Source organism: Salmo trutta, chromosome 6, assembly GCF_901001165.1.
Source record: "Salmo trutta chromosome 6, fSalTru1.1, whole genome shotgun sequence".
NCBI lineage: Eukaryota > Metazoa > Chordata > Actinopteri > Salmoniformes > Salmonidae > Salmo > Salmo trutta.
In genome coordinates this window covers 46,430,673-46,502,761 of record NC_042962.1, presented here as the reverse complement: position 1 = coordinate 46,502,761, position 72,089 = coordinate 46,430,673, and the positions used below count along the sequence as shown (strand labels likewise).

The 72,089-nt window shown below is 42.4% G+C and overlaps 3 protein-coding genes across 5 annotated transcripts in view; 1 reads left to right on the top strand and 2 right to left on the bottom strand.

The window, feature by feature from the left end:
• LOC115196060 (zinc finger protein 723) overlaps positions 1 to 24,848 on the bottom strand; it is a 27,944-nt gene extending 3,096 nt beyond the window's left edge. Inside the window, exons 1-3 of one of the 2 annotated variants that reach the window (XM_029756560.1) lie at positions 24,597 to 24,848; positions 19,865 to 21,418; positions 18,916 to 19,298 (exon numbers count right to left, since the gene is read on the bottom strand). In XM_029756560.1, the coding sequence (XP_029612420.1) occupies positions 20,421 to 21,418; positions 24,597 to 24,789 (1,191 nt within the window). In that variant the 5' untranslated portion in view covers positions 24,790 to 24,848 and the 3' untranslated portion in view covers positions 18,916 to 19,298; positions 19,865 to 20,420. Of the gene's footprint in view, positions 1 to 18,915; positions 19,299 to 19,864; positions 21,419 to 24,596 lie in introns of those variants that run through there. The other variant, XM_029756561.1, reaches the window with a different exon arrangement.
• A 5,810-nt stretch (positions 24,849 to 30,658) lies between these two features.
• LOC115196058 (gastrula zinc finger protein XlCGF7.1-like) lies at positions 30,659 to 37,500 on the bottom strand. Of its 2 annotated transcripts, none has more exons than XM_029756555.1 (2): positions 37,030 to 37,500; positions 30,659 to 31,938 (listed from the first exon to the last, which is right to left on the bottom strand). In XM_029756555.1, exons 1-2 carry the CDS (start codon positions 37,331 to 37,333, stop codon positions 31,058 to 31,060), a joined length of 1,185 nt encoding a protein of 394 aa, XP_029612415.1. In that variant the 5' UTR covers positions 37,334 to 37,500; the 3' UTR covers positions 30,659 to 31,057. The 2 variants fall into 2 exon arrangements, with proteins under 2 accessions (XP_029612415.1, XP_029612417.1); XM_029756557.1 differs by having other exon boundaries at positions 37,252 to 37,500.
• Positions 37,501 to 43,080: 5,580 nt separating this feature from the next.
• LOC115196057 (gastrula zinc finger protein XlCGF46.1-like) lies at positions 43,081 to 48,478 on the top strand. Its single transcript, XM_029756554.1, has 2 exons — positions 43,081 to 43,350; positions 46,581 to 48,478. Exons 1-2 carry the CDS (start codon positions 43,212 to 43,214, stop codon positions 47,852 to 47,854), a joined length of 1,413 nt encoding a protein of 470 aa, XP_029612414.1. The 5' UTR covers positions 43,081 to 43,211; the 3' UTR covers positions 47,855 to 48,478.
• Positions 48,479 to 72,089: the final 23,611 nt, after the last annotated feature.

The window sequence follows — 72,089 nt, the reverse complement described above, 5'->3', positions numbered from 1 at the left end:
GTGATGCTCCTGCTTGATGAAAGCCCATAAAGAAGAACTGACCTGGGACTTCACTCAGCTTCTCTCTGGTGCAGGAGCCTCAAACCTTTTGTATTTTAAGGACTAGTCTGTTGACTGGACCCTGGTTTTACAGTAAGTATCATAAGTATTCACCCCGCTTTGATTTCTTTTCACATTTTGTTGTGTTACAAAGTGGGATTTAAATGGATTTAATTGTGATTTTTTTGGTGTCATTGATCCACACAACATAGTCCATAATGTCAAAGTGAAAAGAAAATTCTACAAATGTTTACAAATTAAATAACTAAAATAATGTAATTGCATAAGTATTCACCTCCTTTGTTTAGGCAAGCCTAAATTAGCTCAGGGATAAAATTTAGTTCAACAAATCACATATTAATTTACATGGACTCATTCTGTGTGAAATAATAGGGATTGACATGATTTTTGAATGACTACCCCTTCCTCTGTCCCCCCATACATATAACATCTGTAAGGTACCTCAGTCAAGTGTTGAATTTCGAGAACAGATTCAACTACAAAGACCAGGGAGCTCATAAAGAAGGGCAGTGATTGGTAGATGGGTAACATTAACAAATTAAACATTGAATATCTCTTTAACCATGGCCAAGCTAATAATTATGCTGTGGATGATGTATTAAACCACCCAGACGCAACAAAGATACGGTCGTACTTCTGAACTGAGCTGCAGGACAGGAAGGAAACAACTCAGGGATGTCACCGATGTCACGAGGCTACTGGTGGTTTTAAAACAGCTACAGAGTTCAATGGCTGTGATGGGAGACAAATGAGGATGGATCAACAACATTATAGTTATTCCACAATAATGACCTAAATGACAGTGAAAAGAAGAATACAAATATATATTTAAAAATGTGCATCCTGTATGAAACAAGGCACTAAAGTTATACTGCAAGAAAACACGGCAAAGGAATCAACTTTTTGGACTAAATGCAAAGCCTTACGTTTGTGGAAAATCCAACAAAACCCATCACTGAGTAACTGCCTCCTTATTTTCAAGCATGATGGTGGAAGCATCATGGTATGGGTATGTTTCCCAATCCTGGAAGAGGGGCCTGAGTGAAAAGGTTTGGGAACTCCTGACTTACCACACAAGGCCAAATCTACACTGCCCACTGGGCAAAAACTGGTTGAATCAACTTTGTTTCAACGTCATTTCAACAACAACAAAAGAAATTTGATGACGTTGAATCAACATGGAAAACTGATTGGATTTGCAATAAGGCATCAATGTAAGAGATTTTTTTTACGTAACCTTTAACCTAAATCCAATGACATGGTGACAATATTTGTTGATTTCACGTTAGTTGACAACTCAACCAAATGTAAATGAAACTAGACATTGAACTGACGTCTGTACCCAGTGGGTGCAGTTGCTTACCAAGATGACAGTGAATGTTCCTGAGTGGCAAAGTTAGTTTTCACTTAAATCGCTTAAATCTATGGCAACAATATGTGATTATACAGATATACTAATGTCAAGATATATGTCACACTATTTGTCTTCATAATTTAAATCTAACATTAATTTGCACGAGACAAAGTCCATTTCATCAATAGTTATTGCTCTAGTATCCTATGGTGCCATTGATGCCAATGACATCTATAGTGCCACCAACTGGTCTGGTGCCACCTAAGTTTGGTTCTCATAAAATATACATAAGGTTTATATACCAAATTTTTATACCAACTAATCATTCTCAAATTCATTACAGGTTGAATTCATTGAGTCTTTATAAAATAAAATCTGGAGTCAATCTGACTTCTGGTTCATGAGAGTATTTTTAGCATTAGCATATGTGCTAACGTGCATCTATAGGTACAGTGCGGGCATATTTGAATGCAGCAACAATTGTTTTTCAAAACCATTAAAGATGGATATAATGAGTCTAAATACAACATTTGGAGTGAATCTGAAGTGAGGTTCATGAGGAAATTATTTTGAGCATACATGCAAACAATGAGTTGTTACTAGTTTCCTTGTTTTTTTATATATCAGTAACAAATTCAGTGTGGTTCATGTTAAGTATGTCCATGATAGTGATGACAAGTTTCAAGTTCATAGATGACTGTGGAGTGGATTTACAGCGTTTTAAATGGGCACATAAAATCTGACTCAGACATCTTTTGACTAATCCCTTAGCTTTTCTCAAACTAAGTTAAGACATGTACCATGGCCTCCCGAGTGGCGCAGTGGTCTAAGGCATTGTATCGCAGTGCTAGCTGTGTGCCACTAGAGATTCTGGGTTCGAGTCCAGGCTCTGTCGCAGCCGGCCGCGACCAGGAGACCCATGGGGTGGCACACAATTGGCCCAGGGTTTGGGGAGGGTTTGGCCACCAGGGATGTCCTTGTCCCATTGCGCACTAGCGACTCCTGTGGCGGGCCGGGCGCAGTGCATGCTGACACGGTTGACAGGTGTACGGTGTTTCCTCCGACACATTGGTGCGGCTCGCTTCCAGGTTAAGTGGGCATTGTGTCAAGAAGCGGCTTGGTTGGGTTGTGTTTTGGAGGACGCACGGCTTTCGACCTTCGCCTCTCCCGAGTCCGTACGGGAGTTGCAGTGATGAGACAAGACTATAACTACCAATTGGATACCATGATATTGGGGTAAAAAAAAAGACATACCATGGGCCTAGATTCCAAATATTTGTTTTTATATATTTTGCGTATGTACTAATATGTATCTACTGGTATAGTGTGGCTATCTTTGAATACATCAAAAGATTCAGTCATAACCCACTGGCAAAAACTGGTTGAATCAACGATGTTTCCACGTCATTTCAACCAAAAAATGAAATGTGATGATGGGGATGCAATACGCATTTCTTTAGTAAAAAGACACAACTCTGGTTTCTCTTCATTACGCACAACCCTGCATGGTTGAGATTTTCTGGGGTTCTGTCCCTTTCCCTACTCTCTCTATTCTATCCTTTTCTTTGGACTGACCAGGAGGCAGCAACAGTAACAGTGGCTTGACCTCGGCTGGCGCTGCCTTTCTGGTCAAGCGGAAAAGGCAGAGAACACCTGAAGGACTGGGGAAGCAGAAGGGTAACAGTGGCTTGACCGTGGCCCGACCTGACTCTCCAGTCCACTGACCACCCGGAACCCCCCGGCATCCGGAACCAGCAACGGACCAGCTGCCTGAGGAGGAGACAACGGACTGCAGGCCTTGAGGCGAGTAGAGTGCTGCCAGGGTCAAGCCTTACTCCCTCTACCCTTGGTCTGCAGCCCTCCTCCCCTGTCCTTTTTTTTACCCATCTGCCCTCCTCAGGCCACCAATACAGACCAGACCAGGACCAGCTGACTGCCAACCACCCAGAGCAGACCAGACAGCATCTCTTCCAGATCCAGAAGAGCGGAGGAAGGACCAAAGACACCAACCTATGCCTGGAGTGAGCAGACCACAGGAGAGACCCCCCCATTGACCTAGGGGTCACGGGCTTCCAGGTGTGTCTGCCTGCTCTGAGGTTTGTCGTTCCTCCCTCTGCAGGATCACAGACCCCCCAAAACAACACCACCACCCACCTGAACAAGATGACCAGGATGACCCCAGGAGTGATGTGCCGCTACAACATGGTGAGGCTGATGCTAATCCCCAATGAGGAGACTGCCGAGTACGGAGCCACCAAACACCGGGGAGCAGCAACAACAACCGCTAGACCAGAAACCATGGATTTCAGCAGGGCAGTTCTCCAAAGAGGTATGGGCTTTGTGCAGTCTTACCTGAACTGCCTGATGAAACCCCCAGGGCCACAGGAATAATTCGAAGCCAGTTTCAAGACCCCGTAGTTACTAGAACAGTTTGTCTAAATTCATTACAAAGATTCAGCACTGTTTAACAAACTCAGAGCCTTTCCGACACAGAATCCAAGGTAGTTACTGTACAGTTTCACAATGAATGCATCCAGGACTATGACATACAAGTTTGGTTAAGCAGGTTCGCCACTGTCAATTCAGTAGCTAGGAGGGTCCTGTATGAAGACAACGTCTGGACAGGGGCACGAAAATGGCTAGTAATGTTAAGACCGGACCCAACCAGAGTGGGCGGAGTCCCCAGCACCATAACGCTGGGAAACAACAGATGCTCCATCCACTACTACGGCATACCCAAACTGTGTAGGATCTGCGGCCAACTGGGCCATTTGGCCGCAGCCTGCACCACCATCATCTGTAAGATCTGTAAAGACAACCATCCCACCTCATACTGTACCTCCACACGCCCCTGCAACCTGTACGAGAAAGCGGGACACTTATTCAGAACCCAGTTCCTATGCCAGCAGGAAAAGGGCCAATGCCATCAACCCCACGAATCCAAATCCCAACCCTCCACCAGACAACAACAATGAAAACCCAGACCTTTCCACAGGCACTGCACAACCAACCACCCAAGATGTCTCAGAAACCAGTTACATGAAAACCACCAACTTCCCCTGGACCCCCTTACCATACCTGCTACTGCCCCTGACTCCTCCCCCTGGCCCTTAGAGACTCAAATCCACCCCCCTTAGCCCTCCCTGCGCCTGATCCCGCACAACAGCAGCATGCCAGCCAGCCTCAGTCCAGACCCCCTGAGCCATTTTCACACCTCTCACCCCTCCTATCACCCTACATTCCTCCATCTGGACAGGTTAGGGGGCCACCGGGCAGTTATAGGGGAGGTACGTCAAGACCCATGAACAGCCAAGGGGAGGGGCCACCATCCAGCACCACCGATCCACTAAAAGCCCTCATCCAAATCTTCAATGGCCAACACCTGACCCGAACCATCTTCATAACCCATTATGCCCCTGACAATATCCACCCTTAACACAAGAAGCATCCAGTTCCCAGACAGACGACAGACTGTCCTGGGACACCTCCAATAACCCGGCAGACATCTACCTCCTCCAGGAGTGGGCATCCTGTTGGGGGGAGATTTCAACTGTGCCCTCCGAGATGAAGACCGCAGCAGGCCCAGGAAAGACCGTAGCATACAGGAACTACAATCAATAATCGATGACTTCTCCCTAACAGACGCTGGTGGCACCTCCCCTCCAACACCAATGTGGGTGAGTTCCTTCGGTGCATCCTACTCCAGGATTGACATGTTCTTGCTCTCGCCAGGTCTGAAAATGTGCTCCCTGACAAGCCAGGCGGTGCACTTCTCAGATCACAGGAACCTGACAGTGTCCATAGATTGGGAAGACCTAGTGAGAGTAGGTAGGAGGTCTTGGATGATGAATACATCTATCCTTCAGGACCCAGCAGTCAAGCTATCCTTCTCCAGACTCCCCGATAGAGTGGTGGGAAATGGTCAGGGCCAGGACCAAGGGCTATTTCAGGGGAATAGGGCGGGAGGAAAGCTAGGGAAAAGAGGGCCAGTTTTGAAAACCACAACAAGTCCCTCCAACGTCTTAGCCTCCTCCAGCTAGAGGGGTGGCATATGGCCAGAGAGCTGGAGCAGAGGTCCCCTCTGGGCATTCTCAGCCTTGACCAGGAGAAAGCTTTTGACAGGGTTAGCCATGGCTTCCTGCTGGGGGTGATAACCAAGTTTAACTTCCCCCAACACCTCATCCACTGGACGGAACTATGCTACCAGATCATCACAAGCGAGTGCTGGTAAAAAAAAAACTCACATACCCATTCCCCATCAGATCCGGCCTACACCAAGGCTGCCCCTTAGCCCCACTGCTGTATGTCATCTACATAGAGACTTTCCTCCAGAAGATAAGGTCAACAATAGGAATCCCTGTCTACCAGATGCCAGGGGCCCATGGGGAGAGGCTTAAAGCTGGGGCATACATGGATGACATCACCATCGTCGGTAGATAGTCGCTCCATCTCCACAGCAACAAAAGTGATGGACGACTACTGTGCAGCCACTTGCACCCTCATCAACAGGGGTAAGAGTGAACTGTGCTTGTCATAGGACTGGCATGAGACTCTCAACACCTCTTTCCCTGTCAAAACAGAGAACATCAAGCGCTTGGGGTCACCTTCCAGAGGGATGGAGGTGGCTCCATCAGCTGGGAGGAGACCATCCGCCATGTCCAACAGAAAATCTGCGAATAGAGCGCATGGTCCCACACAATGACGGGTAAGATCCTGCTCTTGAAGGCAATCATTCTCCTCATTCTCCTGTACCTAGGCAGGGTGTTTTCCCCCAGACAGAGCAACCAGAAAGATAGAACGCATGATGTTCACATTTGTCGGGATGTCAGATGGAGCGACTCAAGCGCAGCACCCTGTACAAAGCAGGTGGAACGGGGGGAAGGGGGTCCCAGACATCCTTAACATCCTAAGTATTCAGACCCTTTTCTATGAGACTCGAAAATCAACTCAGGTGCTTCCTGTTTCCATTGATCATCCTTGAGATGTTTCTACAACTTTATTGTAGTCAACCTGTGGAAAATTAAATTGATTGGACATGTTTTGGAAAGGCACACACCTGCCTGTCAGAGCAAAAACCAAGCCATGTGGTCAAAGGAATTGTTCGTAGAGCTCCGAGACAGGATTGTGTCGAGGCACAGATCTGAGGAAGGGTACCAAAAGATGTCTGCAGCATTGAAGGTCCCCAAGGTTCTTCTGACAGAGCTCTAGAGTTCCTCTGTAAGGATGGGAGAACCTTCCAGAAGGACAAGAATCTCTGCAGCACTCCACCAATCAGGCCTTTATGGTAGAGTGGCCAGACGGAAGCCACTCCTCAGTAAAAGGCACGACAGCTTGGAGTTTGCCAAAAGGCATCTAAAGACTCTCAGATCATGAGAAACAAGATTCTCTGGTCTGATGAAACCAAGATTGAACTCTTTGGCCTGAATGCCAAGAGTCACATCTGGAGGAAACCTGGCACCATCCCTACAGTGAAGCATGGTGGAGGCAGCATCATGCTGTGGGGATGTTTTTCAGTGGCATGGAGACTAGTCAGGATCGAGGCATAGATGAACAGAGCAAAGTACAGAGAGATCCTTGATGAAAACCTGCTCCAGAGCACTCAGGACCTCAGACTGGGGTGAAGGTTCACCTTCCAACAGGACAATGACCCTAAGCACACAGCCAAGACAAAGCAGGAGTGGCTTCGGGACAAGTCTCTGGATGTTCTTGAGTGGCCCAGCAAGAGCCCAGATTTGAACCCGATCTAACATCTCTGGAGACCTGAAAATAGCTGTGCACCAACATTCCCCATCCAATATTCCCCAGATACAGGTGTGCCAAGCTTGTAGTTTCATACCCAAGAAGATTTGATGCTGTAATCGCTGCCAAAAGTGCTTCAACAAAGTACTAAGTAAAGGGTCTGAATACTTATGTAAATGTGATATTTCAGTGTTTGATTTTTAATAAATGAGCAGAAATGTCTAAAAACCTGTTTTTGATTTGTCATTATGGGGTATTGTGTGTAGATTATTTAGTAGTTATTATTTAGTATACTATTTAATCAATTTTAGAATAAGGCTGTAACGTAATAAAATGTGGAAAAAGTCAAGGGGTCTGAATACTTTCCGAAGGCATTGTACAGGACGTGGAGAGATTTCGCTTTTAGGACAGGTATGCCCACGACTGGGCTGGCATCCTGGAAGTAGAAGGACATCATGGCCCACAGCCGCTCCAAGAACACCATCGCCCACCTGAGAGCCAGTTCAGCCGTAAACGTCAATCACCACGGCATCACAAACAAACAGAAAATACATCTCATGGATGGTAGTTCATGGTTGCCTACCCATTAGGGTATTAATGTATGTATGTAAGGTACATACCACGTACAGAGAACTGCCCCCACGGATGCACGGATGCACTGACACTGAAAACATCTACCACCTGTTTGTTGAGGGCACTGTGGCCAGGCGGGTATGGGCCCTGTTTGTTCTCTCTGTCTCCCCCAACAGTTTGCTAACCCTACCTCGCTTGACAGCGGAGAACATCCTGAACGGTCCTCCAGGTGGATGTAGCAACGCCTAGCTCCGCCAGCAGTGGAGGATCATTGGCACCATGTCTCTCCTGTGGGAGACAAGGAACACCAGAGTCTACCAACAACAAACCGTGGAATGAACAACCTTGAGGAGGAGTAATACCATCCTTCTCAGGGATCACGCCATCACAGATTTCCATAGAGACCCGAACCAGGCGAAAGCAGTATTGGGAGTGGTAAGATGGAACGACATAAACATTAAACCTCCCCCCGAGCCGCCCAGACAAACCCCAGACCCGTCCTCTGGTCTTCAGTGTCCAGCCTCGCCGCCACATCGCTCCTCTTCCACACCCACGCCACTGACCACGCCTCCAGCACCAACCAAAGCCGATGGACAAATGATCTACCCCCCCTCTCTCCCCACCTCCCACTTTCACAGAACCGGCACCAGCTCAGAACTAGGAACCATCCAACACCACAAGAGGGCAGAGGGGGGACCAAACACCAGACCTTCGCCAGGAGCAAGCTGACAAAAGGGGAGTGCCATCATTGACCCCTGGGTCTAAGGCTCCCTTGTTTGCCTGCTTGCTCCTCAAGGTGTCCTTCGTCCCCTCTTCAGATCCATCACCATTCCCAGCACCAATCCAGATCCCGTTGGCCAGTCCCAGCACCAGACGAGGTGCGGAGGAGGGACCAAACACCAGGCCTTCAACCCGGAATGAGGGGACCACAGGGGAGTGCCACAACTGGCCACCTGGTCTAGGGCTCCCTTGCGTGGCTGCTTGGTCCTCAGGTTGTCCTTCCTCCCCTTTGCAGACCCAGCACCAGTCCCAGCACCAATCCAGAGACCGGTTTCCAGCACCAGTCTCAGCACCAGACCACCAGACGAGACGTGGAGGAGGGACCAAAGATCACACCTTCACCCGGAGCAAGCAGGCCACAAGGAAGCACCACCATTGACCTCTGGGTCTAGGACGCACTTGTGTGTTTGCATTTACATTTACGTCATTTAGCAGACGCTCTTATCCAGAGCGCCTTACAAATTGGTGCATTCACCTTATGCTCATCAGGTTGTCTTTCCTCCCCTCTACAGATCCTGACCCAGCACCAGTTCCCAGTTCCTGTTCTTTCCCAGGCCCACAGTCCCAGCACCAACCCATGGTTTTCCAGCCCTGGTACCAGCACGATCTCCAACCCGGCCCCAACACCAACACCAACCAAAGTTTCCCAGTACCAGCCCCAACACTAACACAAACCCTGGACACTGCACCGTCCTACAACTACCACCTTCATCTAGCAACTGCCAGCTCAGACCCCACCCCTCCCCCCACACAAAGACAAACACACCACCAACCATGACTGACTTGACAGACTGATAATTGTTACATATTATTTGAACGAATGCATCTGGTAATTGTTTGTTCTTTTGATTTGATTAACTTAAGTTGGATTGATTATTTTTTAAGTTTAACTAAATTTGATTTTAAATTTTAACATGTAATGAATTTTGAAAAAACGAATAAAATTGACCTTTAGTAAAAAGACAGGTGCTGCTGATAATTCTGCCATCGTCGTCAGTGTGTGTAGCCAATGTATCTGATGCTGTCTGGCCAAAAAGTATGGCATGTCATATAAGATAGAGGGGCGCTGTTTTTCTCGCTTGGATGTTTTCTCCGGTGATATAGTTTCAGCCACATGCGAATTGAAGGAAAGTTGGCGGATGCTGGATTTATTTTACATGAACATGCAAAGGTAACCTACTTTTTGAACTGATTTGCTTAACAATCAGATGAAAACATCGTGACAGGTTGTGTTCATGGCACATTAAAAGGTAATACATTTTTATAGTTAAATTACGTCTTTACTATAAAACCCAATATAGTATATAGGAGGGGCGGGGGCAGTGGGGGGGGGGGGATTAAACTGGACTCTGCCTGGGGCCTCCAAATCACTAAGTCCGCCCCTGGGTGCCCCAGTGTACTACCAATATTACAAGCTATTTCTCATGTAGGCTTCTACATCAGTTTTTTTGTCTTGTATGAACAATTATCTATTTCTGGGAGATCCATTTGAGCTCACAAAGATGGTTAATTAAATTAAACCTTCAGGATCGGTGTCCCGTCCGCTAACGTAGGCTAATGTGATTAGCATGAGGTTGTAAGAAACAAAAAACAATCCCAGGACATAGACATATCTGATATGGGCAGAAAGCTTAAATTCTTGTTAATCTAACTTCACTGTCCAATTTACAGTAGCTATTAGAGTGAAAGAATAGCATGCTATTGTTTGAGGAGAGTGCACAATTATGAACTTTAAAATGTATGATTAAACCAATTAGGCACATTTGGGCAGTCTTAATGCAACATTTTGAATATACATATGCAATACTTCACTGGATCACTCTAAAACTGCACATACAGTGCTGCCATCTAAATTGCGCCTGGGCTAGAATAATTAATAATGTCCATTCTCTTGCATTTCAAAAATGCTACAAAAAAAATAAAAAAATAAACGGTTGGTTTTTTCTTTGCATTATCTTTTACCAGATCTAATGTGTTATAATCTCATACATGCCTTTCACATTTCACACAGAGGGGCAGGAAATTGTTGAAGGAGCGAGTGGAACTGAGGAATTATGGCAGTGGATGCCCATCAGCGAGTTGAGATTCAGAATCTCGTTCATCAGTTGAAGGATACAGATTCATTGATTTCTTGCGCAAGTGATTAATTGTACTGCCCAAACGAGCAAGAAGTCAGACATTGTATCTGCAGCTGCAAGGTTTGTGGATATTCAGGAATTACAGCTGAAACATTGTAGGGAATACTGACTGAAGATGATTCACCCTCCCAGGCCCCTGAGCCTGTGTAGGGTGTGATTTGGATTGGACTATGACTGAAGGAGTGGGATGTTTTATTTATCTATTTGTATTTTGTATGTTTTCTTATTTTTCCTTTGAGCAATGGATAAAACATTTTCTCCTACTCACTACAGTTAGTGGCGGCATGCACATTAAGTTAGCGTGAACACCATTACATCCGAAAAGAAGAAGTTTTACTCAGTAGGTTGACCTTTTTTTATGTTCACAGTTCCTGTCTGCTTAAGCCTTATGGGGTGTCTCTCCCATAGGCACCAATGCGATGGCAGCTGTGTCTGGTCTGCTTAGTTCACTGACAGTATATGGACCAAAAAAAGGAGCGAGTGGGATCGCTCGCTTCAATCCCTGAAATAACCTTTGGAGCGGGTTTGTTTTGTTTGTCACCACCATTGTTTCCTTGACTCACTGATTACTCAACTCTCAGTCGACTGAAAATGTCTCAGCTACAGTTGCTGCGTGTTTTTAAATGAGCGTTTAATGGCTACTGCTGTCGAGATTTTCGAGGCAGTTGAGAAAACTGTAGCGGAGAAAAAGGTCAAAGGTAACCGAAGAGAGGCGTCGAGGAGAGGGAAAATGGGCTTGAATGATTCTGCAGAAGTCAGGGCATTCATACTTCTTGCGCTTTGTTGAATAGTGCAGAGCTGTTGTGGAGGAAGTGAGTTTGTGTTCATACAGGACCTCCCGCCATAGAATCATGGCAATGCGGAGCTACACGAAGCCCTCCACATCGTTACAACATTTGAGAGGTCCACGGAGATGTGGTAGAGAGCTCAATTTGGCCTCTGTGCCTTCGTAGGCTCCGCGTTTGTCTCACACCATCTATGCGGCGCTTTCGACCACATTTTCAGATCAAGCATACATTGGCTCATAGGTTCCTTTTAGTCCATTATTGTGGTAATGTCTCCGGTATCCCGCAATAGCCAGCATGGACAGAATGCAATAATTAACTAACATCTGCCAAATAATTTGCATGTTCTAACGTATCACCACGGTACATACATGCTGTGTGAAACTTGCATCCAGCTAACCCGAAAAGCAAGGCAGAACAATTCAAGCATTCTATTAAGTCAGGATAAGCCTGGTCCTGCAAAGAAACATTTTTATAGTTGAAAAAATATTTAGCAAGCAGTAGGTATTTAGAATGAAATGTGAACTGGAGCTTTATAGTTACGTGATGACATCACGTGCCCTGCATACCTTCTGCAAATATAATTTTTGAAAAACGCAGTTTCCATCATAATTTGTCGCAATTAAAAATGTTTGACAAAAGAAAAATCCACCCGACAATTGCCTGCTAAGGAGCGTTTCCATTGATATGTGTTGTGTCGATAAAAACAGCTGGAGTAATGAAGTCGCTCACAAAAAAAGTTCTCAAAAAGCTAGAATGTCAAAAGAAAAATGTGGTTAAAGTGTTTCCATTACCCATTTAGGCAAATTTGCGACAGCCTGTATGCTCTCCCACTTACACTATATATACAAAAGTATGTGGACACCCCTTCAAATTAGTGGGTAAATAGCCACACCCATTGCTGACAGGTGTATAAAATCGAGCACACAGCCATGCAATCTCCACAGAGAGCTCAGTGACTTTCAATGGGGCACCTTAATAGGATGCCACCTTTCCAACAAGTCAGTTTGTCAAATTTCTGCCCTGCTGGAGAAACAACGGCTCAGCCACGAAGTGGTAGGCCATACGAGCTCACAGTATGGAACTGCAGAGTACTGAAGCGCATAGCCCATAAAAATTCTGTCCTCGGGTGCAACACTCACTACCAAGTATCAAACTGCCTTTGGAAGCAACATCAACACAAGAAATGTTCATCTGGAGCTTCATGAAATAGATTTCCATGGCCGAGCACTCAAGCCTAAGATCACCATGCGCAATGCCAAGCGTCGGCTGGAGTGGTGTAAAGCTCGCTGCCATTGGACTGTGGAGCAGTGGAAACGTGTTCTCTGTAGTGATGAATCACGCTTCACCAACTGGCAGTCCAACAGACAAATCTGGGTTTGGCAGATGCCAGGAGAACCCTAACAGCTCCAATGCATAGTGCCAACTGTAAAGTTTGGTGGAGGAGGAATAATGGTCTGGGGCTGTTTTTCATGGTTTGAGTTAGGCCCTAGTTCTAGTGAAGGGAAATCTTAATGGTACAGCATACAATGACATTCTACACGATTCTGTGTTTCCAACTTTATGGAAACAGTTTGGGGAAGGCCCTTTCCTGTTTCAGCAAGACAATGTCTCCATGCACAAAGCGAGGTCCATACAGAAATGGTTTGTCGAGATCGATGTGGAATAACTTGACTGGCCTGCACAGAGCCCTGACTTCAACCCCATCAAACACCTTTGGAATGAAGTGGAACGCCGACTGCGAGCCAGGCCCAATCGCTCAGACATCAGTGCCCAACCTCACTAATGCTCTTGTGGCTGAATAGAAGCAAGTCCCCGCAGCAATGTTCCAACATCTAGTGGAAAGCCTTCCCAGAGGAGTGGAGGCTGTTATAGCATAAAAAGGGGGGACCAACTTCCTTTAATGCCCATGATTTTGGAATAAGATGTTCGAGGAGCATGTGTCCAAATACTTTTGGACATGTAGTGTATCTGCTTCATGTCTCGCAAGAGCGAGGATGGATAGAACGCAAGAATGTACTAATTTATAGTTAGATAAGTGATGACATCACTTAACCTTATTATTAGGCAATCATTTATTTGAAAAATCCCATTTCTATAATCATTTGTCGCAATAAAGTTAGACAAAAGAAAAATCCACCCGTCTACAGATACAATTTTTGTTGATCTTTAAAAAAAATGATATAGCTGTGTATTTTTTGTGACATTGAGTTTGTCGTATAAACCTGGGCCAATAAAAACCTGCCTAATGTTTTGTGATTATGGTGTCGTAAAAATCTTAGCTAATGGTTAGCAATTAACATGTTTGACATTTCTTTGGAAATACTACTATAATCGGCTAGCCTATTTCCATCGGCATAAGGTCCCAAGTTAGTGGCCACCTTATTATTTTCTTAAATAACGAGGTATATCCGTTTTAATTTAGTTAAAAAGAGACTTGAACCTCTTCTCTGAAGTGTTTCCTAGATCGCTGACTAGTTGGTTAGCTTTCCGGTAAAAACAATTACTGACCTGTCAAGTTTTCATTACATACCCTGCTGCGCCTTCCTGTGGACTTGTAAAATGGGTTGTATGGATCCTGAATGCTGATTGGACGAGCAGCATTCCAAGCCGTGCTATATTCGCAGACACAGGCACACATTTGCCTGCTAACAGTTCCATCTGAATCCCTGCGCTTCCACTTCATGAGATCATGTTGCTGTCTGAATCATCTCTTAAATGTATCTCGACTCGCGCATTATTTATCCTTGCTTCTAAGCTACCATTTGGTTTGTAACAGCGGGGGTTACTATAATGTTGCGTTCACGTGCTAGTCGGAACTAGGACACTCAAATGTCTGACTTACTAACTCATTGTAGAAAGATGAGTTTCCCAATTGGTAAGTAATAGATTCAAACAATAGGAAGCTATACGCTAAAAAGTGTCAGTTTTAACTCTGAGGGTCCAGGTTTCTGATAGCACGTGAACGCGGCATTTGCCTTTGCTGTCTGACCTCGGAAAGGATGTTTCACTCTAGAATTGTGATTTCCCCTGTGCCAAAAAAAGTGAAGTGTCCAGACGAGACATACATTTTTCTCAGCCAGGCGAAATCACGCATCAACATTATTATGGATATATCCAAGTAAATGCCAATAGAAAAAAAAAGCTAAAACAAACGAAAATGCGACTGACACGCACAAGTCTGTTGCATTGACAACCTGACCAATATGTTGGTAATTGTTTTATAAAAGCAATAACGCATGCGAGTCAGTGCTATATAATGTCTACATAATATATATCATTCTATATAATAACTGCTTCACGTCAGGCCGAACAACGCCATTTACCCATGACTGTATTCATTATATAGTACTGCCGCTTGTGCCTTATTGCTTAATTAAAACATGTTTCCTCACCCACTTTTTTGTGTGTGCTGCAACCAAATGTCTCATTAGTTTTACAAATGAATCATATGTTTTGAAATAGATTTGAGAAGTTATCAAAAAAAGATTATAGTTTTTAAATGATTGAATTGGAATTTCAATTGACTTCTAGAATTTACTGTCTTAAAGGGGCAATCTGCAATTTGTAAATGTTTTCAAAAAACGTTTAAACTAATTATACACTGACTGTACAAAACATTAGGAACACCTAAATTATACACTCCTTTCCATGACATAGATTGACCAGATGAATCCAGGTGAAAGTTATGATCCCTTGTTGATTTTACTTGTTAAATCCACTTCATTCAGTGTAGATGAAGGGGAAGAGACAGGATAAAGGATTTTTAAGCCTTGAGACATTTGAGACATGGATTGTGTATGTGTGCCATTGAGGGTGAATGGGCAAGACAATTGTTTTAAGTGCCTTTGAACTGGGTAGCCGGTTTGTCTAAAAAACTGCAACACCTTATAGAGTTAATGCCCTTACGAATTGAGGCTGTTCTAAGGTCAAAAGGGGGTGCAACTCAATATTACGAAAGTATTCCTAATGTTTTGTACACTCAGTGTATATACTCATTGAATCTTGAAGAATATAACCAACCATAACCCTAATATAATGCATCATAAGCTTACTTCAACTGTCGTACCCCATCAGACCTCCAAATATAAGCTTGTTTTACCAGAGTTTCTAAACAATGTGATTGTTATCAAAAACAGTATAGCCTTAAAACATGGTTAAAACTATCATTTTTAATGAGCCCCATCCCTCAGCTCTAAACCAAAACAATGGCGGGGTGTGGGCTTTGTTATGGTTTGAACTGGAGATTGCAACCTTTTAATTTGAATTCACCCCAACCCTGATGTGTAAAGACTGTATAACCTCTACTCCTCATCTCCTTCCCTCCAGACATCCTGCAGCTCTCTCCTGCTGTCTCTGAAGAGGAGGTTCTCCCTGAGCACTGTGAGCAGAAGCGGAGCCTTAGTCTAGGGCAGGAGAACACTGAGCCCACACAGATTAAAGAGGAGGAAGTCGGGACCAGTCAGGAGGAAGAACCGCTTCAAGAACTCTTTGATACCAAAGAATCCATATTCGCTCCTCCCTGTGTGACAAGTGAATGTGATCAGGAAGACCCACTTCAGCCCTTGATTCCTTCTCAAATCCAGACTGTGGAGAACAGAGTGTGTGACCCTAAACAAGTGAATCTCACACCTTTTGGCACTGTGACTCCGCTTAAGGCTCTCAACATTCCCTGTGACCCTCCAAATAATCAAAACAATGCATCCAGCCACAGCACAGCCGAAAGCAGCGACTCAATAGGACTTGACAGCAGCCCAACATTAGACCCCAGCCCACCATTGGATCACAACTCACCATTGGAGAAACACTGTTCCAAACCCAGCACCACAGCTATAAAAACTCTCTGAAACGTTTGCTCTAAAATCTGACCTGCAGATGCATGTGACTCTCGCCAAGAAGAGACCCAGTGAATGCCAATTCTGCTAGAAATGCTGCAACTCTACCTGGAAACTGAAGGCCCATGTCAGACTGTCTCAATGGGAAAACCTGCACCTGCCCCTTTTGTGGCAAGAACTTCAATGATAATGATTCAACATAATGATTCACACAGGAGAGAAATCATTTAGCTGTGGTGACTGTGGAAAGAGCTTTAATCGCAAAGGGAACCTAACCCAACATGTTCGGACTCACACAGGAGAGAAGCCATTTAGCTGTAGTGTCTGTGGGAAAAGCTTCTATCAGAAGGGGCACCTGAATGTGCACAAACTGACTCACACAAGAGAGAAACCATTTAGCTGTGGTGACTATGGGAAGAGCTTCAATCACAAGCAGCCCCTAACCATGCATAAACTGAATCACACGGGAGTAAAAACATTTAGCTGTTGTGACTGTGGGAAAAGCTTCTATCAGAAGGGGCACCTGAATGTGCACAAACTGACTCACCCAGGAGAGAAACCATTTTAGCTGTGGTGACTGTGGGAAAAGCTTCAGTGTCAAGGGGAACCTAACCATACAGCTGCTCTGTCTGTGGGAAAATATTCAGTTGTAAGGCTAAGCTGTTAAAACATATGAATAAAGTCCACAAAGAAAGAACAGGACTAAAACAGAAGAAAAATATTTAGACAAAGATCTGCCAGAAGAGCCGGTTGACGTTTATTGGGTTGAGTATTGTCCTTGAGGAAGAATTGAGCGATTCCCGCTAGATGGGCCAGCTGCAAAGTCAGAATTGGCTATATTGAAAAAAATGAATGAATTTTTGTTGTTGTTGCTTTTTGGTCTTAATTTAAGGTTAGGGTCAAATCTGATTGTATGAGTTTGTGGCTGTGCGAGCTAGTAACCACTCTGCAGAGCTGCCTCCAGAACAAGATTCATAACGAAAAACGCTGACCTGCGTCAGAAGATGGAAATTAAAAGGCAGGGTTTGGACAACTGAAAAAAAAGTGAAGTAAACTCTGGATAATACATGCTCTAGATGTGTGATAGATGTAATTTCGTAAAACATTATATTGGGGGTAATTCAGACCTGAGTTACGCATGTAAATGTAACTTAATTCCCTTTTTTGCACTGCTCTCTCTGTACGTATTGTGAATGCTTTAATTATATGCTACGACATTTCCTGTTTCCTACTATTTGTTTTCTGTCAAATGTTATTCGCCGCTATATAGGTAGTGACCGTCAGTATTAACCACTTATTTAACCCCTTCAGTTGGTACCCTACATTTCGTGTAATTCCTTTACCTTGTTTTGGTTTAGCCTACCTTACTTTGTTTCCTCTGTAAACGCTGTCACGTTCTTGTGGTTGTTACTGAGGGTCGCTAGTAATAGTGTATATTATTTAATGAAGGCCTCGTATAAATCGGGACATGTAGACTTAGAAAACAATAATGGAGTGCAGACCTAATCATTATAGTTTGAACTTGACATGCAGCGCAAGATTTAGTTCCATGATCAGTGCGGGCAATCAGGGTTAATTTATATCCTAATAATGTACACACCATAGTTTTATTTTATGCATAAAAGCTCTCCAACCCTATTTTTCCGTGAAGTAACCTAGGATTCATCAATACTTACTTTACGATAAATGTGTAATATCAGAGGGTTTTTAAATCTACCCATGGGTTCTGAAACAGACACAAATATTCCTATGTTTTTGTGGCTATCTTTCATTGATCTCCATATTCTGAACGCATTCTCCGTAGGCTAGATTAGTCTTGTGCTGATCAAATTCAAATTTAAAAAAGGTACACATTATTTAAAGGGATCGCTTTAGAGAAATGAACAGACATTTTGTTTCGAACAAATTACTTGATCAATTGATTCTGCCACTCTGTGGGTGTTTTCTGGGGTTGAACAAAATGTATTCAGTGCGCGCAAGGGAGCCATACCCACAAATCTCATTGCTCACCTACATAAGGTTAGTCTGAATAACAACTACTGAAGTGCGTAGCAAAGGCGTACATTTAAGTGAATCAAGTTTGATTTAAATTATGTAATTATTAAACAGTACAGAGTACTATAGGAAACTCACAGCTCTGGTTCAAAGTCTGTTTTCACGTTATTAAAAACAGGGATTCCGGTTTGTTTTGGAATGTCTCTCAGGGTGATGAATCAGAATTATTTTATTGATCAATTCAAAATACATACTTTCCAGATTATAGTGCCTTCCTTCTGTCCAAGACTATTTCCACATTCATTTTGGCCTAATGCTGTTCATTCTTGATATTGATTGAATCTTTTGGGAAGTAAAATCACCAAGTTGGCCTTCTTCCACCTCATAAACATTTCAAGACTGAGACCCTCTCTTACTGACCCCACTGCTGAAATCCCCATTCACACCTTGGTTTTATCCTGCCTGGACTACTGCAACCCCATATTCTACGGACTCCTTGCCAAAACACGGGACAGACTTCAAAACTCAGCCGCCCGAGTCTGCTCCCCTGGCATTGCCCCCCCCCCCATCCCTCATACCAGGCTCTGCTTCATGGGTGACCATGCTGTTAGAAGTGCAGCCCCCCCCCCCATACACACATTCAAGTTCACACAGGCTTTACTGTTGTAGCTTTTATTTCCTGTCTAGTTCACTTCAAATGGTTAGTCTGTCCTTATGTTGTTTTGTTTAACGTGATTTTATAGATTTTTTTAACTTGCTGATTCTCTCTTTATGCAACTAATCAGTTACATTACCAGCAAACATATTGTAATCAGATACTTCTGAAAAACTGGATGACTTTTAAATTAAGAACTGTGGCGTGTCTCCACACAACAGGTGGAAGTTACAAAATGTGCCTCAATCTTCTGTGATGGCCTTCCCCCACACAGGACACAGTCAGGTTTCTCTCCATATGTACTCTTAAGCCCATGATACAGTAGCAACACTACCTCAACAAATTCCAAGTGTATCATGGCCTTGAAAGCTCCAATGAAGATTTCTGTGTGAAAAGAGACAAAGTCAGTTGGCGGTCATCAAGTTCAGAAAAAGTATTTCATGTTGCAAACAGTAGGCCTACTGTGAGATCGCTCTGCAAAGTCAGCAACCTCTTCAAGATACAACTGCTAAAATGGCAAATGGCTCGAAGGCAAATTATTCTTCTGAGTGACAAGAGTATTAATTCTGAACGAGACATACATGCATCATTATAGACGATGGGTGATATTGAACAATGAAGCACACAAAATTGTTTCTGGAAGAGACGGGCTACACAATTAACCATACAAGTTCTGATCTCAGTGGAAAAATACAACTTCACACTTAATGAAAGTTACAGCCAATACAGAATGGAAAATGACAGGTTAAGCAGAATATGTCCTGATTATGGCCTTTTATAGTTATGCATAGATGGTGCCGACAGACATGGCAGCTTTGCTTCTAGCTAAGCAACTTGGCAGTATTTTTGTGTGTGTGTGTTATTTCTTACATTATTAGCCCAGAATTCTTTTGTGTGTTATTACATACAGCCGGAAAGTACTGTTGGATATCAGAGCGGCGGTAACTCACCAGCATTACGAACAGTAATACGACTTTCCCGAATTGGATCCTTTGTTTCTTACACACCCCCAAGGCATTTCTTGAACTGTTAGATACTACTGCACTGTTGGATCTAGGAACACAAGCATTTTGCTACAACAGCAAGAACATCCGATAAATATGTGTACGTGACCAATACAATTTGATTTCAATAGAGATCAGGCTTCAGGTCTACCAGAGTAAAGGTCAATCAAGTGTGTCCTCAGGTGACCCTTTAGGCTTTGAAGGTTGTTTTTCGCTGTGTGTTCTCAGATGACTATTCAATGCACTTCTGGCACTAAAGCATTTTCTACAGAAAACGTGTAATGTGTGAATGTCTCATACGCAGTGTCAAAAGGCAGTTGTGAAAGATTTGCCAGTCATGGTATTAATGTGGTTCCTCCCCTCTGTCTCCCCAGACGATTCAGATTGGAATGAGTGAACCATTTACAACAATCCTGACAGCAAAATAGTTTACTGCTCATCTGATTATCCTCATATGCACTTGTGACCGCCAGTGTTTAAAGATCTGCTACTATAGAAACAATTATCTGATTTTCCTCGTGTGAATCCTCATATGCGCTGTCAGATTACCTTTATGACGAATATATTTGCCACAATAATGACAGTTACAAGATGTCTCTGTGTGATTCCTCATGTGATAACTTAGAGAAGTCTGCTGATTATAACATTTTCCACAGAACTGGCAGCGATATGGTTTCTCCCCTGTGTGAATCCTCCTGTGAATATTCAGATCCATAAATGTATAAAAACATTTGCCACAATCATGGCAGCGATGCGATTTCTTCTCTGTGTGCGACCTCCTATGATAATTCAGGGACCCAGTGTTAGAAAAATATTTGCCACATTCACCACAGCAATAAAGTTTCTCTCCTGTGCGATCCTTCAAAGTGGTCAAGGAGGGTTTGAAGCGGTCAGACTGAGTGAATACTTTTCCACAATTCACCCTTGTGTGAATCCTCATATGAGAATCCAGATATCCCCACTGAGCAAAACATTTGCCACATTCATCACAGCGAAACTGATTACCTATGGAGTGTATCATGATCCTATGAGAATTCAGTTTTCCCATCTGAGTGAAACGTTCACCACAATCACTACAGCAAAATGATTTATCTTCTGTGTGACGCCTCCTTTGCACTGGTGATTTCAGATCCATTGATTTTGTACCCTTGGAGCTGATAAAGCTTTTTCCCTTTTCGGTCTGTGTCCTCCTCGATTTGGACTGGGGCCGAGAGCCACTGGTTGGCTTTGAAGAATCCACTTCCTTAGGTTTTGTTCTGTCTTTGTACTCTTCACTATGAGTTTGTGAGGACTGAGTTGAGTACTGATCATACTCACTTTTCACCCAGGCAGGAGTGAATACAGAGTCTTCCTCCTCCTGGATGATACTGAATTCCTCCTGTTCCTCTTTAATCTGTATGGGGTTCCAGTCATCTTGCCCCAGATCAGGGCTCCACTCTTGTTCAAAGTGCTGCTGCTCAGGGGGAAACTCCACTTCAGAGACAATGAACTGCTCAAAATCTGAAGGGAAGGAGAAAAGAGAAGTTAGAATGTATAAGCTGATGAGATGGGTCTTTGCATCTTATATCAGGCAACGCTTCATCCTCAACTGACAGTGTAGATAGATTCTGACATAAAACAATGGGGTTCCTGTTGAAGTATAAGTTTAGCCTTTCACAATGTAATGCTAGTTGGCTCTTCACCTTGAAAGTAGTCTATGGGCCAGGGGAGTCTAAACAGCCACTACAAATTAGAGGTCAACCGATTAATCCGAATGGCCGATTTCAAGTTTTCATAACAATCGGTAATCGGTATTTTTGGCCACCGATTTGCCGATTTTTTTTAATAATATTTTTTTAACTAGGCAAGTCAGTTAAGAACACATTCTTATTTTCAATGACGGCCTAGGAACGGTGGGTTAACTGCCTTGTTCAGGGGCAGAACGACAGATTTTTACCTTGTCAGCTTGTGGATTCAATCTTGCAACCTTACGGTTAACTAGTCCAACGCTCTAACCACCTGATTTACATTGCACTCCACGAGGAGCCTACCTGTTACGCAAATACAGTAAGAAGCCAAGGTAAGTTGCTAGCTAGCATTAAACTTATCTTATAAAAAACAATCAATCAATCATAATCACTAGTTAACTACACATGGTTGATGATATTACTAGTTTATCTAGCCTGTCCTGCGTTGTATATAATCGACGCGGTGCACATTCGCGAAAAAGGTTGCTCCAACGTGTACCTAACCATAAACATCAATGTCTTTCTTAAAATCAATACACGAGTATATATTTTTAAACCTGCATATTTAGTTAATATTGCCTGCTAACATGAATTTCTTTTAACTAGGGAAAATGTGTCACTTCTGCAACAGAGTCAGGGTATATGCAGCAGTTTGGGCCGCCTGGCTCGTTGCGAACTGTGTGAAGACTATTTCTTCCTAACAAAGACAGCCGACTTCGCCAAACGGGGGATGATTTAACAAAAGCGCATTTGCGAAAAAAGCACAATCGTTGCACGACTGTACCTAACCATAAACATCAATGCCTTTCTTAAAATCATTACACAGAAGTATATATTTTTAAACCTGCATATTTAGCTAAAAGAAATCCAGGTTAGCAGGCAATATTAACCAGGTGAAATTGTGTCACTTCTCTTCCGTTCATTGCACGCAGAGTCAGGGCCGCCTGGCTCATTGCAAACTAATTTGCCAGAATTTTACGTAATTATAACATAACATTGAAGGTTGTGCAATGTAACAGGAATATTTAGACTTAGGGATGCCACCCGTTAGATAAAATACGGAATGGTTCCGTATTTCACTGAAAGAATAAACGTGATAGTTTACGGATTCAACCATATTAATGACCTAAGGTTCGTGTTTCTGTGTGTTATGTTATAATTAAGTCTATGATTTGATAGAGCAGTCTGACTGAGCGATGGTAGGCACCAGCTGGCTAGTAAGCATTCATTCAAAACAGCACTTTACTGCGTTTTGCCAGCAGCTCTTCGCAATGCATTGCGCTGTTTATGATTTCAAGCCTGTCAACTCCCAAGATTAGGCTGGTGTAACCGATGTGAAATGGCTAGCTAGTTAGCGGGTGCGCGCTAATAGCGTTTCAAACATCACTCGCTCTGAGACTTGGAGTAGTTGTTTCCCTTGCTCTACTTGGGTAATGCTGCTTCGAGGGTGGCTGTTGTCGATGTGTTCCTTGTTCGAGCCCAGGTAGGAGCGAGGAGAGGGACGGAAGCTATAAGTGCCTATAAGAACATCCAATCGACAAAGGTATATGAAATACAAATCGTATAGAGAGAAATAGTCCTATAATTCCTATAATAACTACAACCTAAAACTTCTTACCTGGGAATATTGAAGACTCATGTTAAAAGGAACCATCAGCTTTCATATGTTCTCATGTTCTGAGCAAGGAACTTAAACGTTAGCTTTCTTACATGGCACATATTGCACTTTTACTTTCTTCTCCAACACTTTGTTTTTGCATTATTTAAACCAAATTTAACATGTTTCATTATTTATTTGAGGCTAAATTGATTTTATTGATGTATTATACTAAGTTAAAATAAGTGTTTATTCAGTATTGTTGTAATTGTCATTATTACAAATAAATAAAAATAGGACAATTAATCGGTATCGGCTTTTTTTGGTCCTCCACTAATCAGTATCGGTGTTGAAAAATCATAATCGGCCGACCTCTATTCAAAACCCCTCATCAAATATTCCAAAAAGTATTCAAATAACGAGATATATCTACCAATCCAAAGAGAGGAACAGGCTGGAGCTTGACAGCCCGCCGTTCTGCTCTGTGGATATCAAATCCAATTGTTAGGGAGAAGAAAAGCATCTCCTCATACAGTTTATCTGGTTCGTTTTCATTTCGGAAACCGTTAACCGTTTTTTAAAAACCAAACGGAAGAAAGAGCAAACGAGAGTTTCTATTTGACAAATTCTGGCAGGTCCCTCACCGTTTCATTTACTTCTGTTTAATAACTGTTTTGCAACAGCATCGGGGTAATGAAGATGCCCCCCGACATATTGTCGTCACTAGTTAGTTACCACAACCAAAGTAATAAACTTCTTATTTGGTGTGATTTATCGCCGGTTGGCATCCAACGTTATATGGTGCATTACCGCCATTTACTGTCCTGGAGAAACTAAAACCTATCTGCCATCCCCGTTGCTCTTAAAAAAGATCAAGTATGAGACTATATCTAATGACAACATACTCGTTAAACTAATTTCCTGTATCCCCTTTTCCCTCATTCGAGATCTCAGCCTCTCTCTTTCCCTCTGATACTGCCCACACTGTAGCAATACATGCTCCACGGTCTGTTTCCAAGTCATAAACCCCGCCTTTTCTACAATTTATCTTCTTAAAATCGGATTTTAAACCTAACCCTAAACACAATGCTAACCTTATACCTAACCTTTAATACCAAAAAACAAATGTTTGTTTTCATTCATTTTTACAATAGAGCCGACTGACTTTGGCTGTGGTGACTAGTGACAACCCCTGGTTATGTTTAACTGCAACTCAACATGGCTGCCGAGTTTGCTAGCTGTAGGCACATCAAAGGTTTTCTAGCCACGTTACTTAGGCTAGCTTCCTGCTGCATTGAATTAAATCCTCAACATTACAAACGTTTCTAAAATGAATACTGAGAAAGTAACAAACCTGCTCTATACAACTTTATCTCAGGTTTCAGGATGACGTCAAGCAGCCCCTGTAGACGGCCGTTGTCCTCTTTCGATAGATAAACGTTGTCCTGGTACTCTGATATCGTTTTTGCAACGGCTCTGAATATGGCATCTGCAGCGCCTGTACATCGTTGGTTAAAAATCACTCTCAACAACTCCAATTTAGACATTTTCTCATATAATGCCAATGGCTAGCTAGCGCGCGTTGTTCTGTCACCCGTGAAGCCAACCGTAATGAAGAACTTCCGGGGCAAGTGTTTGTTTATCCTTCAAGGTAAAAGTAATGTTACATGAAACTGTAAAATGAATAATAAAGGCAAAAATTATCTTATACTAGTTATAAAACCCATGGATCTCTCGAAGCAATTATGTGATATTTGTTTAGTTTTTTAAAACAGGGTTCCCACTCTTTTCAAGAAATCATTCCATAACTTTTCCATAAAATGTTTTATCATGACTTCAAAGGAAGAAAGTACTCAATACTGGGTGAAAAGTGACCATCCAAAGTACATATGCTTAAAATCAGATTTATTTTTATGTGCTCTAGAGAACAAGATATTACTTAGTTTTCAGTACTAATTTTAGGTCAATAAAGTTTTTCTATAATACAATGAAGGCAGACTGAAGTTCAGATAGAGCCTGGTCAACAGGGTGGGGGCAATAGCATAGACAACAGTATCATCGGCATACAAGTGCAGGTAAACAATTTTTGACAGACAAGTTGATATTGTTAATGTAAACAGTAAAAAGTACAGGACCCAGAATCAACCTGAAGGACACCTTTCCTAATATCCAGAAAACCTGATTTAACACCATCAGGAGATATACATTGAGTTATATCTGTCAAGTAATTTTTAAACCAGTTACATGCAGCCTGGTCTAGGCCAATTGAAAGCCTCTGAATTAGCAGTGAGTGATTAACAGTATTGAAAGCCTTTGACAGGTTAATGAAGAGGGCAGCACAATGTTGCCTTTTATCTATACAGCAACAGTTGTTATGTTTGTTCCTTGTATAATGACAAACCAGGGCGTAGGTTTAACTACTTTTAATGAACATATACTTCCGCTAGAAAACTCCTTGTTTAGCCCCCCCCACACACACACATAGCCTGCTGGGTAACGTAGCCTAAATGTTATTAACACAGAACAACACAATAGTAACCACATAATTTAGAACTAGGGATGCAGCAGAGATAGTGTTATAACCTGGTCTAAAACCCGACTGATGTACATTTAGAATACATTTCATAGATAAGAAAGTTCTTAGCTGAGGATTAGTTAAAGATTCTAATATTTTAGCTAAGCAAGAACGTTTAGAAATAAGCCGATAATTATTTAGGTCACAAGGGTCACCACCTTTGTGAAGGGGGAGTACATGGGCCACCTTCAAAACCTTGGGCAAAATACACAATAACTACACACCGAAGTAGGTATCATACATCTGTACGTAAATAATGTATCAATTCCCTAGGTGAAAATCCAGTTTGTTCAGGTAGAGAATGGCTACTGGTGTCTAGTGGGCTGAACTGGAATCTAAGGCTTTCTACTGGATTCAATAGGACCAGTTTAAGTGGCCGTTTGAGCTAGACTAGGTTACAGCTTGCATCAACGTGGGTTTTATCAGATCAAAGCAATCGTATCACTATTGTTGAATCAATTATGACAGATTGTGCAGTCATTGCCTGGCAAAGTTAGAAAAGGTGACAAATATAATCAAGTTAAAACTATGAACAATAGTAACTGTATTTCTTACAAAATGTTACAAAATGTGACTCAATCGTCTGTCTGATGCCCTTCCCTACACAGGGCACAGTCATGTTCCAGTACATTCTCTCCATGTGTCTGCTTAAGCCTTGCTTTGTTTTGAAGCAATCATGACTTAGCCTATATAGTTTATTCTCCGTTTGTAGTCTCTAAAGACTATTTCATGCACTTTTGGCACTTAAGCATTTGACAGATGCTTGTAAGATTCCTCCTGTGTGAATGTCTCAAACACAGTAGCCACGTTTCCATCCACCGTTTATATGAGAGTTAAATCACATTTTTTTTTGATCACATACATCTTTAGCAGATGTTATTGCAGGTGTAGTGAAATGCTTGTGTTTCCAGCTCCAACAGTGCAGTAATATCTAACAATTCACAATACACACAACCTAAAAGTAAAATAATGGAATTAAGGAATATATAAATATTAAGATAAGCTATGCCACTCTGACATTGCTTGACTGAAATACAGTAGAATAGAATACAGTATATACATATGAAATGAGTAAAGCAGTATGTGTTCCATTATTAATGAGGCCAGTGATTTCAAGTCTATGTATATGGGGCAGCAGCCTCTAAGGTGTAGGGTTACGTAACTGGGTGGAAGCCGCCTAGTGATGGCTATTTAACAGTCTGATGGCCTTGAGATAGGAGCTGTTTTTCAGTCTCTCGGTCCCAGCTTTGAAGCACCTGTACTGACCTCGCCTTCTGGATAATAGCGGGTGAACAGGCAGTGGCTCGGGTGGTTGTTGTCCTTGATGATCTTTTTGGCCTTCCTGTGACATAGGGTGCTGTAGGCGTCCTGGAGGGCAGGTAGTTTGACCCCGGTGATGCGTTGGGCAGACCGCACAACCCTCTGGAGAGCCCTGCGGTTACGGGCGGTGCAGTTGCCGTACCAGGCAGTGATACAGCCCGACAGCATGCTCTCAATTGTGCGTCTGTAAAAGCTTGTGAGGGTTTTAGGTGCCAAGCCAAATTTCTTCAGCCTCCTGAGGTTGAAGAGGCGCTGTTGCGCCTTCTTCACCACACTGTCTGTGTAGGTGGACCATTTCAGATCGTCAGTGATGTGTACGATGAGGAACTTGAAGCTTTCCACCTGCTTCACTGTGGTCCTGTTGATGTGGACAGGGGCGTGCTCCCTCTGCTGTTTCCTGAAGTCCACGATCATCTCCTTTGTTTTGTCGACATTGAGAGAGAGGTTATTTTCCTGGCACCACACTCCCAGGGCCATCACCTCCTCTCTGTAGGCTGTCTCGTTAGTTGGTAATCAAGCCTACTACTGTTGTGTCATCTGCAAACTTGATGATCGACTTGGAGGCGTACGTGGCCACACAGTCATGTGTGAACAGGGTGTACAGGAGGGGGCTGAGCATGCACCCTTGTGGGGCCCCTGTGTTGAGGATCAGCGAAGGGGAGGTGTTTTATACTGATATTTTGCCTGTTTGATTGCCTTACGGAGGGAATAACTACACTGTTTGTATTCTGCCATATTCCCAGTCACCTTGCCATGGTAAATGCGGTGGTTCGCACTTTCAATTTTGCGTGAATGCTGCCATCTATCCACAGTTTCTGGTTAGGGTAGGTTTTAAGTCACAGTGGGTACAACATCTCCAATACACTTCCTGATAAACTCAGTCACCGTATCCGTGTATTCGTCAATGTTATTCTCAGTCTACCCGGAACATATCCCAGTCCGTGTGATCAAAACAATCTTGGAGCGTGGATTCCGATTGGTCAGACCAGCATTGAATAGCCCTTAGCCCAGGTACTTCCTGTTTGAGTTTCTGCTTATAGGAAGGGAGGAGCAAAATGGAGTCATGATCAGATTTGCCGAAGGGAGGGCGGGGGAGGGCCTTGTAGGCATCCCGGAAATTGGAGTAGCTGTAGTTCAGTGTTTTAGCAGGGCGAGTACTACAGTCAATGTATTGATAGAACTTCAGTAGTGTTTTACTCAAATTTGCTTTGTTAAAATCTCCAGCTACAATAAATGCGGCCTCAGGATATGTGATTTCCAGTTTTCATAAAGTCCAGATGAAATATGTTTTTAATAAAAAGGTTATCAGAGAGTCATACTGAGACAAAGGTCTCTTTTACAGATGAGCCCTGAATTACATAAATTACAGAGAATACACACAAAAATATAAATACAAAACGCAAGCAGAAAGAAAAACATTTATCAGTACTAAGGTCCTCAATCAGCCTTCTGAATTGCCCTAAAGGTGCCAGACCATCAAATTTAAAGAACATTTTGAATATTTTTGTGGAACAAAGGTGCAAGAAAACTAAAAGAGAGACCAAAGGAATAAGCATTTAGCCATTCATGACACCAGGTGTGGTAACTTGTATGTCTACAGTCTAGTAATTATGTTAGGTCGGTACAGTGGAACTTTTTGTAAAAGAGCTTTATAAAATGAAAACATGGCAATGTATCAACCTACGTGACATCAGAAGGCAAACCAACTTTCTGGTAGAGAATGCAGTGATGAGTATTAAAATTGTCACCTGTAAAAAAAAAAAAGTGCAGTGGGCTATGATAAACTGCATCTAACGGCTATAATGAAGTGGCAGTTCATATTGATGATGTCGCCATAGTCTAGGACCGATAGGAACGTCGACTGAATGATCTGCTTTCTACTATTTAGCGAGAGGCAGGACCTATTTCTATAGAATAACATTTTTATTCTTAGCTTCTTAAGTCATCAATATGCTTTTTAAAAGGCACCTTTTCATCTTTCCAGATATTTGTAAGCAGGGACACAATCCAAAGTGCATATGCTTAAAATCAGACTTATTTTTATGCGCTCTAGAGAACAAGATATTACTTAGTTTTCAGTACTCATTTTAGGTCAATAAAGTTTTTCTATAATACAATGAAGGCAGACTGAAGTTCAGATAGAGCCTGGTCAACAGGGTGGGGGTAATAGCATACACAACAGTATCATCGGCATACAAGTGCAGGTTACAATTTGACAGACAAGTTGATATTGTTAATGTAAAAAGTAAAAAGTACAGGACCCAGAATCAACCTGAAGGACACCTTTCCTAATATCCAGAAAACCTGATTTAACACCATCAGGAGATACACATTGAGTTATATCTGTCAAGTAATTTTTAAACCAGTTACATGCAGCCTGGTCTAGGCCAATTGAAAGCCTCTGAATTAGCAGTGAGTGATTAACAGTATTGAAAGCCTTTGACAGGTCAATGAAGAGGGCAGCACAATGTTGCCTTTCATCTATACAGCTAACCACATCATTTAGAACTAGGGATGCAGCAGAGATAGTGCTATGACCTGGTCTAAAACCCGACTGATGTACATTTAGAAAACATTTCAAAGATAAGAAAGTTCTTAGCTGAGAATTAATCAAGTATTCTAATATTTTAGCAAGGCAAGAAAGTTTAGAAATAAGCCAATAATTATTTAGGTCACAAGGGTCACCACCTTAGTGAAGGGGGAGTACATGGGCCACCTTCCAAACTTTAGGGGTAGTACCAGATATATAGTTGTCAGGTTAAAAATATGGGTTAATAATACAGCAATCAGGGGGGCAGTGAGCTGCAGCAAAAATGTATCAAGAATATCAGCCACAGGGGATTTGTTTTTTAACATCAATCTTAAGAAAAGGCATCGAGCACGTCACAGATAGTAAATCGTTGAAATGAAAACAAAAGATTCACTAGAAGTTGACAGGTTAACCATCGTGTCAGCTAGAGGCTGGCAGAGGGAAGAGCAGTTGATTGACTGACCAGGGTCAATTAAACCAGTTTTTCGCAAATAAAAAGCCTGCCGAGATAAAATGATGATTAAAAGCGTCACATTATCCCATTCTTCTCAGTTATGATGCCAGTCAGACAGAACTTGCTTAGGCAGGGAAGAGAAGGAATTTGTACACTTCAGTACATTGACTGTTTTCCCAAATTGTGAAGAATCACCAGCAGGGCATAAAAAGTAGCTTGATTTAGCTTTCTTAATCAAAAACAGTACATCTGTTTCTCAACTGTCTGAAAGATTGCCAGTCCACTACAGAGTCAGTTTTCCTTGAATTGGCCCAAGACTGACTTCTAATCGGAATGAGCTAAGATGAAAGCCAAGGGTTGGATCTATCTTTGACTCTGAATAGTTTAAAAGGTGTGTGTGTGTGTGTGTATCTGCCGGAGGAATACAGTTGCAAGAAAAAGTATGTGAACCCTTTGGAATTACCTGGATTTCCACATAAATTGGTCAAAAAATGTAATCTGATCTTCCTCTAAAGTCACAACAATCGACAAACACAGTGTTCTCAAACTAATAACACAAATTTTATTTTTCTTGTCTATATTGAATAGATTATTCTAAACATTCACGGTGTAGGTTGGAAAAAGTATGTGAACCCCCAAAAGCTAATTGGAGTCAGGACTCAGCTAACCTGGCGTCCAATCAATGAGACGAGATTGGAGATGTTGTTTAGAGCTGCCCTGCAAAATAAAATAAAAAACTCACAAAATCTGAGTCTGCTATTCACATGAAGCATTGCCTGATGTGAACCATGCCTCGAACAAAAGAGATCTCAGAAGAACTAAGATAATTAAATATTTGCCAGTCATGGTAGCATGTGGTTCCTCCCCTCGGTCTCCTCATATTCTAATTAGTGAAACATTTACAACAATCCTGACCGCAATATACTTTAAAATCACTCATGTGATTATCGCCAGTGGTGAAAGATCTGCTACTATAGCGACATTATTACTTCCCCTTGTGTGAATCCTCATATGCGCGGTCAGATTACCTTTATGACGAAAGTATTTGCCACAATAATGACAGCTATAAGATTTATCTGTGTGAATCCTAATGTGAGACCTTAGATTACTAGGACGAGCAAAACATTTGCCACAGACCTGGCAGCAAAGCGGTTTTTCCCCTGTGTGAATCCTCATATGAAGTGTCAGATCACCAACTCGAAAGAAACATTTGCCACAATCATTACAGCGATGAGGTTTCTCCCCTGTGTGCGTCTTTCTGTGATAGTTCAGATACCCAACTTGAGTAAAACATTTGCCACATTCACCACAGCGATGCGGTTTCTCTCCTGTGTGGGCCTTCCTATGAGCATCCAGTTTTCCCATCTGAGTGAAATGTTCCCCACAATCACTACAGCAAAATGGTTGCACTTCTGTGTGTCTCCTTTGCACTGGTGATTTCAGATCCATGGATTTTCTACCATTTGAGCTTTGTCCTTTTTCTGTCCATGTCTTCTTCAATTTGCACTGGGGATGAGAGTCACTGGTTGGCTCTGAGGAATCATCTTCCTTAGGTTCTCTTTTGATATGTTCAGTTGAGGCCATTTTGTCTTTGTATTCTTCACTTTGGGTTTGTGAGGACTGAGTTGAATACTGATCATAGTCACTTTTCACCCAGGCAGGAGGGAATACAGAGTCTTCCTCCTCCTGGATGATACTGAATTCCTCCTGTTCCTCTTTAATCTGTATGGGGTTCCAGTGCTCTTGTCCCAGACTGGGGCTCCACTCCTGCTGCTCGGGGGGAAACTCCACTTCAGAGACAATGAACTGCTGAAAATCTGTAGGGAAGGAGAAAGGATGAGTTAGAACTGAAATGCTGATTAGCTGGTATTTACACACTAGCGACCCTTGGAATTAGCTTGAAAAAAAAAAAAAAAAAACAGGTCTGCCGGAGGACAGAAGTTGAAAAAAATGCAATTTAAAACTTACTCCGCCGACTGTCTGTAGGCTTGGTCCTTATGCATCTAATAGAACATAAATTAAACAGACTTTCCAAGCATGAGTCTGTTGTAGACCCACTTCCTCTTCACTGACCTTGTGTAAAATAAAAGTCCTTTACCTGCGCCATACCTGCACAAAAAAAAGCAATAACTTGTGGGGGACTTTTATTTTGACATGAGGTAAGCAGAGAGGAACTGACCACACTGAGGAACTGCATCGGTCTACAACAGACCCATGTTTGGAAATTCTGTTCAATTATACAGTACCAGTCAAAAGTTTGGACACACCTACTCATTCCAGGGTTTTTCTTAATCGTTGACTATTTTCTACATTGCAGAATAATAGTGAAGACATCAAAACTATGAAATAACAGATATGGAATCATGTAGTAACCAAACAGTATTAAACATGAGGTAGTTACCTGGAATGCATTTCAATTAACAGGTGTACCTTGTTAAAAGTTCATTTGTGGAATTTCTTTCCTTCTTAATGTGTTTGAGCCAATCAGTTGTGTTGTGACAAGGTAGAGCAGGTATACAGAAGATAGCCCTATTTGGTAAAAGACCAAGTCCATATTATGGCAAGAACAGCTCAAATAAGCAAAGATAAATGACAGCCCATCATTACTTTAAGACATGCAGGTCGGTCAATACGGAAAATTTCAAGAAGTTTAAAAGTGTCTTCAAGTGCAGACTCAGAAAACGTCAAGCGCTACGATGACACTGGCTCTCATGAGGACCGCCACAGGAAAGGAAGACTCACGAGTTAACTCTGCTGCAGTTACCAGCCTCAGAAATTGCAGCCCAAATAAATGCTTCAGAGTTCAAGTAACTGACACATCTCAACATCAACTGTTCAGAGGAGACTGTGTGAATCAGGCCTTCATGGTCAAATTGCTGCAAAGAAACCACTACTAAAGGACACCAATAAGAAGAAGAGACTTGCTTGGGCCAAGAAACATGAGCCATGGACATTAGACTGGTGGACATTTGTCCTTTAGTCTGATGAGTCCAAATTTAAGATTTTCGGTTCCAACCGCCGTGTCTTTGTGAGACGCAAAGTAGGTGAACGGATGATCTCCGCATGTGTGGTTCCCACCGTGAAGCATGGAGGAGGTGTGATGTTGTGGGGGTGCTTTGCTGGTGACACTGTCAGTGATTTATTTACAATTCAAGGCACACTTAACCAGCATGGTTACCACAGCATTCTGCAGCGATAGGCCATCCCACCCCTCCAGGCTGTATAAGGGCTATTTGACCAAGAAGAAGAGTGATGGAGTGCTGCATCAGATGACCTGAATGCCATGCCAAGGGTGTGCAAAGCTGTCATCAAGGCAAAGGGTGGCTACTTTGAAGAATCTCAAATAAACTACATCTCGATTTCTTTAACACTTTTTTTGGTTACTACATGACTCGATATGTGTTATTTCATAGCTTTGATGTCTTCACTATTATTCTACAATGTAGAAAATAGTTAAAAATAAAGAAAAACCCTTGAATGAGTAGGTGTCCAAACATTTGGCTGGTAATGTACATTCCTTGTGATTTGTATTTATTTATTCCCCCCTGCATAAGAACCAAGCCTACAGACAATCAACAGAAAAAGTAGAAGTTGAATTTTATTTATGGCTTCTGTTGGACTATTCAGCTTTTTCGCAAGTTAATTCCCATCAACGTGTAAATACTAGCGCTGCTGGCGCAGCTACACACTGATTAGATAGCGCATAAACACCTATCGGACAGAATGGGGGATAGCCCATAGGATAGTTCAGGATTTTGCACTTATATGTACTGTTGTCAATTGACCAAAACAGTTGTTGAAGTGGGTATTAATGGGCAATCATTTTACCAGCAGCCGCAATCTGACTCGACTGATCATAATGGAAAGGGCATAGCTCAATACTGGTCTAAACACCACTAATGGTCCATTTAAAAAAACGCTGATTAGCTGCTCGATTAAGTTCTGGATCCATACATGTTAAGAGAAAAGATAAAGAGATGCTAGAACGAGGAGCGGATCATTTATTCTATTCAGATGCAACATTATTAATATTGACTGGATTTGTGACTCAAATTCTTTCTTAATTTCTCTCGCTATATGAAACCTGCACTATTGATTGTAGAGTTAGAATCCTAGAGCGGACAAAGCCCAACATTTCCAGTCAAATATGAGGAGGGAGGTTTGCCTGACGACTCATCCTGAATTTAATTCCACTGCGCCATACATTCAGTCTGAAACTGTCACCAGGAGCGATCAGCCCACGAAGTTGGAAATCCCACTCAGTTGACTACATTAAAAATGATGGAAGCCCTCAAAAGTGTTACCCATGCTAATAGGGCCTTAGGGCCACAATCATTCTTTATGATCCAGACTCATCGTGGGGGAGAAATGTTAGTGGGCTTGGCGTTTGGCCGAAACGATGCGGATGAGTAGTCAGGCTAGCGGGAGGTAGGATGCTGCTGATTAATAACAGCGGTCTGCACTTGATGGGCTGTAGTGCACAAGGCCCACAAACAGCTGCCACAGTGGGTCTGCAACTGTATGCTGCAGGCAGCATTATTCAATTCAATACATCCGGAGCGAGAATAACAGATTTCTGTTTATAGTCAAATTCATTATTGTATTTAGTTAAAACTATGTAACGACATTCAAACATTGTTTAGCATTATGATTCCATTATTTGTGTGCATCAGTTTCAAGACAGGACTTTTCATTGGAAGGCGAACATCCAATTTCACCATCTTTACCCATTGTTAATGTTGCTCACTTCAGTCATAGCGGCCCAGCGGCAGCTTGCAAGTCATAAAAATCCAACTAGACTAGACGTTCATTACTACTTCTCTCTCTCGTCGGAATGGTGCTATGCCACGATCAGGACAGCGCGGAGCCGGCGCGGGATATGGCTCAGGAAAACGTACCGCAATCCCATTACCCCCACTGACAAATCAAGAAGATTGAAATACTGCTAGCCTAGCAAGCTGACAAAAAAAGACCATTTCAAACGCCTTGATTTGTCATTGGGGATAATGGGATAATAGAGCTCGCCAGCTTGTAGGCCTTTAAGACGGAAATTATTTAAGTCTGGTTCGTTCAGCCATTCCTAAGGGGGAAATTAATAGGGAAAGAAAGGGGATTTGGGATAAATGCCGAAAATAAGGTCTGAGGTTAACAACCTTAGGAGATCATCTTCTTCTGTGGGTTTTATGGCAGACTACAACCCAAAAGGGTGTATTACCGCCACCAACTGGACAGGGTTGAAAAAAACCAAGGTCAAAATAAAACCCATACGTGACAGGGAAAACTAACTTAATCCACCCACAATAAAACAAAACACCACATTGACAAAAGCAAAACTCAAATCTCCATATCTCCGTTCTCAGGCTCTATGACCTGAGAGGGTGGTAACGGCTTGTGACAATACTCCATGCAACTCCTCCACCGAGAAGTCTATCACTCCCAGGAACCGTTCCCGCTGCACCCACAATGATATCTATTTTCCTGGACTTCCTCTCCGCCTCGGCAGTGCCATTAATCACTGTAGCTACAAAAGGCCACATTCTTCAACTTTAACATATCTAGGTCTTTTCTTGCTGTTGAACGGCAACCCCCGCAGCCTTCGGTGAAGGCCTATCCAACACCATAGACTCATCAGGAGCGCCAATCGAACCCTCAACCCTTTTAACAGTCGCCGCATGTGAAATGCTCTGGACAGCCCTGTGCCCACCTCATTCTCTTTCACCCTGGTTGGGCATTCATGGTTCCCACCACAATTGCAACATGTCCCATTTTCATCACTTTTAAAAACGCATCGCACGAACTTTTCCACAACTTGAACATCTCGGCTTTTCCCTTCTGCAAACACTTGAAACATGTCCAAGAGCTTTACAATGATCACACTGCATTGGTCTTGGAACAAGCGCTCTGACTGTAGTTTATATATCCCAACTGCACTTGAGTAGGGAGAGACTCCATATAAAACAATACAAAAAAGAATGGAGGATAGTCATGACTTTTTCTTCATTCACCACACGATTCATCCGACGAGCATCAATCACTCCAGGAATATTTTTCATCTGTGCAACATTGACTCCCCCACGAACCGCCAGATATTAACCCCCTTCTGTGTCTCTTCGGAACAGGACACCCCTGGACACATAAAACTTCTAAAAATCGGGTGAGACTCAACACACACTCTCCTTCTTATCCTCAGAATAACAAAACATGTAAACAAGCCTGCCTCTCGTGATCCTCACAGCCTTCACTTTACCCAGCACTCTCTCCACCAGTTTGGTTATATCAAATGGATTCTTCAAAATTGGTAATCCAATCACCTGCTCCTCATTAACAAAACAGGACATTCTCATCGCCGTTTGCAACTTTGGTCCGTTTTCTATTATTTGGAAAATATTCAAATTCTCCTTGAGACCCCCGGCATTATATTCACGCTCCACATCAGCGTTCGCTTCCGCCATCTTTTCGCTGTCGGACGTCAGGGTGAATAAGTTACTTCAGGAACACCCTTCAAAAACAACTACATCGTTATGACAGCTACGCCACAGATAGCCTTGACTACCTTGATCTACGTGCGCGGAGTGGGATTTTGTCTTTAGGAGATGTTATACATTTTGATCTATGAGATAATATCCGTCAGTTAACATCACCTTTGAATTCGTTGTGCTTGTTTTTATTAAATTAATGCTTTAAAAATTCACAAAAGGTTACATTAGCTGAAGATTTTCTCAAAAACGTATAAAAATCTCTTAATTAAGTACTTTACACCACTGCCATTAATATTGCTCTCTATTAGGAGTACGAGTACAGCGCTACGAGAGAAAGAGAGAGAGAGATCAACTTGACCATTACTTGGTTTACAATCATCAACGTTAGCTCAAAGGCTGACAACAGCCCGTTACAAATTGGTAGCCAACCTTCGTCATCGTGAGTGTCGTCCGCATCATCTTCATTGGCCGCGGGGGAATTGCCCGAAATACTGCTATTGATCCGTGAGCCGCTGCTGACTGGCGTCTGACCTTTGCAACTCACCGACCTGTAACCAGCCAGGCTGAGTTGCTTCTCTAGTATTTTGATTTGCTCCTTGCTTTGAGAGACTTCTGCACGTAATGCTCCACAACAATCCTCTACTAACTTACAAATCTCTGTAACCGCAGCGGAGGCTAGAATGTCCATGATGACAGAACTTATCCGTTGATGCAAAACACGCATTTCCGACATTTTAAACGCTTTGCTTTTGTGAAACCGGTGACAACTACTACTATGAAGATTAAAAACGTCCAACAGTTTTTTTTGCCAGCTTGTTCAAGAAATAGTCATATTTGTAAGAACATCTGGTTAATTGTCATCAATATTCCTCCATCATTGATAACGGTGTCCTTCCTTGTGACTGCATCCGGGTCGAGTTAAGATAGACAGAAAACTAGAAAGCGCCACCTACCGCGTGGAGACTAGAAGGTGCATTACCCAGAGAACTCGTTGAGCGCTTAACGTTGTATTTGGGGTTTCCTATGCGTTTCAGAATCATTGTTTAGCATTGAGAAAATCATAGTTTTTTTTGTGTTTATCATGCTATCAACTTGAATAAAGGATCTAGCACTGGAGTAATCTTAACAGACAAACTATATGAGGTTGTATTAGTCTCAAGATCTTGTGCAAAGCAAAATGCAGAAATCCTGTAGAAGCATAGGCAAAACCTGCACAATTCCTTCAGAGGCCCAAATTCCTGTGGGATTCCTGTGGGACTTTTCATTTGTCTTTCCTTGTTTTCCTAGTTAACCACGCTAATATCCATTCATCATTCATCCTGCAATATCCTTTCATGATTCAAACTGCAATAATAAAACAGCACCAGACCATTCAACTGCAATCCTCCTCTCTGTTTCAATGGCAACCACCACGATAGCCCCAACTCAAACCAGCAACAGTTACATTAAGATACAGTCCTTTACCACCACAACTCTGATAAGTTTTTTTTTTTTTACAATGAGCCCTGACTAGAATACAGTAAAACAGTATGTAAACACTATTAAAGTGGCCCTTTTTCAATGACTCTATGTACATAGGGTGAAGCAGTCTCTAAGGTGCAGGATAGAAAACTGGGTGGTATCCGGCTAGTAACAGTGACTAAGGTTCAGGGCAGGGTACTGGGCAGAGGCCAGCTAGTGTTGACTTTTACAGTCTGACGGCCTGGAGATTGAAGCTTTACTGTCTCCTCCTTCTAGATGGTAGTGGGAGGAACAGGTGGCTGAAGTCCTTTATGATCTTCTTGGCCTTCCTCTGACACAGGGTGCTGTCGATGTCTTGGAAGGCAGGCAGTGGGCCTTCGACAGCACCACCCTCTGGAGAGCCATGCGGTTGCAGACGGTGCAATTGCTGTACCAGGTGGTGAGACAGGGCGACGGGATACAGGATACTCTCAATGGTGCATCTGTAGATTGTGGAGGCCAGATGACCTGGCCTCCATAATCACCCGACCTCAACGCAAGAAAAGCATTCCAGGTGAAACTGGTTGAGAGAATGCCAAGAGTGTGGAAAGCTGTCATCAAGGCAAAGGGTGGCTACTTTGAAGAATCTCAAATATATTTTGATTTGTTTAACACTTTTTTGGATACCACATTATTCCATATGTGTTATTTCAAATTTTTGATGTCTTTATTGTTATTCTACAATGTAGAAATAGTAAAAATATAGAAAAACCCTTGAATAAGTAGGTGTGTTCAAACTTTGACTGGTACTGTAAGTATTCTTCAATAGGTATTTCTCTTGTCCAGGTGGGATAGGGCAGTGTGCAGTGCAATAACGTCATCCGTAGATCTGTTGGGGCGGTATGCGATTTGTAGTGGGTCAAGGTTGTTGGGTAAGGTGGTGGTGATATGATCCTTAACTAGCCTCTCAAAGCTCTTCATGAAAACATAAGTAAGTGCCACGGAGCGATAGTCATGTAGTTCGGTTACCTTCGCTCTCTTGGGTACAGATACAATGGTGGACGTCTTGACGCAAGTGGGGACAACATACTGGGATATTAGAGATTTAATATGTCCGTAAACATCCAGGTCTGCACATGTTCTGAGTACGCGATTTGGGATGTCCTCTGGGCCGGCAGCCTTGCAAGGGTTAACACGCTTAAATGACTTACTCGCGTCGGCTACAGAGAACAAGAGCACGCAGTCCTTGTGAGAGGAGGGGGCCGGCGTTTCTGAGGCTCAATGTTTTCCTCGAAGTGGACAAAGAAGATGTTTAGCTTATCTGGGAGCAAGGCGTCTGTCCGCGAAGTGGTTGGCTTTCTGTTTATGATCCATATTTGTCTGGAGTCCCTGCCACATACTCTACATGACCAAAAGTATGTGGACACCTGCTCATCGAACATCTAATTCCAAAATGATGGGCATTAATATGAATTATGTCCCCCTTATTCTGGGAAAGCTTTCTACTAGATGTTGGAACATTGCAGCTGGGACTTGCTTCCATTCAGCCACAAGAGCATTCGTGAGGTCAGGCACTGATGTTAGGCTTGGCTCGCAGTATGCGTTCCAATTCATCCCAAAGTTGTTCGATGGGGTTGAAGTCAGGGTTCTGTGCAGGCCACTCAAGTTCTTCCACACCGATCTTGACAAACCATTTCTGTATGGTCTTTGCTTTGTGCACAGGGGAATTGTCACGCTGTTGACCGAGGCAGCTCTAGCAGGGCAGAAATTTGACGAACGGACTTGTTGGAAAGGTGGCATCCTATTATTGTGCCAAGTTGAAAGTCACTGAGCTCTTCAGTAAGGCCATTGTACTGGCAATGTTTGTCTATGGAGATTGCATGGAGGTGTGCTCGATTTTATACACCTGTCAGCAACGGTTGTGTGGCTGAAATAGCCGAATCCCCTTATTTGAAGGGGTGTCCACATACTTTTGTGGAAATATAGTGTATATCTCATGTTTGAGCAGTTGAATTGCAACTCCACTTTGTCCCTTTACTGTCGCTTTGCCTCTTTGATTGCCTTACGTAAGTCAGAGCTAGTCTGTTTGTACAGTATATGTCCATGTTCCCAGTCACCTTGCCATGGTTAAATGCGGTGGTTCACGCTTTCAGTTTTGCTCGAATGCTGCCATCTATCCACAGTTTTTGGTTTGTCACAGTGGGAACAACATCCTCTATGCACTTGCATAGTCACAGAGTCAGTGTATACTTCAATACTATTCTCAGAGGCAGCCAAAAGGCTGTTTAAGCATTGGCAACGCCATTGAGGGCTTCCGCCATTTTAAAGTAGTCAAAGTAGTCAACTGAGTGAGTATTCCTATGGGTTGTAGCCTCAATGGCACTGCCCATGCTGTCACAGACGCCATAATGGCACAGATAAAGATGAGTCCTCTATCTATCTCTATGGTTGTTTGACATTCATTTGATTGCAACACGAGTTACAAGGCACTTACAGGTCACGTTTTTTAATCCTTCAAAATAAGATGTCCTGTAAACTGTGTAAAATGAAAAATACAGGCAACAATTATGGAACATATGCACAATCAAGTATACTAGCCTTATAGCTTTACTAACACATGGATCTCAATAAGTAATGATATGATATACACTGCTCAAAAAAATAAAGGGAACACTAAAATAACACATCCTAGATCTGAATGAATGAAATAATCTTATTAAATTCTTTTTTCTTTACATAGTTGAATGTGCTGACAACAAAATCACATACAAATAATCAATGGAAATCCAATTTATCAACCCATGGAGGTCTGGATTTGGAGTCACACTAAAAATTAAAGTGGAAAACCACACTACAGGCTGATCCAACTTTGATGTAATGTCCTTAAAAAAAGTCAAAATGAGGCTCAGTAGTGTGTGTGGCCTCCACGTGCCTGTATGACCTCCCTACAACGCCTGGGCATGCTCCTGATGAGGTGGCGGATGGTCTCCTGAGGGATCTCCTCCCAGACCTGGACTAAAGCATCCGCCAACTCCTGGACAGTCTGTGGTGCAACGTGGCGTTGGTGGATGGAGCGAGACATGATGTCCCAGATGTGCTCAATTGCATTCAGGTCTGGGGAACGGGCGGGCCAGTCCATAGCACCAATGCTTTCCTCTTGCAGGAACTGCTGACACACTCCAGCCACATGAGGTCTAGCATTGTCTTGCATTAGGAGGAACCCAGGGCCAACCGCACAAGCATATGGTCTCACAAGGGGTCTGAGGGTCTCATCTCGGTACCTAATGGCAGTCAGGCTACCTCTGGCGAGCACATGGAGGGCTGTGCAGCCCCCCCAAAAAATGCCACCCCACACCGTGACTGACCCACCGCAAACCGGTCATGCTGGAGGATGTTGCAGGCAGCAGAACGTTCTCCACGGCGTCTCCAGACTGTCACGTCTGTCACATTTGCTCAGTGTGAACCTGCTTTCATCTGTGAAGAGCACAGGGCGCCAGTGGCGAATTTGCCAATCTTGGTGTTCTCTGGCAAATGCCAAACGTCCTGCACGGTGTTGGGCTGTAAGCACAACCCCCACCTGTGGACGTCGGGCCCTCATACCACCCTCATGTTTCTGACCGTTTGAGCAGACACATGCACATTTGTGGCCTGCTGGAGGTCATTTTGCAGGGCTCTGGCAGTGCTCCTCCTGCTCCTCCTTGCACAAAGGCGGAGGTAGCGGTCCTGCTGCTGGGTTGTTGCCCTCCTACGGCCTCCTCCACGTCTCCTGATGTACTGGCCTGTCTCCTGGTAGCGCCTCCATGCTCTGGACACTACGCTGACAGACACAGCAAACCTTCTTGCCACAGCTCGCATTGGTGTGCCATCCTGGATGAGCTGCACTACCTGAGCCACTTGTATGGGTTGTAGACTCCGTCTCATGCTACCACTAGAGTGAAAGCACCGCCAGCATTCAAAAGTGACCAAAACATCAGCCAGGAAGCATAGGAACTGAGAAGTGGTCTGTGGTTACCACCTGCAGAACCACTCCTTTATTGGGGGTGTCTTGCTAATTGCCTATAATTTCCACCTGTTGTCTATTCCTTTTGCACAACAGCATGTGAAATTTATTGTCAATCAGTGTTGCTTCCTAAGTGGACAGTTTGATTTCACAGAAGTGTGATTGACTTGGAGTTACATTGTGTTGTTTAAGTGTTCCCTTTATTTTTTTGAGCAGTATATTTAGTGTTGCTGGCAATGAAGCAAAAGTGACATTTAGGTTCCTAAAGGAAGAAAAATAAATGTATTATTTTTATGTATGTAGCTAGACCTATTGTACATTATAAGCAGTATATTTTATTACTTCCATAAAACATGATCATGTTCCTCATGGTGAATATAATAAATATCAGTATCTTGTTCAAATGAGGACCACTTTGGAAACAAGTGTTTTAATTAATACTATTGAGTGATATCCTCTGGGTTCACGTTGTACATTTTGTTGTATATGTCTGTTACCCCAAATAAATTCAATTCAAAAATCTATGTTGGACATGCACTGTTGAGGCCCTTTGCTCCAATGGGAGCAAACAGGAATAAATCAAGTAAATTAGACTTCAATCCCCCATGAAATAACACCATATATAGATTCTACAATCCCTAGTGAGTAATCCCAATCACACTTTTAATTTTGCACCTAGAATATTTTTCTCTCTATAAACCAATATGTGATTTATAGGCGTGTAGTGTATTGCATTTGGACCAATGGGGTGGGTGGAATAGAACGTGTTGCTGGGTGTATAGACCTCAGTCCCTCATGAAATAACACCATATATACATTACTTGTACTTTAGATTTTACAGACCCTAGTGGGTGATCCCAATCCCATTTCTACTTTAGCACCTAGAATAGTTTTTTCTCTATAAGCCAATATGTATTTCATGTATACAGTGTATTGCATTGGGGACATTTATTTGACCTTGGAACATGTTTTAAAACACAAATGTAATGCAAATGAACGTTTCCGAACTTCCGTGACCCGGAAATACTTATTTTATTGTTGTTGACGAGTCGCTTGTAGCGCTGATTCAGTATATCATCTTTGGAGCGGATTTTGTTTTGTTTGTGATCAACCAAATTTTTTCGTGGACAAAGCCATATTCGTTGAACGCTCAACTCTCAATCGATTGAAAATGTCTCAACTACAGTTGCTGCGTGAGTTTTTAAATGATCGTGTAATGGCTGCTGCTGTCGAAATTTTCGGGGCAGTTGAGAAAACGGTAGCTGAGTACCAAGAGGAAAATGATCGTCTACGGAGGCTGCTGCGGATAGGTTCGTATGTACAACACAACCATGTATGATCGACTCATTCTATAATGTTTTAGAAATATATTATTCTGGACAGTGTTATTAAGCCGTCAATGTTTTGTGATTATTGGTGTCGTAAACATGTTAGCTAACTGGTTAACTTTAGCATTTTGCATGTTTGACATTTCTTTGGAAATACTAGTTACTATTATCGGGTATTTGATAAGTGCTTTAGCAAAATTAAAATGTAATCGACACTTGGTCCCCAGTTAATGGCCACCTTATTATATCCATTTAATTTTGTTAAAAAATAGACTTAAACTCAAAAAACTTAAAGAAACGTCCTCTCACAGTCAACTGCGTTTATTTTCAGCAAACTTAACATGTGTGAATATTTGTATGAACATAACAAGATTCAACAACTGAGACAAACTGAACAAGTTCCACAGACATTTGACTAACAGAAATTGAATAATGTGTCCCTGAACAAAGGGGGGGTTAAAATCAAAAGTAACATTAAGTACTGCAGTGCATCTCCTCCTTATGGACTGCACCAGATTTGCCAGTTCTTGCTGTGAGATGTTACCCCGCTCTTCCACCAAGGTACCTGCATGTTCCCGGACATTTCTGGGGGGGAATGGTCCTAGCCCTCACCCTCCGATCCAACAGGTCCCAGACATGCTCAATGGGATTGAGATCCGGGCTCTTCGATGGCCATGGCAGAACACTGACATTCCTGTCTTGCAGGAAATCACGCACAGAACGAGCAGTATGGCTGGTGGCGTTGTCATGATGGAGGGTCATGTCAGGATGAGCCTGCAGGAAGGGTACCACATGAGGGAGGAGGATGTCTTCCCTGTAACGCACAGCGTTGAGATTGCCTGCAATGACAACAAGCTCAGTCCGATGATGCTGTGACACACCGCACCAGACCATGACGGACCCTCCACCTCCAAATCGATCCCGCTCCAGAGTACAGGCCTCGGTGTAACGCTCATTCCTTCGAAGATAAACGCTAATCTGACCATCACCCCTGCTGAGACAAAACTGCTACTCGTCAGTGAAGAGCACTTTTTGCCAGTCCTGTCTGGTCCAGCGACGGTGGGGTTGTGCCCATAGGCGACGTTGTTGCCGGTGATGTCTGGTGAGGACCTGCCTTACAACAGGCCTACAAGCCCTCAGTCCAGCCTCTCTCAGCCTATTGGGGACAGTCTGAGCACTGATGGAGGGATTGTGCATTCCTGGTGTAACTCGGGCAGTTGTTGTTGCCATCCTGTACCTGTCCCGCAGGTGTGATGTTCGGATGTACCGATCCTGTGCAGGTGTTGTTACACATGGTCTGCCACTGCGAGTATGATCAACTCTCCGTCCTGTCTCCCTGTAGTGCTGTCTTAGGTGTCTCACAGTACGGACATTGGAATTTATTGCCCTGGCCACATCTGCAGTCCTCATGCCTCCTTGCAGCATGCCCAAGGCACATTCACGTAGATGAGCAGGGCCCCTGGGCATCTTTCTTTTGGTGTTTTTCAGAGTCAGTAGAAAGGCCTCTCTAGGGTTCTAAGTTTTCATAACTGTGACCTTAATTGCCTACCGTCTGTAAGCTGTTAGTGTCTTAACAACCGTTCCACAGGTGCATGTTCATTAATTGTTTATGGTTCATTGAACAAACATGGGAAACGGTGTTTAAACCCTTTACAATGAAGATCTGTGAAGTTATTTGGATTTTTTGAATTATCTTTGAAAGACAGGGTCCTGAAAAGGGGACGTTTGTTTTTTTGTAGAGTTTAGCTCTCTTCTCCTAAGCGTTTAATAGAGAACTGGCTAGTTGGTTAGCTTTTTGGTTTAAAAACATTTACTGACCTGTCCACCTTTCATACCCTGCTGCGCTCTCCTGTCGACTGACTGATCTCACCAACATCTTTTTAGTGTTGGAACCAAATAATGTCTTATTTACCGATTTATCTTATGTTTTGACAAAGTAGATGCTAGTTTAATGGTAAAATATATAGGAATATGAATAATAGACATGAAATAAAACATTCATTTCAGTGATGTGCACTGACGCGAACAGTAAAACACTGTGTTGGTGTTGCAGTGATACACTTGGAATCTCAGTGAAGGAAGAACACGACATGGATTGAATAAATATATAGCTATAGATATTAGATTCATAAATACATACATCAAAGCAAACAAAACAACAACTAAATCTCGACCTCCATCCCTATATTGTCACACATATCGCATTAAAAGTCCAACTCCACTGCCTCCTCTGGGTCCAGTGCTGGCAGAAGTCGCAGCACACACACGGCACCTCCAACTCACACACACGGCACCTCCGACTCACGATCCTGAGGGGAGCTTGCCGGTGGAACACGCTCCCGCAGCGGGCACAGCAGATGGTGTTTTTAGCTACTTGTATTTGAAAAACAAAATCAAATTGAAGAACGTAGAGGTATTACAACAGCAATAGTAGTTGATACAACCGAGAGAAGATTATGAAGTACCTGAGGGTGGTGCTATAGATGGCGTGACAATTTTCTGAAAAAACATCCCTATTAGGCAGGGCATGTTTCATGAAAAGCATTTCACTTTTTTTTTAACCTATTTAATCATTTAACATGTTTACCTCTAGAGGGGTGGTTTACTAGCACGGAGAAAAACTGACTGCCATGAAAACCTGGAAGTGATTTGAATTTATAATAAATAAAACATTTTTTTGACAAACTTTTGAAATAAATCGCTTTTTCTCTTTAGTTTATTGAGAAGTAATTGGAAATACATTCTAGATTTTCGATCATTTGAATTGGAATTTCAGTTTACTTCTTGAATTTACTGACTTAAAGGGTCAATCTGCGATTGGTACATACATTTTTTTTTACCTTTAAAATTAATAATATACCCATGGATTCTTGAAAATAATTTATGGATGTCTAGTACCCCAACAGAACCCCAAATATATAAGCTTATTTTACTACAGTGTTTCTAAACAAAGTAATTCTTAACAAACACTTTATAGCCTCAACATGTTTAAAACTGTCATTTTGATATCATAACTGGTCAGTCCTTACACCCATTGCTCTGTCTATGAATTTGAGAGTGGTTCCATTTAGCAAGCCTCACCCCTTTACCAAAAAAGTGGCAGGTACCCACTTTATTGTTGGAACTGCAGATTGCTCCTTTCAATTCAAATTCACTGTAACCCTGATGTCTAAAGACTAGATAACCTCAGCCCTCCCTCTCATTCCCTCCAGATTCCTTGCAGCTCTCTCTCGCTGTCTCTGAAGAGGAGGTTCTCCCTGAGCATCAGCATTGTGAGCAGGAGTGGAGCTTCAGTCTGGGACAGGAGAATACTGAAGCCACACAGATTAAAGAGGAAGAGGAGCAAATCAGTCAGGAGGAAGATCCGCTTCAAGAGCTCTTTAATACCAAAAACGCAATTTTCACTCCTGCCTGTGTGACAAGTAAATGTGATCAGGTGGACCCCTTGACTCCTCCTCAAATCCAGACTGTGGAGAACAGAGTGTGGGACCCGAAACAAGTGAATCTCACACCTTTTGGCACTGTGACTCATCTAAAGGTTCTCAACATTCCATGTGACCCTACAAATAATCAAAACAATGCATCCAGCCACAGCACAGCCGAAAGCAGTGACCCAATAGGACTTGACAGCAACCCAACATTAGATTCCAGCCTACCATTGGCTCACAACCCACCATTTCAGAAACACAGATCCAAACCCAGCACTACAGTTATAAAAACTCTCCGCTGCTGTGACTGTGGTGAAACGTTTGCTCTAAAATCTGACCTGCAGATGCATGTGACTCTCGCCAAGAAGCAACCCAGTGAATGCCAATTCTGCAAAAAGTTCTACAGATCTACCTGTAAACTGAAGGCCCATGTCAGACTGTGTCATGATGGGAAAACCAGCACCTGCCCCTATTTTGGAAAGACCTTCAAACTAGAAGGAGATCTGTCCAAGCACATGATTCACACAGGAGAGAAACGATTTAGCTGTGGTGACTGTGGGAAGAGCTTTAATCGCAAGGGGAATCTAACCCAACATATACTGACTCACACAGGGGAGAAATCATTTAGTTGTGGTGACTGTGGCAAAAGCTTCAGTCTCAAGAGGAACCTAACCGAACATGTTCGGACTCACACAGGAGAGAAACCATTTAGCTGTAGTGACTGTGGGAAGAGCTTCAAACAGAAGGGACACCTAACCATGCATAAACTGACTCACACAGGAGAGAAACCATTTAGCTGTAGTGACTGTGGGAAGAGCTTCAATCGCAAGCAGCCCTTAAACATGCATAAACTGACTCACACAGGAGAGAAACCATTTAGCTGTGATGACTGTGGGAAAAGTTTTAATTTGAAGGACTCCCTAAAGAAACATAAATTTACTCACACAGGAGAGAAACCCTTTAGTTGTGGTGACTGTGGGAAAAGCTTCTATCAGAAGGGGCACCTGAACGTGCACAAACGGACTCATACTGATTCACACAAGAGAGAAACCATTTAGCTGTGGGAAAAGCTTTAGTGTCAAGGGGAACCTAACCATGCACAAACTGACTTCGGCTCAGGCTATGATTCAGTCGTAAGGCTCAGCTGCTGAAACATATGAATAAAGTCCACAAGGAAAGAGAACAGGACTAAAACAGAAAAAAATTGGGGGAGACCTTCGGTTGACGTTTATTTGGATGAGTATTGTCCTTGAGGCAGAACTGAGCAATTTCCTCTAGATGGGCCAGCTGCAAAGTCAAAATTGGCTATATTGTAAAAATGTATGAAAACAAAAATGTAAGGTTAGCTTTAAAATCAGATTTTATGACTTTGTGGCTGTGCCAGCAAGTGACCACTATGCAGAGCTGCCTCCAGAACAACATTCATGATGGAAAAAACACTGACCTGCATCAGAAGATGGAAATTAAAAGTCAGGGTTTGGACACAGAAAGGAAAGTAAACTCTGCATAATACATGCTCTAGATGTGTGATAGATGTACTTTTGTAAAATGTTCTATGGGTCTAATGAGAGCGAATAATTCAAAACGAAACAAATTGTTTTATATAGGCTATGTGTAAATACACTTTACAGGCACCATAATTGCTTCCCGTGGGCATATAATATTAAAACAAAGCTGACTATGGAGAGTTTTGAGTACATACAAACCTTTCACAGTAGCTGGACGAAGATCTAATATAAAGGGAGCTTGTCCATTCACCGTTTTACTGCTCCAATATGTTTTATACACAGTACCAGTCAAAAGTTTGGACACACCTACTCATTCCAGGGTTTTGCTTTAATTTTACTATCTTCTACATTGTAGAATAATAGTGAAGACATCAAAACTATGAAATAACACATATGGAATCATGTAGTAACCAAAAAGTGTTAAACAGATCAAAATATATTTTATATTTGAGTTTCTTCAAAGTACCCACCCTTTGTGCAAAGCTGTCATCAAGGCAATCTTGGCATTCTCTCAACCAGCTTCATGAGGTAGCCACCTGTAATGCAGGTGTGCCTTGTTAAAAGTGAATTTGTGGAATTTCTTTCCTTAATGCGTTTGAGCCAATCAGTTATGTTGTGACAAGGTAGGGGTGGAATACAGAAGATAGCCCTATTTGGTAAAAGACCAAGTGCATATTATGGCAAGAACAGCTCAAATAAGCAAAGAGAAATGACGGTCCATCATTACTTTAAGACATGAAGGTCAGTCAATGCAGAAAATTTCAAGAACTTTGAAAGTTTCTTCAAGTGCAGTCGCAAAAACCATCAAGCGCTATGATGAAACTGGCTCTCATGAGGACCGCCACAGGGAAGGAAGATCCAGAGATACCTCTGCTGCAGAGGATAAGTTCATGAGAGTAACCAGCCTCTGAAATTGCAGCCCAAATAAATGCTTCACAGAGTTCAAGTAACAGACACATCTCATCATCAACTGTTCAGAGGTGACTGCATAAATCAGGCCTTCATGGTCAAATTGCTGCAAAGAAACCACTACTAATAGACACCAATAAGAAGAAGACTTGCTTGGACCAAGAAACATGCGCAATGGACATTAGATCGGTGGAAATCTGTCCTTTGGTCTGATGAGACCAAATTTGAGATTTTTGGTTCCAACTGCCGTGTCTGTGAGACGCTGAGTCAGTGAACGGATGATCTCCGCATGTGTGGTTCCCACCGTGAATCATGGAGGAGGTGTGGGGGTGCTTTGCTGGTGACACCGTCTGGGATTTATTTAGAATTCAAGGCAAGCTTTACCTGCATGGCTACCACAGCATTCTGCAGCGATAAGACGTCCCATCTGGTTTGGGCTTATGTGGGAACTCCTTCAAGACTGTTGGAAAATCATTCCTGTTTGAGAGAATGCCAAGAGTGTGCAAAGCAGTCATCAAAGCAAAGGGTGCCTACATTGATTTGTTTAACACTATTTTGGTTACTACATGATTCCATATGTGTTATTTCATAGTTTTGATGTCTTCACTATTATTCTACAATGTAGAGAATAGTAAGAAATAAAGAAAAACCCTTGAATGAGTATGTAAGACTAAGGTAATACACAATGCAGAGGACTAGAGGTCAATAGGAAATTAACAATCAATTGAAATGGTTGGTTTTCAGTTCAACATCTGGTTAGAATCTGTGTAGGGGATTCAGTCCTGGACTCATAGCTACATGTGGCAAGATCTCATTGGCCTGAATTGTCTATACATTGAGCCCGAAACAGGATACTTGTTATTTGGCCATTGGCCCAATTTTACTGCAAGGAATTGGTCAACCACAGACTAGGGTTGGGAGTTATAAATGACATCCTGTCCCTTTGTTCTGTGGAGAGTCACTGAGGACAAGGAAGACTGAACATCTGCTTCTCAGCATAACAACCATGATTTGTTCTCTTTGAATAAACCCATTTTTCTCCCTCCCCCGGATTTGCTTTGGGGTCTGTGTTACTGAAGAATAACATCAACTGCTAACAAGTAGGTGTCCAAACTTTTTACTGGTACTGTACAAAGTGGAACCATCTTACAGATCGCATTCACACTCCTCCAGAAGTTTAATCATTCTAATACGTTTGCTTGTTTTTTGTTTACTTTGGTTTTAATAAATCCGTTTTTTTTCTTCTCAACAACAATAAATACATGTAAAATGTAATGATATGATAAAATTGTCAAAAAGACGTGACGCATGCTGCTGTTGAACCAGCCTTCGTTAAAGTAGGCCTATGGTAAGGGTAGCCTATTTAAAAATATTAAACGGAAAACAAACAATTGTTGCAGGAAAATACCTTCTAAACACGAGGTTCACATCTCTAATTTCATGATGGGCATGGAATAGATCATGAAGGGGTTTTTATGCAAGTCCAAAGCTACATAGCTAAAAAGGGAATGCCAGCTCACTGTTTTGCTCCTCTGAAATTAGATATTTTAATAAAGCTTTTAGGTGACGTAAGATTGATTTCCCCAGCGGTCTCATGAGCCAATCCCTTTATCGAAGGTCTTGACTAGCCTACTTGATTACATTGGGCAGGACAAAAAAGAAAACGGACTTCGGTCAGCGGAGGGGAGGCTATGCTTGGGTTTTAACCAAATAAAATGAAATGGGGGGGAAAAAAATAGGAAGTATACGCAAATCACCAAATAACGTATTTGTTCGTATTGTTCCATGTGCATACAGTGCCTTCGGAAACTATACAGACCCCTTGTACTTCTTTCACATTTTGTTACGTTACAGCCTTAATCTAAAATTGATTAAATCATTTTTTTCATTCTCCTCAATCTACACACTATCCCATAATGACAAAGCAAAAACAAGATTTTAGAATTTTTGGCAAATGTATTAAAAAAAAAATTTAAAAAAAAGATTTCACATGTACATAAGTATTCAGACCCTTTACTCAGTACTTTATTGAAGCACTTTTGGCAGCGATTACAGCCTAGAGTCTTCTTGGGTATGATGTTACAAGCTTGGCACAACTGTATTTGGGGAGTTTCCCCCATTCTTCTCTGCACAGCCTCTCAAGTTCTGTCAGGTTGGATGGGGAGCGTTGCTGCACAGCTATTTTCAGGTCTCCAGAGATGTTGGATCGAGTTCAAGTCCGGGCTCTGGCTGGGCCACTCAAGGACATTGAGACTTGTCCCGAAGCCACTCCTGCATTGTCTTGGCTGTGCTTATGGTTGTTGTCCTGTTGGAAGGTGAACCTTCGCCCCAGTCAAAGGTCCTGAACCTGCTCCAGAGCGCTTTCATCAAGGATCTCTCTGTACTTTGCTCAGTTCATTTTTCCCTCAATCCTGACTAGTCTCCCAGTCCCTGCCGCTGAAAAACATCCCCAATACATGATGCTGCCACTATCATGCATTACCGTAAGGACGGTGGCAGGTTTCTTACAGACGTGATGCTTGGCATCCAGGCCAAATAGTTCAATCTTGGTTTCATCAGACCAGAGAATCTTGTTTCTCATGGTCTGAGTCCTTTAGGTGCCTTTTGGCAGACTCCAAGCGGGCTGTTGTATTTTTACTGAGGAGTGGCTTCCATCTGGCCACTACCATAAAGGCATGATTGGTGGAGTGCTGCAGAGATGGTTGTCCTTCTGGAAAGTTCTCCCATCTCCACAGAGGATCTGTGGAGCTCTGTCAGAGTGACCATCGGATTCTTGGTCACCTCCCTGACCAAGGCCCTTCTCCCCCGATTGCTCAGTTTGGCTGGGCGACCAGCTCTAGGAAGAGTCTTGGTGGTTCCAAACTTCTTCCATTTAAGAATGATGGAGGCCACTGTGTTCTTGGGGACCTTCAATGCTGCCGAAATGTTTTGGTACCCTTCCCCAGATCTGTGCCTCGACACAATCCTGTCTCGGGGCTCTACGGACAATTCCTTTGACCTCATGGCTTAGTTTTTGCTCTGACATGCACTGTCAGCCGTGGGACCTTATATAGACAGGTCTGTTCCTTTCCAAATCCCGTTCAATAAATTGAATTTACCACAGGTGGACTCCAATCAAGTTGTAGAAACATCTCAAGGATTATCAATGGCAACAGGATGCACCTGAGCTCAATTTTGAACCTATAGCAAAGGATCTAAATACTTATGTAAATAAGGTATCGTTTTTTTTATATTTAAATCTGCAAACATTTCTAAAAACTTTGCTTTGTAATTATGGGGTATTTATTGTGTGTAGATTTTTAAAATAATTTTTATATATACATTTTAGAATAAGGCTGTAACGTAACAATATGGAAAAAGTCAAGGGGTCTGAATACTTTCCGAATACACTGTATGGGCAGTGTGCGTCACGGCCGGATAGGCTGCGTTTCCACTGTCAATATTCCTGCCATAACCAATTGCATTACCGCTAAGACCAGCTTTTGGTTGGTCTTAAATATCCCTACCAGCGCTAACTGAGATTAGCACTTTGGATCATGTTTTTAAGGACACGCCTCAAATAATTAAACCCCTCCCATCTGAGCCCAAGCTAGACAGGTAGATTACCTGGCGTTAGGGCTGGGAAATGCCATTGGGCCTGTTTTTATGAGGAAATTGCAAACTAAAGTGCGTTTGACACTAGCTCCACCTAAACACCAGCCCAATATAGAGCCCTATGTGATAAAACAAGCAACGTATAGTGTAGAGAATCGTTGTACCATCTAAACAGCTGTGAAATATAATTTCAAAAACCAAAAATATGTATTGTCAACTGTTTTTGAGGATGGTGTACAAAACCGAAAGTAAAATACACAAACTAAACATAAGAACGGAAGCATAGAAATAGCTTATATAGAACAGATCTACCGCTTTTTAGACTTGCTTTCAATGAGAAGGACACATTTATAACTCAAATTTCTATGCGAATTTGGTCAGGTCACCCAAAAAGTTAAATATTGCTGCTTTAATTTTTTCTCCATAGGTATTTAGGGCTCCCGAGTGGCGCAGCGGTCTAAGGCATTGCATTTCAGTGCTAGAGGCGTCACTACAGACCCTGGTTTGATTCCAGGCTGGATCACAACCGGCTGTGATTGGGAGTCCCATAGGGCGGCGCACAATTGGCCCAGCGTCGTTAGGGGTAGATTGTCATTGTAAATAAGAATTTGTTCTTAACTGACTTGCCTAGTTAAATAAAGGTTAAATAAAAATGGCGCCATTCTCTGTGCACTGTAATTTTATAAGCTGATAAGAGATATTGATCAGAGCGTTTGATTGCTGAAGACAAATGTGAAACAAACTCAGAAGCAAATCAACTTGAATGGTATTTCTGCCCCTTTCCCACAAAGTATGGAATGCTGTGCCATTATGAAGAATTGTAATTGTATGCTCTTATAACTTGCAGGACTACTAATAATGTGTACTATTTTCCCAATTATAATTATATTGTACAATACTTCAAACATTACCATTGAAGAACTGAATGTGGCAACTTTTAGAATGAACCATTGTTTTCTTTTGTGCATAAAGTCTCTGCAACCGTAGTTTTCTTTGACGTAGCCTAGGATTCATGAATACTTCCCTTAAGAGGTACACTCATACACTCCCACCCGTTCACTGCGCTCCTCTGACACTGGCCTCCTGCACCCATACACTCCCAGCCGTTCACTGCGCTCCTCTGACTCTGGCCTCCCCACCATCCCTCGTACCAGATTTTGCTCCATGGAAGACCGACCGTGCTTTTAGTAGTGCAGCCCCCAATTCTGCAACTCCCTTCCTCTCCATCTCAGAACCTCACAATCCATACACACATTCAAGCCCACACTAAAGACAGATCTTCACACAGGCTTAACTGTTGTCTTAGCTTTTATTTCCTGTCTAGTTCACTTAAATGGTTAGTCTGTCCTTTATGTTTCGTGTACTTTTATACACTTGCTTATTTTAATGTGTGATTTTTTTTTTATCGCTTTTTAAAAATGTGCTGATTATCTCACTATGGGCTCTATTCAATCCCTCTCGCTGAAGCGTTACAGATTGTATGATAGACATTTAAAGGTAATTTCTGATTTGAGCCGACATCTATAGTGTTTAGCCTGAATGCAGTCTCCGCTAATGAGGGAACATTACCTTTAAATTTCAATCACGCCATAACGCTGAACTTCCGCAATAAGGATCAAATAGAGCCCTATTTTTAAAGTGACTTTGCGTGTCTTGAAAAGTGCTTAAAATACAAATGATGATTATTATGTAATGATTTACAGTCGACTCCTGTTAAGTGCATTTTGTATAAGTGTAAACTCGGGGCTCTATTCAATCTGGATCGTGGAAGTTTGGCGTAACAGGGCGATTGAAATATAAAGGCAATGTTAGCTGAGACGGCGTTCACTGTAAATGCTGTATATGTCAGCTCAGTCAGAAATTACCTTTAAAAGTATAACGCTTAATCTGTAAAGCTTCAGCAATGCAGATTGAATAGAGCCCTCTGTGTCAAGTGCATTACACCGTTTTACCAGTCCCAATTCAATAACATTCTTTGGAATTGTTATTGATATCTGCATTCCCTTGTTTAGCACACACTGTCACTTCAGTCCTAAACCAGTTTTTCAGGAGTCACCAGTGTTACAATGGGCTTGTTTGAGTGGAAAGGCTGAATCATCCGACTGCAGACGAAAGTTGGGGAGGTGCCTCTGCTGCAGCCGAAAGTCGGACACTGATGTGGTTTCCAACAGCAAGGCTCAGTGTAACATGGCAGTGTTTCCATTGTTGGTAAAAGTTTTTCTTTGTAATGTTGAAATAAACATGTCTCCAACCCCCATATCACACACTCAAACTGTAAATATACTGAATGTGTGTACACTGTATCATCAGTCTGTTATATCTGGAGTATTTCTCCTGTCTTATCTGGTGTCCTGTGTGAATTTAAGTATGCTCTCTCTAATTCTTTCTGTCTCTCTCTCTCGGAGGACCTGAGCCCTAGGACCATGCCTCAGGACTACCTGGCATGATGACTCCTTGTTGTCTCCACTCCACCTGGCCGTGCTGCTGCTCCAGTTTCAACTGTTCTGCCTGCGGCTATGGAACCCTGACCTGTTCACTGTGATTACTATTTGACCATGCTGGTCATTTATGAACATTTGAACATCTTGGCCATGTTCTTTTATAATCTCCACCTGGCACAGCCAGAAGAGGACTGGCCACCCCTCATAGCCTGGTTCCTCTCTAGGTTTCTTCCTAGGTTTTGGCCTTTCTAGGGAGTTTTTCCTAGCCACCGTGCTTCTACACCTGCATTGCTTGCTGTTTGGGGGTTTTAGGCTGGGTTTCTGTACAGCACTTTGATATATCAGCTGATGTAAGAAGGGCTATATAAATATGTTTGATTTGATTTTGATTTGATCAGTTGAGGAGAGGGTGCCTCAAATAACACATTCATTTGATCACATCTACTGTATACATATGAATCGCAGCAAAGCTGCCTCCTGTTTCAGTCACATCTTTCATCCCACTCGTGTGGGTCAAACAAAAACACTAATGATTGGTTGACAAGTAATGCTTCCCACAATGCAGGTGATGATTGCCAATTGCAGCTGGTGAGGAGCAACTGCAGAAAATTGAAGTCGACTGCAGTCGAAACTCCATGACCTTTGATCACATGGTTGTTGTAAAGTTGATGTAGGCACAAGTCGGATCCTTTTTGTCCCCATAGTGCAACACACTTTAAAAGGTTTGACAAAAGGTGACCCGCTCGAACGTGCCCAATGTGTTGTCTTTCAATTAAGTGCATGCAAGAAATGATCATTCTAGATCACCTTATTACAACTCTTTCCCACATGTAGTTATCTCCATTATCTGTGGTCTGTACCTCTTATAGTGCATGGGGACCAGAGGAGACTGGTTGGAGGAGCTATATAGGACAGGCTCATTGTAATGGCTGGAATGGAATTGATTGAATGGTATCAAACGCAAACATATGGAAACCACGTTTGACTCTGTTCCATGAATTCCATTCCAGCCATTACAATGAGCCTGTCCTATATAGCTCCTCCAACCAGCCTCCTCTGATGGGGATGCTGTGGTGTGTTTGTGGTCTTACCACCTACTGACACAAACAGAAAAAGAACACAATCCGGAAGTGAAACTGGCAGTCATAGAAGATGACTATACAACATAATCAAGTTAAAAACTATGAACAATGGTAACTCTATTTGAAGTATTACAAATAGCCAAAGACATACAGCATATTATTCACCCAAGATCTGGGTCTCCACTCACAGGTGGAAGTTACAAAATGTGCCTCTCAATCTTCTGTCTGATGCCCTTCTCCCACACAGGGCATAGTTTCATCTTTCACAGTGTTCTGATCTCAGTGGAAAAAATAGTTTCACAGAATGGAAAATGACAGGTTATGTAGACTATGTCCTGATTATGACCTTTAATGGAGAGCGGGCCTCAGGGCTACCAGAGTAAAGGTAAATCAAGTGTTTCCTCGGGTGAGCCTTTGGGCTTTGTTTTGAAGCATTCATTTGACTTGTACGATTCCTCCTCTGTGTGTTCTCTGATGACTATTCAATGCACTTCTGGCACTAAAGCATTTTCTACAGAAAACGTGTAAGATTCCTCCCCTGTGTGAATGTCTCATATGAAAGGCAGTTGTGAAAGATTTGCCAGTCATGGTATTAATGTGGTTCCTCCCCTCCGTCTCCCCAGACGATTCAGATTGGAAGGAGTGAAAGATATATAGACATATAGTTTATCACTAATGTGATTACCACCAGTGCTAAAAGACATGTCACTAAAGTGGCAATGATATGCTGTATATCATGTGAATCCTCAAATGCTTCGTCAGACTACTTTTATGAAGGAAAATATTAGCCACAATAATGAAAACCATTAGATTTCGTGTGAATCATATTGTGATACTTCAGAGAACGAACCTGAGCAAAACATTTGCCACAGACCTGTCAGTGATATGATTTCTCCCCATGTGTGAATCCTCCTATGACTATTCAGATAACGAACTCGAAAGAAACATGTGATAGTTAAGATATCCAACTTGAAAAAAAACAAACATTTGCCACATTCACCACAGCGATGCAGATTCTCTCATGAGTGTATCATGATCGTATGAGAATTCAGTTTTCCCATCTAAGTGAAACATTCACCACAATCACTACAGCAAAATTATTTCTCATGTGCAAAATATGATTTATTATCTTAGGAAAACACCTGCCACAATACTGACAGTGATATCGTTTCTCTTATATGTGACTCCTTTACACTGGTGATTTCAGACCCATGGATTTTCTACACTTAGAGCAGATAAGGAAGCTTTGTCCTTTTTCTGTCTGCATCTGCATCCTCTTCGATTTGCGTAAAGGCCGAGAGTCATTGGTTGGCTATGAGGAACCCTCTTCCTTAGGTTCTGTTTTGATCTGTTCAGTAGAGGCCATTCTGTTTTTGTATTCTTCACTTTGGGTTTGTGAGGACTGCGTTGGGTACTGATCATAGTCACTTTTCACCCAGGCAGGAGTGAATACAGAGTCTTCCTCCTCCTGGATGACACTGAATTCCTCCTGTTCCTCTTTAATCTGTATGGGGTTCCAGTTATATTTCCCCAGACTGGGGCTCCACTCCTGCTTATAATGCTGCTGCTCAGGGGGAAACTCCTCTTCAGAGACAATGAACTGCTGGAAATCTGAAGGGAAGGAAAAAGGGTAAGTTAGAACTGAAATGCTGATTAGTTGGTTTTTGCAACGCCAGGATTTAAACACACGCTGATGAGATATGTCAGATAGCCCATCAACGCCTAAGCTCATGGGGTCTAGGATAGGCTATGTTCAGGAATTGGCATCTTACCTGTACTGTTGTCGATTGATCCAAACCGTTTTTGAAGTGTATATAATGGGCAATCATTTTACCAGCAGCCGCAATGTGACTCGACTGATTATAATGGAAGGGGCATAGCTCAATAATAATGGAAGGGGCATAACTCAATACTGGTCTAAACACCACTAATGGTCCATTTAAAAAATGCAAGGGTAGTACAGCGAGCGACTTTGTCTTCAGAGGATGTATATCATTGCAATTGTTTATTCTATTTACAATTAAAATTAGTAATATTGACTAGATTTGTGATGATAATCATGATGGATGTTCACTACATTTGAGACTTGTTCATTGATTTCTCTATATGAAACCAGTATGGATTGTAGAGTTAGAATGTTAGACCCCAAACCCCGATCAGACCAGGGCAATTCCAGTCAAATATCAGGAGGAAGATAGCTTGATTAATAGTGGCCTGCAGTTGAAGGGCTGTAGCGCTGACAGACCACAAACGGCTGCCAGCTGCGGGCCGGCAACTCTATGTCGGAGACAGCACTAGTAAAGTGCATTAGCTGATGGAATAAAACGGCTCTCATCATTAGCCATTGACAACATGGTGCTATTTAGCCGCAAGCAGCAGATTTTTGACCAACATTTACATGGCAGTACTTTCTTCATTCTCGACTTGGAAGCAACCAGTGTCTTCTAAAATCCCATCGCTAGTTGCAGGTAAAACGTTTGAATTGAGAAAATGCTCCGTTGTTAAATGAAATACATTCTTGCTCCATTAAGTAATTCATCAATGTATAAGGCTACGCTGCCATTTTAGAGCATATTTGTCTTCTCATTGATCATTGAAAAGCAACGCTTGATTTCTGAGTTGCGCACATGAAGTGTAGCCCATGCTCCCTCCATTTTGTTGGGTGGCGCTGAGCAAATTTCAGGTCTGCTTAGTGCAAACTTGAACGTTGTGAAAATTCTGCGTTTACTGTGAACACTGAGGCTGTATCCACTTTGAGTTATAGTTTTAACAGCGGTCAAGTAGGCTGCTGTGGCTATCTGATTGTAATGTAGGCCTACCAGAGTGGTCTACCATCAAAAACAATGGAGAAAATGCATCCCATAACATTTTAACATGGAAATAGCTGTTCTATCATTCAGCCTACAGTAGCAGACAATGGGTGGTGTTCAATGTAGGCCTACATTCCATTAGACTATTGAAAAAACACGCAGGGCTTGACATTAACCTGTTTCTCCACTTGTCCTTCAGAGAAAGAGGTGACTTAAAATGTTATGCTGTTTGATTCAAGAAATCACTTTACAAAATAAAATGCATCATTATTCCCATACCATTATTACAGAGAATCAGACAAATGAGGCTACCCTTTGCCTGTTGGCTACTTATCTTATTCAAGCCTGTCTCAAAATGTAACACTGCCCCTTTAAGACAAAAAAAAAAGCTCTTTACCTGGCACACTTTTCGAAGATGGCTAGGAATGCACACATTTTGTGCTCTTGCAGGAAACAATCACTCCCCCGTTGCTGACTACAAATGATCGATAACTGGGCTAATAACTAACTAGGAAAGGACATGAACAAATGTGCACACGTTTTGATCTCAAAACAATAGCATCTACTCATGACTGCTCACAGTCCAGTTCAAAGTGAATGATATATATATATATAGTAATAGTCTATTTGCATAGGCCTACTGCAGCTCTGGCTGGTAATGGCTCACTGGTCTGTGTAGAGTATGGGCCTGAGTCGTACCTGTCAATGCAATAGAATCATACTCCGATGCGTTCTGCCTACAAATAGTCTTGCATAGGTTGTTTTGTTTCGGGACATTCACATGCAATTGGAGTTATTGGAAGTTTGGAGTTCCGACTGGGGAATTTCACTTCAACAACCCTCCAAGTCGTAATTACAAGCGTAAAACTCTGAGAAAATATTGTTACCCGAGATGCCGAGTGGTGACGTTTCGCCACTGGCCTTTCACCTTTTCAACCTAAAGATGACAACAAATCCGTTTTTGACAATCACAAACTTATTTATCAATGTGTATAATGTAGCTAGTTTGACCATATTGTCAATGTTAAGCAAGCTAGTTAACTTTATTATTGGCAACGTTTGCTAGCTTATCTAGCTAGCTAAAATCGTATTGGTTAAATAATTGTACCGACTTCAAAATCACCTGAAAACAATCATGTTGGACAAGCAATCCAGTGACTCACCAAAGTGTGTCTGGACTCAGAGCATAGGACTGGGTGATGTCCTGATTGCATAATTGGGGCAGGGCAGGAGAGACACAGAAAGAAAATATCTTCAGGCCACCAATGGAATATGCCACGCTGGGGGGGAAGTGTTCGCTGTTTGAAGTAATGTCTTTGTTGTAATATCGCGAACTGACGTAGCAGTTTTACCATTACTGATTCCAGCTTTACGTTTCCCTGTGCCATCATGATCCCCCTCAAAACGTATTCCTTCCCAACCTTCAACCCCTCTCTCGCTCTCAATTCAATGTCTTTATTGGCATGGGAAGCATATGTTAACATTGCCAAAGCAAGTGAAGTAGACAAACAAAAGTGTATTATCTCTCTCTCTCTCTCTTGCGCTCTGTAACTCGTGTCACTACTTCTCCTTGCCACTTGGGGCCGCAATGGTAGAAGACATGGCAATGGTAGAAGACAGCACATACAGTGTGGATATGAAACTAGTACACAGTGGTAGAAAAATTGCCCTATTGTCATACTTGAGTAAAAGTAAAGATACCTTAATAGAAAACGACTGAAGTAAAAGTGAAAGTCACCCGGTAAAATTCTACTTGAGTAAAAGTCTAAAAGTTTTAAATATACTTAAGTATCAAAAGTAAATGTAATTGCTTAAATATACTTAAGCACAAAAGTAAAAATATAAATTATTTCAAATTCCTTATATTAAGCAAACCAGACGGCACTATTTTCTTGTTTTTTTATTTACGGATAGCCAGGGGCGCACCAACACTCAGACATCATTTACAAACGAACATGTGTTTGTTTAGTGAGTCTGCCAGATCAGAGGCAGTAGGAATGACAAGTGATGTTTTTTTCTTGATAAGTGCATGAATTGGACCATTTCCTGTCCTGCTAAACATTCAAAATGTAACAAGTATTTTTGGGTGTCAGAGAAAATGTATGGAGAAAAAAGTACATCATTTTCTTTAGGCATGGAGTGAAGTAAAGTAGTCAAAAATAAAGTTAAGTACAGATACCCCCCCCAAAAACAACTTTAATAGTACTTTAAAGTATTTTTACTTAAAGTACTTTACACCACTGCTAGTACACTTCTTCACACAACAGTCACACACACATCCCTTTGTGTATGGAAAACTTACTTCATGATTCTTCTAATGTACTTATAATGGAGTAAGTCTTTCCCTAGGGAGCCAAGCCAAGTGTGCATCTTGACACAAAGCATTTCTTTATTAAACTAACTTTGCTTACCCAGCTGTCGGACTGTGTCAGTGGAGACAGAGGACAGCATTAATGAAAGCGGGAGGTTTGGGAAAGTGTGTTAACACTGCCTTTGAAGAGCTGCCATTGACAGAGGCAGGGAGGTAAGTTCCAAATGGCAATCCACTCCTTACATAGTGCACTACTTTTGACCAGAGCCCTATAGCCCCTAATCAAAGGCAGTGCACTGTGTAGGGAATAGGCTGACTTTTGGTACGCAACCAAAGTGAATTAGCACCTCCTGTCTGACAGCTCTCAGTTGGCGGAGGGTTCTCCCGAGTGGAGTGGAATGGCGGATACATCCCCCGGGATGTCACTAGTTTAGCTCTGTTTATTCTGGAGAGAGAGGTAGCCGCTGGTCTAGCTCTGTTTATTCTGGAGAGAGAGGTAGCCACTGGTCTAGCTCTGTTTCTTCTGGAGAGAGAGGTAGCCGCTGGTCTAGCTCTGTTTCTTCTGGAGAGAGAGGTAGCCGCTGGTCTAGCTCTGTTTCTTCTGGAGAGAGAGGTAGCCGCTGGTCTAGCTCTGTTTCTTCTGGAGAGAGAGGTAGCCGCTGGTCTAGCTCTGTTTATTCTGGAGAGAGAGGTAGCCGCTGGTCTAGCTCTGTTTATTCTGGAGAGAGAGGTAGCCGCTGGTCTAGCTCTGTTTATTCTGGAGAGAGAGGTAGCCGCTGGTCTAGCTCTGTTTATTCTGGAGAGAGAGGTAGCCACTGGTCTAGCTCTGTTTCTTCTGGAGAGAGAGGTAGCCACTGTTTATGCAGGTAGCCCAAATTCTGATATTTTTTCAACTAATTGGTCTTTTGAACAATCACATTAAAATTCTCATCACTTGGGAATTTAATTCACAACCTCTCTCTCGGTTGCTAGCAACCTGAATTTCCTATTATGCCACTGGATCTGTGGGTATGATAAAAAAATTTAAGTTTAGAGCCAATAGGCATTCTGTCATTTGTCCTTGTAAGGGAACCCTTTTGGATTCTAAACAGAACCCTGTAATGAAGAACCCTCTGGTTCCAGATAGAACCAATGACTTATAGGATATTTCATGTGCTTTAGGCACACACTGTTAAAAACTCTCTGTAATTTGACGGTAAGTTACCGTCTACTGTGCATTTTCCAGTAACGTAATGGCTGTTGGTCACTGGGAAGTACCTGTTTAATTTTCAATAACTTACTGTCAGCTGGTTGCCATGTAGTAATACAACATTAGAGCAATTTCCAGGCAACACATTCCCATTAGGTTACTGTGAAATGCAAAGGACGCTCTTAAATGTCATATGCTTTTACAACAATTGCAGAACTGACAGTGTTAAAAGAGGTGCTTAACTTCTGACAACATAACCATCAACCACTTAAACTGGTACAACACTTCCACTGACGGTTGGCACAAATACACATATATTAGATTACACCACCAAATATGATAATGAGCCCCACTGGTTCATTGACCCCACCTAAATTTCAAAGCAGATGATTGTACCTTTTATCAAAAGTATTGGGTAGAAAAAATGTACCATTATACTAGATTGTCCACACATGTACCCTAAAAGGAACAGACCAGTTCCATGAGTTCCTATGTGTTCCTATCGTATGTGTACCTTTGACCTTTTTGAACCCCAGGGAACAACACTGTACCCTAACCCAACCCTAATTTTGAGATTGTGTGGATGTATGTTCTTGGTAATAAAGTACCCGGTGACACTGCTAACACATTAATGTCCTTCCACCCAAAAGCTTGCAAGTTCAAATCCCCAAAGCATCTATGCACACTTTGCATCACATGTCCCTGAGCACAGCTATTTTTTATGTTGGTGATGTCAGGTAATCAGAAAATTATTTAATTGATTCAGGGCAACTTTTAGCAAAGTGCATGAATGTATTTTTGCCATTAAATCTGTGATCAATCTCTGTCATGCCACAGATTTGGTGGTGTAGCAGGAAATTCGGTTCATTAGTATGCAAGCGGTTTTGGGTTCAAATCCCAAGTGAGGTATAGACTAGTAATCAGCATTCAGCAGCATATTGTCATTTTACAGCAATAACACCTTAATTCAGCTGTAAAAAAATCACTAACTTGTTGTTGTTTGCTTTACTTTCCCTGACAAATAACCCCTTTTTTTGTTTGTTTTGTGTATGCTGGTCCAGCATGGTATAGCTCAGGGATGTGAAACTCCAGTCCTCGGGGGCCTGATTGGTGTCACACGTTTGCCACAGCCCAAACTAATTCACCTTATTCCAATAATCAACTAATCATGGTCTTCAGTTTAGAATGAAATTTGTTTAATCAGCTGTGTTTTCTAGGGATGGGCAAAGGTGTGACACCACTCCGGCCCCCTGAGTACTGGAGTTGTGTAAAACTGGTCTAACTGGTCAAGCTGGTCTGCAAACCACACCCCTCATTATCATATTTCCCAGCATGGTCTATTGCAGTTTGATTTTTAGAATTGTTTGTTTCAACGTCTGTGTTTTTGCATGTAAATTAATAGATTCATGTATCAATTAATTTATCTTATGCTGCACAAAGATTGAATACATTTTACTAATCCAATCTTTTAGTTGGACTTATTGCACTTATTGGTTCTTCCAGTTTAGATGGCTTAGCTAGTCTCATTCATCTATTTTACGCTGGCAGTCATTCTGAATGCAGATTGTGGGTGAAGTTAACATTCCAATTGTTGGACATCTCCACTCAGGCTGGATTCCAACGGAAATTAGATATCACTTTGCAAGTCAGCATAATGTGACTTGATGCTGATTTTGTGGGTAACCAATTTATGCTGGTCACCAGCAAAAATACAGCAAAGACTGGTCACCATTGAAAACAAAATGAAGGCTGGTCTATGCTGTTTTTTTCATCAGTGTTGACCAAGCTACATAAAGGCTACTATGGGGATGGGCCACTCAGACTGCAGGCTGCGGGTTGGGAAGCTAGAGTAATGGCAGCAGCATCTCTCCCTCCCTGGGCTGTTGATGTAGAAGTCTGAAGACAGGAAGGAGAGCTAGACAGACTATATGCCTGGCAAAGGCACATCTGGCTCTAAGTAAGTAAGGCATGAAACACTCATATCTGAATGGCTTCTGGAAATTACGGTTATCTCTTCGCATATGAAGGGCCACTAAAGAGAATCGCAGTCCGTGTTTTATAAGCAGAATGTAGCTTCACTTTAGAAAAAAATTGTAATTTGAGGACAAGGACACTTTGAACATGACAGGAAAAATTATTGACACTGTCACACTATTATTCCTTTCTCCAGTGTAGTGCCGATTTGTAATCTTGTACAGGCCTCTGTATTGTGTTGACAATGGATTCTGTCCTTATCCTAGTTAGCCACTCTCTGTCTAAAGAACCTGAGGAGAAAGAATATCGTTTTCTAAGCATGATGGGAGAAAATGGTTCATGGTTCCCTGGCTGGCCTGAGATGTAATTTGAGCTCAGATGTATTTTTCCACCGAATGACTTTCAGAAAACAGCCAAGATGCCGTTCATCTGATTACCACTAACCTAGTTCCAAGAAAGCTATACATAATTAACACTAGAAGCTTATCACCTAAAATGGATCAATTGAAAGTGTGGGTTCACAGCTCCAATCCAGATGTGTTGGTCATTACTGAGACATGGTTAAGGAAGAGTGTTTTGAATACTACTGTTAACCTTTTTGGTTATAACCTTTCTTGGCAAGACAGATCTTCCAACGGTTGGGGGAGTGGCAATCTTTACCAAGGATCACCTTCATGCACGGTTGTCTCTACCAAGTCTGTCCCCAAGCAATTTTATTTGCTGGTTTTAAGCATTAAACTTTAAAACAGCTCTTTGTTGACTGTTGCTGGGTGCTATCATCCTCCATCAGCACCGGCCTGTACCCTACCTGCCGTAAGCTCTCTCTTGGACCCTTACACTAAGTCTGAATTTGTCCTGCTTGGTGACTTAAATTGGGACATGCTAAACCACCTGACCAAGTCCTAAATCAATGGGACTCCCTAAATATTTCTCAGATTATTAAAAATCCCACAAGGTATGACTCCAAACACCCAGAAAAGGCTACTTTCCTCGATGTTATCCTCACAAATAATCCTGATAGGTATCAGTCTGGTGTTTTCTGTAATGATCTTAGTGATCACTGTTTTACAGCCTGTGTTCGTAATGGCTGCTCAGTGAAATGACCTGTCTTGATTTGTCATAGACTCTTGCTAAAAAACTTTAATGAGCAAGCTGTCCTTCATGAACTGGCCTCTGTAAAATGGTATAGAATCAGCTTGATCCCCTATGTTGAAGACGCTTGGACCTTCTTTTTTGATATTTTCAGTGGTATTGCTAACAAACACACCCCCATAAAGAAAATTAGAATTAAAAACAGGTTCAGCCCCTGGTTCGACCGTGATCTTGCAGAGTTACTCCACCTCAAGAAATGCATTTGGCGAAAGGCTCGGCACACGCATACTCAGGCTGACTGGCTATCGTTCAGACAAATGAGAAATAAGTGCACTCGGGCTATCCGGAAGGCCAAAGTTAGTTACTTTAAGGAGCAGCTCTCTCTCTGTGGGTCTAACCTCAAGAAGTTCTGGAAAACGGTTCAAGACCTGGAGAATAAACCCTCCTCACAGCTGCCCATGTCCCTTAATGTTGATGATGTGGTTGTTACTGACAAGAAGCACATTACTGAGCTCTTTAATCACAACTTCATTAAGTCAGGAGTCCTATTTGACTCAGCCATGCCTCCTTGCCTGTCCAACATTTTCTCATCTTCCACAACTTCTAATGCGACTATCCCCGATGCTTCTCCCTCTTTTTCCCCTGCCACGCTACAAAGTTTCTCCCTGCAGGCAGTCACTGAGTCCGAGGTGCTAAAGGAGCTCCTTAAACTTGACTCCAAAAAACCATCTGGGTCAGATGGTTTAGACCCTTCTTTAAGGTTGCTGCCCCTATCATCGCCAAGCCTATCTCCAAACTTTTTAACCTGTCTCTCCTTTCTGGGGAGGTTCCCATTGCTTGAAAGCAAGAGATTAAGCTGATCCTAACTGTTATAGGCCTATTTCTATTTTGCCCTGTTTATCAAAATTGTTGGAAAAACTTGTCAATTATCAATTGACTGGCTTTCTTGATGTCTAGTATTCTCTTGGGTATGCAATCTGGTTTCCCGTTCAGGTTATGGATGTGTCACTGCAACCTTAAAGGTCCTCAATGATGTCACCATTGCCCTTGATTCTAAGCAATATTGTGCTGCTATTTTTATTGACTTGGCCAAAGCTTTTGATATGGTAGACCATTCCATTCTTGTGGGCCGGCTAAGGTGTATTGGTGTCTCTGAGGGGTCTTTGGGCTGGTTTGCTAACTACCTCTCTCAAAGAGTGTATAAAGTCAGAAAATCTGCTGTCTCAGCCATTGTCTGTCACCAAGGGAGTACCCCAAGGCTTGATCCTAGGCCCCACACTCTTCTCAATTTACATCAACAACATAGCTCAGGCAGTAGGAAGCTCTCTCATCCATTTATATGTAGATAATACAGTCTTATACTCAGCTGGCCCCTCCACGGATGTTGTGTTAAATGCTCTACAACAAAGCTTTCTTAGTGTCCAACAAGCTTTCTCTATCCTTAACCTTGTTCTGAACACCTCCAAAACAAAGGTCATGTGGTTTGGAAAGAAGAATGCCCCTCCTCCCACAGGTGTTATTACTACCTCTGAGGGTTTAGAGCTTGAGGTAGTCACCTCATACAAGTACTTGGGAGTGTGGCTAGACGGTGCACTGTCCTTCTCTCAGCACATATCAAAGCTGCAGGTTAAAGTTAAATCTAGACTTGGTTTCCTCTATCGTAATCGCTCCTCTTTCACCCCAGCTGCAAACCTAACCCTGATACAGATGACCATCCTACCCATGCTAGATTACGGAGACATAATTTATAGATCGGCAGGTAAGGGTGCTCTCGAGCGGCTAGATGTTCTTTACCATTCGGCCATCAGATTTGCCACCAATGCTCCTTATAGGACACATCACTGCACTCTATTCTCCTCTGTAAACTGGTCATCTCTGTATAACCGTCGCAAGACCCACTGGTTGAGGCTTATTTATAAAACCTTCTTAGGCCTCACTCCCCCCTATCTGAGATATATACTGCAGCCCTCATCCTCCACATACAACACCAGTTCTGCCAGTCACATTCTGTTAAAGGTCCCCAAAGCACACACATCCCTAGGTTGCTCCTCTTTTCAGTTCGCTGCAGCTAGCGACTGGAACGAGCTGCAACAAACACTCAAACTGGACAGTTTTATCTCAATCTTTTCATTCAAAGACTCAATCATGGACACTCTTACTGACAGTTGTGGCTGCTTTGTGTGATGTATTGTTGTCTCTACCTTCTTGCCCTTTGTGCTGTTGTCTGTGCCCAATAATATTTGTACCAAGTTTTGTGCTGCTACCATGTTGTTGTTATGTTGTGTTGCTACCATGCTGTGTTGTCATGTGTTGCTGCCTTGCTATGTTGTTGTCTCTAATCCCAGGCCCTCGTCCCCGCAGGAGGCATTTTGCCTTTTGGGAGGCCGTCATTGTAAATAAGAATTTGTTCTTAACTGACTTGCCTAGATAAATAAAGGTACAAAAAATATATATACAAAAATACAAACTTTACTGTCACATGCGCCGAACACAACAAGTGTAGACTTTACCGTGAAATGCTTACATGTAAGCCCTTAATTAACCAACAGTGCAGTTCAAGAAGAAGAAAATATTTACCAAATAGACTAAAATAAAAAGTAATAATAAAAAGTAACACAATACGAATAACAATAACAATAACGAGGCTATATACAGGGGGCACCGGTACCGAGTAAGTGTGCGGGGGCACCTGCTAGTTGACGTAATCTATACATGTAGGTGGGGGTGAAGTGACTATGCATAGGTAACAAACAAACAGCGAGTAGCAGCAGTATACAAAAGGGAGGAGGGGGTACAATGTAAAATGATTTGATGAATTGTTCAGCAGTCTTATGGCTTGGGGGTAGAAGCTGTTGAGGAGCCATTTGGTCTTAGACTTGGTGCTCCGGTACCGCTTGCCGTGCGGTAGCAGAGAAAACAGTCTCTAACTTAGGTGATCCAGTTGCAGAGGGAGGTGTCCCAGAGTCCTTAGCTTAGTGACGAGATTCGTGGGCACTATGGTGTTGAACGCTGAGCTGTAGTCAATGAACAGCATTCTCACATAGGTGTTCCTTTTGTCCAGGTGGGAAAGGGCAGTGTGGCGTTCGATTGAGATTGCGTCATCTGTGGATCTGTTGGGGCGGTATGTGAATTGGAGCGGGGCTAGTGTGTCCGGGAGGACTGTCACGACTTCCGCCGAAGTTGGTGCCTCTCCTTGTTCGGGCGGCGTTCGGCGGTCGACGTCACCGGCTTACTAGCCGCCACCGATCTACGTTTCTTTTTCCATTTGTTTTGTCTTGATTGTACACACCTGGTTTCCATTACGTTATAATTTATTCCCTCTTTAATCCTCTGGTTCCTACATGGTTTTGTGCGTGTTTGTTCTTTGTTAAGTGGTCGCTCTTTTGTGTCGAGCTGGATTGTTTTCCCTGTATGGAATTAGTTTGTGATTTATTCGAGTAAAGTACGTTTTTACTCAGTTCTGTGTCCTGCGCCTGACTCCATTACCAGTACTACACATGATTGAGGGATAATACAGTGTGTAGTATACTATTCTATTCTACAGTATACTACAGTTTACTATAGAATTCTATAGTAAGTTCTGTAATGTTCTATAGTAAACTGCAGTATTCTTTCATGTGGATACCTTCCTGTCTCAGAGTGAGAAAAAAGCACTGCCATATTTTCCAGAGATGTGATGAGTGGTTGTGCGTTCTGATTAGGGTGTACGGCAGGTAAGATGCCTTTCTGTTGTAACATGTAAGTACTATTGCATGCAAACAGCCTGACTCCCATATTGTCTTGGGTATGACCCATCACCACAGCAATTAAAACCTGCCTGCAGGCTTCTGGATCAGGTTTGCTAACCACCACCAGTCAATCTGTAAACTGAGTTATAGAATTGGTCCAAGCCACAAGGCGTTTAAGGAGCTCTATTCCTGAAGTCTGATCTAGTTGGCCAGTCATAAATTAAAACAACCACCAGCCACTACCATTACAAAGCAGGTATGAACTCAGACTTACCCTATAACTATCTCTTTTAAAATAACAGAGCCATCATCTAATCTATCAGTAGGGATCTCGAGTTACTTCTCATTAACTGTATGTGTGTGTATGTGTGTGTGTTTCTCCAATTATCTCTTGTCATGGAACTCCCAGCAGTTACCCTGCATGGCCCGAAAACCAAATTATGCCCCTACTCACTGTCGTCTCCAGTAATCCCCCTAGCCTCTCCCTGTTAGTGGTTATCTGACTGTGTGGCTGCAGCTCCTTTCAACAAAACACTTCCTTCCTCTCTCTGCCAGGACCTTCTAGCCTGAAGAACCACAATATTTTTCAAAATAATTGAAGGATGATTTCTGTCTACTACAATGTCAATGTGTAGTCTACACACAAGAAGATTTGACTTTTTTTTTCCTTTTTTTCCAAGTAAAAAGTATTTTTGAGTTTTAACTTATCAGTCAGCGTGTATTACACTGGGGTGAAACCCCCGGTTATAGGTTACTTATTGACTTGTCTCTGTTACAGTACCCTGTGTGTCGACTGGTACACGGTGTAGCCGAGGATCTGTGGCTTTTAAAAGGGTGAGAGATCATTGCGGTCATATCACCTGATTGCATTAGGAGACGAGCGTGTTCAGTGATCAAACCGCAGGCCTAATGTGCTCTCCAGTGGCTTCTGCTGTGGTTGTGGAGCTTTCAGTGGCCTTATTACACACACACACACACACACACACACACACACACACACACACACACACACACACACTCATCAACATCAGCTTTCATCTCAATAAAAGTCTGAAAAGTTGTTGCGCGAAAATAGGATAGACTATTGATAGTGTGACAAGTCCATAAATGGTTAGAATGTTAGACTCCAACCACAGCCGATGTCGCCTTTCACAATGTGTGTGCAATTACACAGGGCTTATAGAGAAAAAAAGGGACTGCATCAAAGAATGGTTACATTGGAGAGGATCAAGGCAGGCCCAATGCTTGGAGTGAGTCCATATTCCTCACAGCCTTTGTCAGTAGTGAAAAGAGTTAAAGCACTTTCATGCAACTCAGCATGTACTCTCTCTGTCTAAATTTGATCCACAAAAGTAGGGCAGGATTTATATGGCAGAATACCCAAAGCCCTGGTGATAGATTCGCAGTGAAGAATTCAATGGACAAAGATAAATGCTGCTGATGTCAATTCAACAGACAAAGCTATTACAGATTAGGCAGGGAATTATGCCAGTGACATTATTGGTTAACAAAAAGCTGAAAACAGCTGTTTTTTGTAGTCTAAAGGTGCAATCAGTGTTAGTGTGACAACGTCAAGTAAAATATCATTTTACATTTCTGTGTTTGGATTCCAAAATATTTACAATGGAACAACATGTACATGTTCAGATAGTCATATGAATGTACTGAATGTGCCTTTCATACAAAACACACGCTAGGTCGAAGCACCCTTGAGAGAATTGAGTCCTGGTGGAGAAGCCTGGTCACTCAGCATCTACTAGTATGAGTCACCACATAAGGATGTACAGAACAGAGAGAGCGGGTGATGTTTGGTGTAATTATGGTAATGCTGCATGACTCAAGTACCCCTAATAGATGGGCACTAAGAGTTCTCTTGTGTTCCATACACAGATGATCATTCTGCCATGCCAAACACGTTCCTGCTGAATCAACTGTCATTATGAGCAAACACGTGTCTAGGACAGGAGCGTCCTGACTGCAGAGTACAGTCAATCTCAGAGAGGCAGATTTTAACTTTAGTTACTGCTCCTGTGTTTCAGCCACTCGCCCCAGTGCTGAGTGCTGATCAGTGTGTGTGTGTGTGTGTGTGTGTGTGTGTGTGTGTGTGTGTGTGTGGGAGAGCTGACACTATAACCCGGCTCTCCCTTGTCCCCCACTGGAAAGTCTGGCTCCAGGAAGAGAGAGCACATGTAATGGAGTCATCCTCCTCCTCATCTGTTCCCACAGTCAGAGCTCCTAGTCTCGACCCCAACCAGCCTCTCTGGGGTCTACCCTGTAACCGTTCACTGGGTTAATCAACAACTCAGCTTGCCAAAGTTTCAGACATATTACAAACATGCCGCTTCCAAATTGAAGTATTGTCACAGTAAACATGCTAAAGATGTTGCACTCAGGATAACACCATATTTGCATATGTTGTGTTTGGCTCTACAATTGTCTAGCATGGTTTATTGAAGTGTAGAAATATAATCTGTATCTCAATCCCACCACACAGAGTAGCCAAGAGAAACCAACATGAAGTGAAAGGGTTAACAACATAGTGAGATTCTTCCTTGCATTCCTTTACACAACTTGTTTCCCTCTCTGTCTCGCAATAATCCATGTAATGGGTAATCACGGTATTCTCTCTCTCTCTCTCACTCACTCACTCACTCA

Coding starts and splice junctions, on each gene's coding strand:
- LOC115196058 (XM_029756555.1), bottom strand. CDS start 37,333: ATGTCGGAAATGCGTGTTTTGCATCAACGGATAAGTTCTGTCATCATG. Junction 31,939..37,029: donor CGACACTCACGATGACGAAG/GTTGGCTACCAA, acceptor CCTTCCCTACAG/ATTTTCAGCAGTTCATTGTC.
- LOC115196057 (XM_029756554.1), top strand. CDS start 43,212: ATGTCTCAACTACAGTTGCTGCGTGAGTTTTTAAATGATCGTGTAATG. Junction 43,351..46,580: donor ACGGAGGCTGCTGCGGATAG/GTTCGTATGTAC, acceptor CATTCCCTCCAG/ATTCCTTGCAGCTCTCTCTC.